The sequence below is a fragment of the Patagioenas fasciata genome, chromosome 3 (assembly GCF_037038585.1).
Source record: "Patagioenas fasciata isolate bPatFas1 chromosome 3, bPatFas1.hap1, whole genome shotgun sequence".
NCBI lineage: Eukaryota > Metazoa > Chordata > Aves > Columbiformes > Columbidae > Patagioenas > Patagioenas fasciata.
The window spans coordinates 113,968,297-114,040,385 of NC_092522.1; positions in this window are offsets into that span (position 1 = coordinate 113,968,297).

The following is a 72,089-nucleotide window of genomic DNA, read 5'->3' on the forward strand; positions in this document are numbered from 1 at the left end:
CTCAGCGTTTCCTCCAAATGCTCAGTGTGCCAGGGTAAGTTAGGCAGGCACTGAACTTGGCTCAAAAATGCTGCATAGAGGTACTAAACTAGCACAGACCTATTTCCTGTGCCAGGTCAATGTTCTCTAGCCCTGAGGCCAGCTGGCACCATCCTGCCACAGTCATACTCCTAGAAGTGCTATCCAAAGAGAGTGGCTGCATCCAAACTGCCTATATAGAATTGTTGCTAGGCCAGGTTTAACTCTCACACTGTGTCCAGGAATTCTTCTGGAAAACTTTTAGTTGACCTGCAACAAAATAGTTCTGAAAGTTTAACCATATGGATGAATGATGACCAAGGCATGTGCTAGTGTCCTCAATTTGCTGTCGTTGACATAAACTAGTGCTGAGAACACAGTGATGTGTTAACACTCACTTATTCTCCCAGAACTCCTATGTAGCAGAGAAATAATATTCAACCATTTTCTTAATTAGGGCTTGAGGTCAAGATGTTAGGACTGGTGTACACAAACACATTTGTTGAACGAACAGTCCTTGCTTTGCTTCTTACTGTGCTATTTGCTCTCTCAAGGCCCCTGTCTCCTCTTTGTTTTGAGCAGAAACTATTTAAAAGTTTTTCTCACACCTATCCTTTCTAAAGTACTACTGAAACGTCAGTCTTTATTCCCACCAACATATTCATGACTTCTCCCAACTCATAATTTGTGCAATATCCCAGTAAGCAGCTTAAGGTCACTTCATAATACTCCAGATTTCTCCTGGAACCTGTCCTCCACAGACAAGCAATGTAAAAAAAAAGTGCTAAATAGGAGAGCAGTATCCTGAGATATTTCTTGTCACAGATGCATATTTTTGTTGATCTCCTGAGCATTACTTTTGCTTGTTGTCCTACCATGATAATGGACATTTTTTCAAGGAGCAGGTCACTCCTTTTCTTCTACACAGTGCTTACAGTAAGACAGGGTACATGTCTGTGAAAAGAATATTTCAAAATAGTAATGGAAATAATATTAATTTGATCTCCTTAATATGTCAGTCAATTTACACACAAAAAAAGAAGAGCTTACAGATTATACATACTAACTCTACTTTAAAATCCCATAGGAAAGGCATGAAAGAAAAAGAAGAAATGAAAGCATACAAAACCTTCAAAATTATTAGAAAATACTGAAAGAAAATTTTCATTTCACATTACCATTGTTCATTGCCCTTGCTGATTTTTCTTTTTCTAAGATATTCAATTTTACAACAAGAAAGACCATATATATTCCTTTTTCTGTGGCTCAATTTTATTTTTCATATGGATCCAAGACAGTAATTTCTGAATGTAGAATTGAAAATATATATTTTTCTTTCTTAGAGGTTGCAGGGAGTTTAACATGGTGTAAAATGGAAAACTCAGCTCTAACTCATGTTCTGTTCACTCCACCCTTCCAAAAGAAAAAAAAATCAGGATAAAGTGAGTTTAGTTTGACATCTCAGCTGGTTTGTTACTGCCTATGTTAAATCTGGGGAAATAAATGCTGAATTCAAAAGCTTTGATAAAACAGTCATTTATTTTCCTGTCAGATATAATAAAAGTCGAATGAAATGGTCACAAACATACACAAAAGTATACTCTAAAGCTCAACGTGAACACTCACATCAGAGAGGGTCTGAATAGCGGTAAAGTCACGTAAAGTTATTGAAAAAAGTGCTTTAATTTACAACAGATTTTTGTTTTCACCAGCAGCTGAGGACATATCGATGATTAACTTACGGCCTGGGTGCTCTCAGGTCTGAAGAAGTTCAAACTTGTTGAAAACGCTGGAAAACACGTCAGATACTACTCGTCCTCTCAGTCCCTGAAGGATCCAGGCAACTACACATTGTGGTTGCACTAAAAACACTGAAACTTCCTGAATGAGCTCAAGATCTCACTCTTGACAAGGCAGTCAATGAAAAAGTGTGCATTTCTGTATGTGTACTGAAGTACCAAAGAGCACATGCCCTGCTTGAACTTTAGTTTGTTGAAGAGAAAAAGGCTGTGTGCAGAAAAACTGCCAATTTACTGTTCCATAATTTTTGTTCAGAATTATTCCGTATTCAAAATACTAGCAAACTTCCTGTAGTGGTGAGAGCTAACTGGGCTACTTAATAAAAATGGTACTACTGGAATTGTTGTAGGTGACTGTGTGATATCCATGCAGCTCACATAGAATCATAAAATAATTTCAGTTGGAAGAGACCCTTAGGATCATCAAGTCCAACCACAACTTAACTGTAGCACTAAACCATGTTCCTAAGAACCTTGGCTAAATGCCCTTTAAACCCCCTCAGGGATGGTGACTCCACGACTTCCCTGGGCAGCCTGGTCCAATGCCTGATAATGCTTTCTGTGAAGAATTTTTTCCTAATATCCGATCTAAACCTCCCCTGGCACAACTTGAGGCCATTTCCTCTTGTCCTATCACTTGTAACTTGGGAGAAGAGACCAACCCCCTCCTTTCAGGTAGTTGCAGACAGTGATAAGGTCTCCCCTCAGCCTCCTTTTCTCCAGGCTAAACAGCCCCAGTTCCCTCAACCACTTCTCATAAGACTGACCCTCATAATGTGATGATTGTCATTTTAGGCTTAATAATGCGTTTATCTCTGTGGTAATCCATATGTATACGTAGATTTATGTGTGGTTTTAAATCTAACATACATGTATATATATGTATGTATGTATGTATGTATGTGTGGCAGAATCTTCCACCATCTCTTTAAAGCCATTTTGCACAGTCTAAGCAGCAACTCTAAGCATTCCTTCTCCCAAATCACATGAACTACCTGATGCCAGAAAGCAGCAAGAGGGACCTTCACTCTTGCATCAAGGTGACAGCAGGAGTGAAATAGAGAAGGGAGTGGACAGTGCAGCAGGTGGTTGCTGCTCCTCAATCTCCACATTGGCAAGTGAGATGCTAAATCAGGATTTCTAATCTGGAACTGTTCTTGAGCTACTCCCTGTTTGCATTTAGGTAGATGATTACAGATTAAGGCCCCAGTTCAACCTTTCGTTGGACACTGGTATCTTTCTATTTGGTTTAATGAAGGCTCTGTCAGAATAATGGAGCAAGAGATTAATTATTCATACATAGGAGTATGCAGGAATTGGAATGCAAGCATTTAAATACAATTTAATGAACAAAATCTAGAATTCAACAGCTAATATCTTAATGTTTAAAATAATTTAAAGCATTCTTCAAAGTGCTCTTTTTTTTTTTTTTCAACCACTAATCCTTTTAAGGAAAACCACCCAACTTTTCCATTTCGATGCAACTTCACTATGCAGACTTAATCTCTTCTGTTTGGCCAACATAATCCAAAATGACTTGTAAGAAAGGATCACAATATTCCTTAGGCAGAGCAACGAAAGCCTCAAGATTTAAGTTGCATAAGATTTCACTGATAATAACATCTTTGGTATTTGCTAATGAAAAAAAACCCTGAGGCATAAATCGTTGACTTTGTCAACATCTAGTACAGCCTGATGATTGCAAGAAAAGATAAAAGATCTGATAAATGTTTTGTTATTTATAAATGTAGTAGGCATGGTTAGGAGTTCTTTAATTAAAGATTTAGTGCTTTCAGTCCCAGGCCTCTTGCCCTTCTCTCCAGAGATGCAGATGCATCTAAAACCCATATAAAGTCAAACATCCCTGCCTGGTTTTAAACTTAACATAGCTGCCTAGTCAGGCTATTGGTCTTTGTCAGATAGTGGGTTACATCCACATTTGCTGAGCTTCCAGATAAAACAACAGTATAGTGCTGAAGCCTCCTTAACTATGAAGAATTAGTACATATTAACATCGTTATTTTTAGAACTGGGCAAATACTGGAAACAATTACTGCCCTAAATTGCTTATTATAAATAGTAGAGTCTAGTTTCTTTCCAACATAGATAGGAAACCACAAGCAACTGTAAATATCATCATAATACAACCTCAGAAAAGCGGAAAAGTCTTGTAGTTTAGCCCTGAGGATCTGGGAACAGGATTACGTTTCAAGTTCTGCCATATTTTTTATGTGACAACATGTAAGTGATTTCACCTAGTCCCTGGGACAAACACAATTTCTAATTAGTAATTAGACAGTCTGGTGTACCAGGGGATCAGGGCTGCAGAGTATCTTGAGACCTCTGGGTCTCACAGCAGAGGTGGCATCTCTGGAGATGGTGCACTAGGAGGCCTCTGAGCAGCACTGAGGAGCCTTCCCCCACTGCAGGCCAAAGCTATTGAGAGCTCTCTCATAAAATCTGCAGGTTTCTTGTTGAGTCTCAAAAATCATTGTTCTAGACCTCCTGTCACCCAGGCACAGACATTACCAAGAAGAGCTGTAAACATTCAAGATCCCTTCTGGTATTCCTGACAATAAAGAATTTGTTTCAAGAATTTCACCCACAGCACAGTACATGTCCAAATCCTGAGCACCAGTAACAGCTTTGCTGTGATTCCAGTTTTCCATTAGTGCAACATATCAAACACCTTGAACGCAGCTACTCCAAGTGTAGATAGAACAGTTCCTAATTGACAAAGCACTGCAGATACCCCAACACCAAACATGTGGCTTGAGGCATCCCATAGGAAATTCACTTGTAGCTCACAACAGAGACTTGCCATGGAGCTGGCGTCCAGTCTTGCCTTTCTGATAGATGGACCCAGGCATGAGGACCTGGATGAGAAATGTAAATGCATATCTCCACGTCAGTAGCACTTATTTACTGATATCAGCTCACAAACATAAAGCACCCATGTCTATCATCACATCCACACCGCCAGAAGAAAGCTCACTCCTTTCCCAAGAGATGCTGAATTTCATCTTATTGTGCCTTTAAACAAGTTTTTTTACAAATGGAATTACTCCTTTTCAAAGTTTCCTGCCTTGCCTTTCTCCTCAGAAATGACTGCTAGCAAAAGGAGTCACAACATTTCCCCTCAAGAACTTTCTGAAGCTCCCTTTTGTCTTCCTTCAAGGGATGATAGGACTCCACAGTTTATAGCAGAAGTCAGAATTGATTTTAGAACTTGTTCAATAGTTGATTCCTCTTTTCGAAAGATGTGTTGTCAGGCTCTTCATATGCAGATGTTGTCAGCCTATGACTGAGCACAGATACTGTTGGGATGGGTAGTATAGTATGTTCTTCCTTCCTGCCCACCGTGGTCAAGAGAAAATATAAAACGCTCTACTGACAATATGCAGTCTGAAAGAAAGATCTCTCAGTTTAGATAGCATTTAGCATTAATTCGTGGGTACCGATGTTCTCATTATAGCCTGTGGAGATTAAGTCAGTACAGTGAGTGGAATTTCGAGAAAAAAATCTCATCCAAAATTAGACACCTGATGTAGACACACACCTATGGCAAGATTAGAACTCTGAGGAGGAATCTACTGACATTTGAGATACCCTAACTTATCCAAGCTATCTGCATAGTACCAGCAGATACAACATGGTGCCTACAGGAGACCTGCATTCTTCTAGTGAAGCAACTAGAGCATAGGTGCAATACTCTATAGTACCCAAATTATAGAAATATATACCTATAGTAAGATTAAAAGTGATGTTTGTATAATTTGTATAATGTACATAAGGAATTATATACTAATATATTAAGTGAACTTAATCCTATCTCTAAATCTAAGTGTCTTAATTTCAAACAAAATCCTGTCCAAAGTGCCAGGTCTGTTCTTCAAGCAGAAAGCCTCTTTGATTTCAGTCCAACACAATTCTCTAGTATTGATCTATTGCACTGTGCAGGAGAAATTTAAGAACTAGGAAATTTGCTTGATATAAATGAAGTGTGCTGCAGATATGTCAAAATGCAGAAACTGTCCCAGAAAGATTTTGTGAAGAAGTACATTGGTTAGAAGAGGATGGAGGTGGAGGGATGGAGGAGAAATGATATTTTTGTTCAGTTATACTACTTGGATAGTTTGCAAAAATTGTTTATGGTTAGCAAAGAAGCAAAAGGGTAACCATGCCAACATATCAAATGTTGCTGTAAATGTGACAAATATGATCTGTCACTGTAGTCAGTAAAAATTACATTTTAATTTCTTAATGTACTTAAAATGGTAGAAAATTAATATGATAATTTGAAAAGTAAAGTGCAAAAGACAAGATAAAGACTGATTCTTCTACACTGTTCTCAGCTGTTCCTAAAAGTCCTGTCACCATGCTTGTCACTGGCGATGCTGGAATAAACCAGTAAAGCTGTGTTCTGATGTTAGCAATAAAGAGTGTTCTGGTGTCTAAGAAAACCTTTGACTTTCTGAAATAACTTCAGTGTTTCTGGTCAGAAATCAACCAAGTAAGGGTAACAGTTCCCAGCCAGGCCTTGACTAAATTCAGTTCAATTTGATGGTGAACACCACATTCACTCTGATCCCAGAGGTTTTACTCAGGTAAGTCAGGACTGAGACAGCGTATATTGTCTTGACAGTTGTGAAATCTGGATCCTTCCTGCCTGCCCTGAGAAGCTGGAGAGCTCTGTCTCCTTCTTCATTCACTTTCAATTCTCAGGGCTACAGCTGTAACTTATTTGTTAACTGTTTGTCAGAAGTTTTCTATCAGTTTCTCCTACATTAGGAAGATGTCCCTTCAGATTCCTGTCTAATACAATATCTTGAAGGACCCAGGTTTCCCTTTCATTAGAAAATTAACTAAATCCTTCCTTAAAAGTCATATTCCAATATCAGGTTGTTCAATTTTTCAGTGCCCAGGGAATTAGTTCTTGTATCAGGACACTTTGGGGCTGATCTCTGTGCTTGCTCATGACAATAGCTGAACTCAGATTCAACAGCAAGAGTCTAAAAGAACAAAGAAATCTGCAGCTGGACATGATTAACGAATCAGCTGGCCCACTACAATTAGACCAATTTTGCTTGCTGTAGGACTGCTGTTTATGAAGCTTCATTCTGCCATCTGAACATTCCCAAGGCAAATCCAAGTGTCTAGAACTGCTTCTACCCCTGGCACCTTGGTTAAGCCCTGGTATGCTTTTGCACAAGGGCCCATGCACATCTGGTTGCTGACTGTCTGTAAGAATCCAAAACCAAACTCCAGGTAAACTGCATTACTACCAGAAACACCCACGGGGTGATGTTTGATATGGGTTATCATGTCAGCACAGAAAGTAAGATTACCAACAAATACATTTTTTTTAGGAGTATGATCTGTAGGTTGAACTCCCCACTCCCACTGGTATCTCAGAATCTGTGGCTGAAAGATCAGTGATCACCAAGACATCCTATATACTCATGTGCAGCATTACAGAGGGTGGGGAGAATTTCCTCCAATTACTGGTGAGAAGATCTAGCAAATGAATGGACATATGGACAACTCTTTCCAGAAAAGTGCATTTATTGAGAAGTAAGGTCTCCTGCATTAATTTTTGCTTTGAGAGCAAGTGAAATGGCTACCTGTAACATTAACAGGGTTTGACTTTTTTTTTTTTTTAAGGCACTAACTCATTAAAAACTAGATTTCTAACCTCTTAGAAGTGAAAAATAGTTTTCAGTTATTGGTGCTCTAACCTCTTTCAAAAAGATATTCCAAAAGGAGGAGGAGGATGAAGTGAAAGATCAGCTCCAGGAACAGCAATAGCTATCCCTAAAATATTCAGATGTAATTTTATTCACCTTGGGCCACATCTGAGCTTCTGTGGGAGTATAATCTCCCTTTGACTTGACATCAGTATGAAACCAAAACTATGCAGCCACTTTAGGTTCAGTGGTTCAAAATCAGTTTTCCACTAATAAACTCCCTGAAATTTTAGGAAACTCTGGAGACTTCTGTTCTCTCTCATTCTTAGTCTGAACAGAGAGGTGGGTTCAACTTCAATTCAATCAATTTATTCAGAGAGTTACATTAGAATCTGACAGTTAAAATTATCCAGATTCATTAACAGAGACAATACCGGTCAGTAATTCAAAAGGGGAGAACCCAAAATATCTGGCTTTCCAACTGAGCTACATTAAGATCTAATAAACACTGCCAAGAAGGTATCCAGATTGCTAATCAAAATAAATCTGAGGATTACTCTGTTCCACAATGTTTTAAAGGAAATAAGTCTCTTCAATTCCAAGTCTATGTTAAAGTGCTACAACTCACTGCCCTTTAGTTTGATGGGACACATCCTCAGTGGCCCTCTAAGCTGTAGCCTGCTGGTAACGGACATTGACAGCTCCTGGCATTGGCAGAGACAGTTTTGGGCTTCCTTGAAACAGGTCCAGCTGGGGGCCATGTATGATCCCCTGTCTCTTCTCCAGAAAATCATGTCCTGAGCCTCCATACAACAGGATGTTACTGTGTGTTTATGTTTAATGACCTCCTCCCTTCCAGCCCCCAAGAAGGGAAGCCTTGGGACCAGCACGTTACCCTATAGCTCAGGAGGGTTGGATTTAATTTGCTTGATTCACTACAGGCTTGTTGTTTGACCTGGGGCTAATCACTTTGGACCAAGGCCACAAGGGGATTTAGGTAGAACCCAGATCCTCGCCACTCTTGCTTATCCAATACCTAATTTTCTGCTGGTTGGCATGTGCAAAATTGCCTCAGCCCTGATTAGACCCAGACAATTTTTATGGAAGAATTCTTTGTTTGCTCAAAAATGCACTTTTGTGTTGATGGAAACTATCTGCAAATTTGTACCAGATTTGGCCAATTGTTTCAGCCAAAAAAAAATATTGGAAATGTCAAGATGATTTGTTTGAACATTTTTAAGGAAAATATTTTTGAAGCTGTTCCATTTTGAATAAATAATCAAATATTCAGTGAAGTAAAACTAGAGCCTGACTCACCCTCATCTTAGGTAGGAACCCCAAAAGGACTTCAATTCTTGCTTACTCTCAGTGACATCTTACTAAGAAAAAAAAAACAAAAACAAAAAACTCACAACAACAACAACATCAACAGTTTCTAGAAAAGACACCAAACATATATAACAGTGTGGTGGCTTAGAGTTCTCTATGTATAAGAACAAAATTTAAACTCTTTTTTTGTTCAAACAGACAGAAGATGTTAAAATTGACAACACCTCCCAGACAAAAGCCTAAAGTGTTGGTCAACAGCAAAGCTGATGTTCTTTCATGACTGTAAGATGTTCCAGGGACATTATTTCTAATTAATAATCCAAAATAGAGTTTAGCATCTATGTTTTTTTCAGAGATAAGACTTGTGGGCAAAGGCCAAGTTTTTCTCACAGTGTTTCTTATTGACTACTTATTGTTCTCTCTTGAATCAGTTAATTAGATTATGATAGTTCAGATGGTTTCTAGTCATGCACTTTATCACTTTTATACACAGCATGGGTGCCTAATTCAGAGCTGGAAAGTCCACTGGATGGAATAAAATGTGAAAAGTAACTATTGTATTTTGTGACGTCCTTCTGGATATTTATAAGGTTTCCTTTTTGCCAGTTTTCTGCAGATAATTCTTCCCCACCTCCCAAAGATGCTGTATGCTGTCATGAAGCTGAAGGAGAATACCAACTGAGTTCCTGAATGCAAGTATATTTAAGGCACAATGTAGATGCCCAATGGTATTGAGATGACCACACACATCTTCCTGTCTTACAGCTTCTGCTGAGAAGGGTTAGGACTGTCTGTGGGAACTATTAATGTATGTCTCCCATTGCTATACAGAGGGACTGCACTGCCAAGCATGTCTCAAATACAGCTGAACTGAACTCTCAAATCCTTCAGGGTTTTCCTTCACTGGGATCCTGGCATTCAAAGAAAAAGCTCTTGCTAGCACTGTGTAACTTCTAAAGTAAAAAATAATACCCCTAAATGCTCTAGAGGTCTGCAAACAATCTATGTGTTAGACAATCTAAGCTCTGTTCATCAAATAGTTTTAACTCATTGTAAAAGCCAGAAGTTCATTGCTTTATTCTGAAGAGACAAGAAGGCGGTAAAGGGGCAGGGGGAAGGGAGATGAGAAGGAAAGCCAAATTTTTGCCTTCACTTTATGAACTATCAGAAAGGTTTGAGGCTGACTCTCGAGCAAAAGCATAGCAGGGTTTTTTTCCTTCCTGATAGCTTGTTCTCTCACTGCTATCAGTTTAGAAATTTGACTCTACAGGATCACATTCAGAATTTGGGTATCTCTTGATCAGAGTAACAAACATATTTCTTAAACTGACCAATAAAATAAAGACTTAGCCTGAAATGCAAACTTTCTACAGTTCTGGGGAAATTGAGAAATTAATTATGTTGCATAAAACTAAATTCTGTAAGTTCTTAATTCCTTGGTTATTTCATTCTCTTGCATTTTCTTATTTTCCACAATTTTGATGGCTGAATGTCTTGATTCCTTCCTATTTAAGCATGTCCACAGGCTTACATTGCATGGATTTATGTATGCATGTGAGTGTCTGTGCATGCACACACATGTGATGTCCCTGCTCTGTTCCATTGCTCCCAGCACCCATTCATAGGTAGAAGGAGGCCTAGAAGTTGCAGTCCCTGGCGCTGGGTGATTTATATTCTAATCATGTCTGTTGTCTCCAACACATGGATTCAATGAAGTGTGAGATGCTCTGTCTATAAAAATGGGGGGGGGGGTAAAGACATACAGAACATTTTTGCATTTGTTAATAAAGTTCAACAGGCATCTGCACAGAGAACATTTAATAGTCAGGCTACTTATGTGTAAATGTGGTTTCATTGACTTCTATAAGCGCATAAACTTCATTTATCTACACCCAGTAATTTATTTTCAATGAGACCGTAATTCTAAATGAACCTGTTATAGACTGGTTTTATGTAGCTGACAAATTTGTAATTTCTTTTCTATTTTTAAAAGCATTCAAAACTCTGTAAGTTAATCACAGCTTTCTGACTTAAGATTAGGCTTGATGCATACCTTTTTTCCACCAAGTAGTAACAATCTTTTAAAATTCAGTTAACTTACTTTAAGTTCACTGAATCATTTCGTTTGTCATAACACAGTCTTTTATAACCTTTTGTGTATAAATAGGGAAAATTAATTGCTTCTTGCAACATCAAAGTGTTGTTTCACTATACATTTAATCATTAGCTTTAAATGCTCCCAAACTAATGTTCCAAGACATTGCGAAGAGGTAATAAGTTCAAAGCAATATGAAACATAAAGCAGGACTCCAGAGTGAGTTGAAAGGATTTTCTTTAAATACATAAGAGCTTTCAAACTCATTGTACAAAACTTTGTAGGAATTTTGGCCAGAACTAAAAGAAGAGCCTTACTCCCATATTTGAATGGATTACCAGATCTGCTAGATACTGTATGCCCTTCTGAACTCAAACAATCTGTCTCAAAGAAATAAAAAATATAACATTAAGCTTAATTTGTTCTGATATATTTCAGAAGTTGTGCTTGAGACATATTAATGAATCTGATGAATGGTACACATGCTTAATATAAGGTCTCAGAAAAGTCATGGGTTTCACAATGTTGTTAATAGCAGGAACTTTAAACGGTGAGCTTTCTTGTACATGGTCAACTTTCTTTTGTTTTCTATTTAACAAATATTTAGGCTCAATCGTTTATGAAGATACATGTTTCAGTAAAAATTTCTATCTCGAATAAGTTATTTCTCTAAACCATGTCATCAGCCCTGGAAATATCTGTGTGCTCAGATCCTAGGCACTCTGAATGTCCTGCCTTTGTCCTGGGGAGAGTTGCAGTGAGACAGACTGCAGCTATAAGTCATTTTACAAACTTAAAGAGAGAACAGTACAGGAAAGGTGAGGCATATGGAAGTCTTACGGATTTACTCTGAGGAGATTTAATGCCAACTACAAAGGCTACGGTTATGGTTGGACTCGAGGATCCTGAGGGTCTCTTCCAACTGAAATGATTCTATTATTCTACTGTTGTAACTATGACTTTCCTATATAGGATTTGAATCATGACCATGATTTTGTTTCACATAGCTTTCAATCTTTATCCTTAATTGGAAAACTGAGAGCAGCAAGATCCAGGCTGTCACTTGTTTTCATTTCCCATGCAAAACTGCACATCCATGAGTCTCAGGCTGAAAACACTAGGTACTGTTGCATAAAATGGAAATTTCTGAGTGCTAACACTGAGCTAAACATTTCACGCATACAGAGTACGTTTTTGTTAGCACTTTGCCTCAGCGCATTGTAGCACTGGACAAAGCACGAGACTGGGACCCCAGGGAACAGAGCTCAGAGCTTTGCACTGACATGATTTTACAGTGAGATAGTGAGGACTGTCTGAGCCTCAGTTTCTCTAAGTAGAAGGTGCCACTGCAGATATTTATCCTTCTCAGAAGGTCTTATGTGTAGCAATAACCAAAGGATTTTTTGAGAGCAACCCTTTGTAAAGTCTGCAAGACACAACTGTCCTTCAGTAAATATGGGCATCTGTAGCATCCAGTTCCACCATCAATTCAGTTTGACATCCTGAAAAATCAATTTCCATAGTTTTTTTTGTGTGTGTGATCTCCACCAGGTCATCACAGTTTTATCTTGATTGAAAATGGAAGCATGTTCACCATCCCAAATACCTCTACTTACTGTCCGGCTGTACAGGAAAAGGGGACGACAGCCAGGTACTGGTTTACAGACTGGCTCCAGCTGTCAACAGCTTTACTCAACTCCATCCAAGTACAGTAGCTCAGAAAACATGGGACAGTCTTTCCCTGTGTAGTTTTCCCAAGTGTTGTTCACCTTTTGGAAGCTGAATAGCACCTGTTCTTTCATTAGGCATACTGTATAGGTGCAGAGGAGAAGAAATAATTTCCTCATTGACTTTAAGCTCTTCTATCTTTGATGCATAGTAAATACATGCTGTAATATCTTTAAAGAAACATTCTATTACTAATTAAACAGTAATCAAGGGCTAAAGGAAATTCTCTTTCCCTTGGCTTAAACAGCTCAGTTCATATTGTTTTAAATCAAGAAATAAATCTAAAACTAAAATGTTCTCTATATAAATCTGCAGAAGATCATCCGAGATAGACAGCACCACATATGTTTATAGTTGAGAATCTGGCAGCCAGAAGATGTAACAACTGATGGTCAAGATGTTCTGGTTCAGAGTTGGAAAGTAAATAATTCCTGAGAGGAAGGATTCTACAGTTCTGGGCAGCTGATCAGGTAATAAAATAAATAAGCAATAAAATCCACTTCCTGTTTTGAGAGTTCACATTTCATACTGGCAAAATTCTCCTATTAAATTCAATTTCATGCTTCCATAAATAAACCTGGCACCTTTTTAAACACTTTTCCATCTGTTTTACAACTAGAAGTGTATTATTTAATGCACTCTTGGGATTCACACCAATGGGAAAAGGACTACTTGTGAAGAACACAACATTTTAGTTGGAAAGAGTACAGAAAAATAATCACTAGCTTCCCTAAATTCTCAAACAATTGTAACAGGACTCTGATGTAATCATTTTTATCAGGAAGGAGAGAGAGATTTTTTTTTTCCACTGTGTGTAAATGTTATTTTTATTCAACATGAAATGGATTTTGAACCAGAACAGGATATATACTTTTTGTTTATGAACAGATATTTCTTCTTCTTCTTCAAGATATGGAAATGGCTCCTATATGAGCTAACAGTGTAAGGAATGAATTAAGTCAGTTAATCTAAAAAACTCTTTGAGTCAGAAGCTATATTTATTGACAAAAGAACTATTATAGAAATGTAAGTAGTCATCTTTAATTTCTAGTGCCATTCGTATTTATAGATTCCCAAATTGCTGTACAAAAGCTCCATTGTTTTTATTTCATATGTGATAATATGTACATATCCTATAATAAAATATAATAAAAATATGTAATCATTTGCCCCAATCATCAGCAAGCCAGAGGCAGTTAGGCATCCTGAGACACAAACAACAGGACTAGGCACTTGACTCTCCTGTATCTCCATCTAGGAGCAGTGCTAAGAAGAACAACCTACAATTCTCAGGGATTTTCTGTTCCATGATATGAGCATGTTCCATGGTCATCTTTGATACTGGACTGAGCTGCGTTGGTGGAACAGATTGAAAGCACTAAAAATGCACGCCTCTGCTTCTTACTCACTGGCTCTTCTGCCATTATTTCCAGTAAATAATTCAAAAAATATGTGGCTTAGCCACTTATTTTTAAATGTGAGATGCAACAATGTCAGTACTTAAGGCAGAGAACCTCTTGACCTCCCCAGCACTTATTTCATTGAACACCAAAACATCTACTGAGTCTACAAAGCTCCAGCACATAGAGCTTCCACTGGGTAGAGAAATCAAGCTTGGGGAGAAAATGTGTGTCTTTTCAAGGACATGGTAGTGTGTCTCATATAGGGAACACAGAAGCATTTGCAGAGATGAAGGAGTCTTGAAGCTATACTAGAAAATAACATTGCATGATTGTCCCAGGAAAAAGGAGAAAATGTGGGGCCTGACAAAGGAAAAACTGTCTCATCATAGATGGATCTCTTGCCTCTTCTTCCATGGAAAATGAAAAAGGCTTGTCAATCCCATGTCATTACTTTTCTGTTTGAGTGCTCACAAGTACACATGCAAACCAAATACTCACGTAGTTAGACCCATCCAAAATCCTAACATGAACCACAGAAAGCATGCAAAGGATCTTCAGCTCTAACATGTGCTGTGGATATTCTCATCAGTCAAAGGCCCTAATCCATGCACTATAGGCTTTGAATAAGTTTGACCCCTTTTGGTCAGACATCTGTAGAGAGGCCTCTTGAAGTTTCAAATACGATGCACTTCCTTGGCATGCTGGTTCCAGATGACTTTCTTATTGCTGCACTGTAGAGAATTTTTACCTTTTTAAGTAATAGTTGGGAAAATTATTTAATACTGCCTTTCTGATTTGGCCTTCACATTGTCTTTGTTACTGGGGCAGATTTACTAGGGGATCAAGGGAACAAGGGGCAAAACTACCCCTTGATTATATCTGCACTCATAAATTAAACAGCTCCAGAGAGCATTCCTGGGGTATTGGAAGTCAGTCAGTCATATACATTGTTAAATTGTTAGCAGTCCTTGGCATGGTTTTGACCCAGTTCAATGAGTACCCTTCCAAACAATTCCCGGGGAGGTGTGGGAGTTAGACTGGGCCAGGGAGGCCTCTGAAGAGTCACTTTGAATGCCACCACACTGTTTTAGAGGGTAAGAGAGCTCAGTGGTACGGTATGAGCTGTTCCATGCTAGTTGATTTCACTGGCAAGGAATAACATCGGGAGTGAATTTAACAGTCACACAACCCTTATGATTTCTGCTTTATGCATGGCAGTACTAGGATCAAACAGCAAGAGCACTGTTGACTTGATTTTCCCTATATCAACACTGCAGCTGCATCCAGTTGAATAGAGAAAGACTTTCATCTTAAGAACAGGACCAATACACTCTGTGGGTTTTTTTTGTATTTCCCCTTTCTTTCCTACTATTATTTTTTCGTGTTCCCTTAGCATCAATAGCTGGTTTTAATAGATGATAAGTAAAACTCAAAAACTATTTTTTTTTTCCAAAGCAGCAGCTTGATGCTTTCTAATTGCCTAGAGGCAACATACAATTTTGACTCAAGTCAGCATCTCCCATCAACATTTCCTTTTTTGTCATTTAGGGACTAAAAAGAGCCCCAAAGTATTTCCTGCATTCACAGCTTGTTACTGCTCCCTAGGGATTTCAAGCACATAAATCTTCCTAGCTTTTCGCAAACAGAAATTGCCTTGTGGTAGTCTCAACAATGATCTTACTGATTTATATAATTTTCCTGGGTTTTGATGCAACATAGTAAATGCAGGAATTCCCTTGAAGTTTTGTGAATGTGTGTAAGTGAAGGTGCGTATATGTATACAAACACACAGGCACACATATGTATATATATACATATATATGACCTGCTGAGCAGGCTGTTCCAGGATCTAACTGCTGAAACAGATAAGAATCTTCTGATTGCCAGATTGAATTTATTCAGACAGGTTTATACCTTTCTGTTCTAGTGCCAGCATCATCCTTTGGTTTAAATCACTGTTCTTTTTCTCTGGTATTTATATCTGTGATGTGCTTATGGAATGTAATCATATTACTTCCCAGTTTTCGTTTGCCAGGCTAAACTAGCTCTCATGACAAATTAAATAAACCTGTTATTCTCTGATCATACCAGTAGTCCTTTTCTGCATCCACCTTTCCTCAGTATGGGTTACCAGAATTGCATGCAAGATTACACTTAACATGTCATCAGTGCTCTGTGAAACACCACTAATCCTTACATACCTCTGCCTAATTTTGGCAATAAACCTGAAAAGAATTAACTTCAGAAATTTCTAGCTGATAAGGTCTTCATATCACCACCCACTTCACCCCTCTCCAAATGTAATTTTTATCTTGTTGAATCCAAGCCCAATCCTACCATTCTCGATATCACTCAGTTTCTCAATGTTCACTGTCTCATAATTCTGTGCCTCTGACAGACTTCAGGGCAGATCTCTTGTATCAAAGCCATTAATGGGAACATTAATAACCTCTTCAAAATTATCATTAAGCAACAAAGCCATTTTCTCCTGACCTGGAGTTCCTTTACTGGCAGCTGCTCCAGTGCCCTTTCTGGCGAAATCCTGAGGAGCTTTGTTGCTCCTTTACCAATTCACATCTCTTTTGGCTTTGCTGCTAATCTCTCAATAGCCATGTTAAAAGTTTTCACTGATGTCCAGAAAGTATTTGTCTCGTTTCCTCTTTCTGGCAATTTATTTATTTTAAAAAAGAAAAATGATGGTTAGTTTATCATGACCTGCCTTAGATAAACTCTTTCAGTAATTGACTTCCATGCCTTTAGTTATTCTTTTATTTAAAAAAAATATTTTTAAGACATCAGATTATTGAACTAAAGTGTAGGTGGCCTGTAGTTGCTCAGACCACTTTCTCACTCCAGCTTCTTTACTGTGTGTGTGGTGTGTCTCCAAACATTAGGCACCAATGAGGCTGTATGCATTTATTAGAAATATTTGCTGCTCCACTTGAAATTTTGTTTGCCAATTCCCTCTTGGGATTATTACTAATTTTCCAATTTTTTCCCTCATACAGTACAGTAGACATCTCAAATTATGCTTCTATCTTGACTATGTTCATTTCCATTTCTATTTCTTTTTCCCCCACATTCAAAATCTTTGCCTATTTCCTTGAAATCTGAGCTAAAACATAATTCAGTTTTCAGCCTATACTTTATTTATTCTCAGTGTCTACCCTATCTTCGCTGCATTCTGGCCCTACTTATTTTTTCCACCTTTGCTCTTTTTATTCACATGGCTGAAGAATCTTCTGCTATGTGTTTTAATATCCTTTGCAAAGTCTAACTCAGCTTGACTTTTTGTTATTCTCATTTTATCTCCACATTTTTTGGCCTCTAAGGCAGTTTTCTTTGATGATCAGTCATTTTCCCACTAATCAATGTAGGCACTCTGCTTATTTCTAATATCCTTTTTTTTTTTTTCCTTTGTGACTCTTCATCTGGTCAGATCTGGAATCACTTCCTGCTAGGTTTTGTTGTGTTTTTTTTCTCTCTGAGACAGATTCATGATAAGTTTTGCATCCTTCACTTTAAGGCTTCTTCTACGTTCAAGTATCAAATCCAGGTCCAGCCATGTTAACTATATAGTTTCCACTGGTTTTCAGAGTTTGGAAATTAAGACTGTTGATGTTTATAATTTAAATTTCAATTTAATTTAAAATCATTATCTTGTGGTAGCTCAAGTCCGGTGTCATTTTCATCGCTGAGGTCTTTGATACTTATCAACATCAAATTTAAGTTTGCTGCATCTTGAATTGAATCAGTGGGTAGCTAATTAGAAGCAAGCCACAGACTTCTTCTGTGCTTTTGATCTAGGAACTATTGATTACTAATCTGAGCATTAATGCTTATACGTATGGTTAAGCTCATAGAGACTGCTGTGATCTGGTCTTTGTCTCTTAGACCCAGCAGGCACAGCCTGACCATGTCCATAATTGCCAGTCTCTCTTTGCTTTCAGAATATGACGACCACAACCAAACTCTCTGTCAGGTACTTCTGCGCCCATGCATATTTCTAAACCCAGAACCTGTCCTACTCTGCTAACCACCTCAGGCCAGAACCATGTTGGGCACCATTTTAACCATTTTAGGAGCACAGTGAGCCCATGTCTGTACCTGAGCAGTGCTTAATTTACAATGTAGCCTGAGACGTCTGGTCTGCTCCACACTCAGAGGTGGGGAAGTTGGAAGTGGGAGGAAGATTTCAGCTCCCTTCTTTGCCTATCAGAAAGACAGAACAAACTTGAGTCACCACACTCTTCAAGCATGCTGGTCTTTTCACTAGGCAAGGCATAGCAAACTTGAAGAGATCCAAATGCTGTTGCTCTAAGAAGAGCTGGCTCTCCAATGTGAAATGGCAAGGCCTACCTCATCAACAGGGTCTAGGCTGCTTGCCTTTGGTGTTAGGCATAATATGGGGAAGGATACCACTACTTTACCAGTGGGTTTGGCAGAATTTTGTTAGGAAATAGAACGGCTGAAGTGTCTGAGTCCCACTCCAGCACCTGAGATACGCTTCAACAGCTAAAGCACATTTTGATACCCCCAAAACTGAACTGTTGTTCCTTCAGACTTGCTGAAGTTGTTTTGTAACAAAACCACAGTGTTTTACACTATTGAAAAAAATCACATAATTTCGAGTTCTTACCCAGGAAATTTATCTCCAATTAATCTGACCTTATACTGCAATGCAAAATGGAAACTTTTCAAGTCAGTTTAGACAAAATGATTGTCTACTGTAGAATCAGGTGAACCTCTGACAAAAGGATTTTTTCCTTCCTTTTCTTAAAAAATCTAAAGCTCCAGAGTAAAACTCAGCAGAAAACCCTGCAGTAATGCTTTGTCTTTTGGGCGGTATAGATGTACTTTTCAGAATCTTGATCTGTTTAAATTTCAGCTGTTTGGTTATTTGAGATTTGTTTTGCTTTGAATGCAATAATGTAGGTTTTGACATAGTGCATCACACTACGAGTCAAAACATGCCCAATAGTCTCTGAGAAACCATGAACAATAAATAGCAAATTCTGAAAGATGGACAGGTTATGAACAATGGATTAGTTCAAAGGTTTTTCCTAAAAGCTAGTCACATTTCTATAAACTATTTCATTTGTGAATAACATATTAACTTCACAGACATAAGGAACACTTCCTGAAACAGAATCTTAATAAAGTAAAACGACAAAGCTTGCTGGGTATTTCCTTCATAATTTATAGTTCAGAGAGTTTTCTTTATACACCTTTTTGTTGAAATATTTGACATTTAGAATATCATATATTATTTTAAATTGGAAAAAAATAAGGTTTTGAGATTCAAAATGTTTAAAATCTGTAACAAAACTTAAGTTTGATATAGGAATTAAGAAAGTCTGTTTTGCTTGTATTGTTCCCTTGGGCTGCTGTGATATTAGGAGTAAGCATCTTTAATATACTGGGTAAAGAATATGCATCATCTAGATAAGGTACCCTCTTTCTAAAATGTTATCACCTCTGTGAGAAATACAGGACTGGTGTGCCCTGAAATTCTTTTACAGAAATAATAACAGAACTCATTTTACAGTCATTGATTAGACCTAATCTTGAGAAGAATTATTTTTATGTAATTTGCATTGCTGCATGTTTTCCTCCAGTAGCAATATTATCTCTACCAACACAGTTCAGATCTAAATGAGGATTAATTTATATCAACTGAGACTTCTGAATTAACAGAGATGCCTTCTTCAGAAAGAGGAATTTGACACTAAATTTGGTCTAGTAACATGTTCCAGATTCTGTAGAATTAAGCACTCTCAAGTCTGTGGAGTTCCACATTCATGTTTCACATGTCATCCCTCGCGTACAGAATCAGAACCTTGCAGTAATTTATAAAATTTTGTTAAATACTAGGTGCCATGATAATGTGATGTTTCCAATAGGTTGCACAGTGATACATGAAATGTTTTACAATTATCTGGAGAAAGAAATAGTTTCTGCATTCAATAAAATCTGGAAAATTAAAAAGTAAGAGAACAGCCACAGCAGTTTTCAGTCAACATGACTGGTCTGGGGGATGATACTGTAGATTAGTCTTTTCTGTGGTTGCCTTTGCATCTGCTCTTAAACTGCTACACAACATCGCTGTGACTGTGTTATGCAGTTAGAAAAGATTTAAGCTCCAGGACTAGGTGTGGGTACTAGAAGTGACAACTTGTATGATCTTCTGCAGGACATAAACAGTAGTATTTCCCCAAATTAATGCCTGTTTCTATCTTAGTAAATGCAGTTGACCTAGAGTGCTGAAACTAATGTCAGTTTAAAGGCTTCTTAAGATGAAGAATCTATACAGCTTCTAAATGTTCAGCCAATTACCTGAAAGTACCTTTAAAAAATGTACCAATTAGTCACTTCATCCTGTAGAAGTAACACTCAACCTACACATTTGCCCTTCTGCTTTTCTATGAGGACCATGAAACTTGAAAGGCACCGAGAAAATCAACATATTCAGGCTATTCAGGACCTGAGCTTCTCAGGAGTACACTGTAAGCACTAACTCTTTTTTATTATTTTTTTTTCTTTTTCTTTTTCAGCCTTTAAAAAGTCTTTTTCCTGGTTAGAATGTGTTCAGAAGGGTGAAAAGCCAAAATTAACTTAAGATAGCTGTAAGCTACTTAAAAGTTCACAACTAGTGCAGGTCTCAAATCACAGATAACATGGAATGCCTAGGGGCATCACACTTACATCAGACATCCAACTTCAGAAATTTTTTTGAAACAGAATAGAAAAGGGAGCTATAAGAAAGACCAATGATTTAAAATGCTTCCATAAGTTTATCTTCTGAGACATCAAACATGTAAATAACTTTTTAATTGCACTGAATAATTGGTGCGGATCGTAAGCATAGCTGTTTTTCTAAAACAAAGGAATCTGAAATTGTTTTTCAGGTATTATCTGCATGTAAATATCTCCTGGCAGTATCTCAGGTACATCTTCAGACATTTTATTAACAGGAAAAACTGCTGTCTAAGACTCAGATTCTTTCTCAAACAGCTCATGTAAACAGCCACCAGAAAATGAGCACGATCAGAAAGGATGAGGAAGTGTATATAATGTCCCCTCTGAGGTAACGTGGCACGGAAGTATTAAATTCTCATCAGACAGTTGATGAATTTTAAAAGCTTTCTGTTTTTCTAGGACGTCTCTTTCCTGGCTGGTATTCTCAGCAGGAATTGTATATGTTTATTCTGAGAATGGCACCACAGCTGGCCTTCCTACTTCTGTTGAAATGAGTTTGCCTTTTTGTTCATATTTAATAAAACTTGTTTTTCCCTTCTCCTTCTTGAGTTCTGTTTCTTCTGTGTTATTTTTTCTAATCTGTCTCTAAATCTTGCTTGACTGTTCTCATATCTTTCAACCTTTATTTCTCTCATTTAATAATTCGCGTTACTCTGCAGGTTAGCTTTTCTCTCTATGTCATTCATTATATCAAATCCTTCTCTTCATTTCTGATAACCTTGATGTATCAATCATCTGTTTCCTCCAGTTTCTCCAGCTGTTGTAACAATGCCACCTATAATGTTTCTTAATACTTCTCATTGTCATACTTAGGACCTCATTTTTTGCAACAGCCTGGAAATCTTATGTTTTCTATTTGTCTCTGATCTGAGTGTTATTTAACTTGTCACTGCAACAAGAGTAAGACTTGTGTCTGCAAAAGTTGCTTGGATTTAAATAGTCTTGTTTGATGTTTCTCAATTACAAGCTTTTTAATGGTTACTGCTGCGTTATCACTGATTTGATGACTGGCACAACATAGAGCTTTTTAAATTAAAAGGAGCTGTACAAACAAACTTATCCTTTTCATTTCTACCTCAAGAGTACATATATCTTTTGTATTATGCTATCTAGTTCCTATTTTTTAACTGTGTTGAATTGAATGAGCACCCTGACTTTTAATATATTATGATTTAATATTATGATTAAAAGAATATGACTTAATTCCATCTTCCAAGTGCTGCGAGTGTATGATGCAATGGTTTTATTCTTGTCCTTTTTTTGGTCTTTATATTCACCTGAAGCATTCTCAGTAGAGTTTTCCCCTTCCTTGTGATCTATATGTAAAACATTTTATTTTTACAACCTCCATTTTCATCAGCTGTGCTCAATTTTGTTAACTAAAACGTATTCTTTTAAACTGTGAAAGTGAAGAGGGAGAGAAAATTCAGTAGTTTTCTCATTGCCATTGCTATGATTCATATGTTTCTTGTGTTGGAATTTCTATAAACAGGAGATTCAGACTATGAATCCGAAAAAGCCAGCTATCATGTTTTTATCTTTTCCAAGAATCATGTGGCAACGCAACAATGGGAAGCAGAATAGCATCATGCCTTGGAATTGTGACCCATGGCTGTCATTGATAATTGCACCATGATGAGATGTTGTAATCTTTTGTAACAGGGCACAGAGAAAAGCACTACATTATTATGATAAAGAGGTATCTTTCTCAACAAATGACAATCATGGCAGTAAGGTGAAGTTCCTGGTGACTGGAAAAAGGGAAACACTGCACCCATTTTTAAAAAGGGTAGAAAGGAGGACCCACCAACCTGTCAGCCTCACCTCTGTGCCTGGGGAGATCACAGAACAGACCCTCTGTTATGATAAGCTATGATAAGGCACTTTGAGGACAGGGAGGTGATTCAAGACGGCCAGCATGGCTTCACCAAGGGCAAGTCCTGCCTGACCAACCTAGTGGCCTTCTACAATGGTGTAACTACATCAGTGGACAAAGGGAGGGCTACGGATGATGTCTATCTGGACTTCTGTAAAGCCTTTGACATGGTCGTCCACAACATCCCTCTCTCTCATTTGGAGAGATATGGATATGATGGTAGACTGTTCAGTGGATGAGGAACTCTCTGGATGGTCTCACCCAGAGAGTAGTAGTGATCAACGGCACAATGTCTGGATGAACAGTGGTGACAAGCGGTGTCCATCAGGGGCCCATACTGGGACCAATGTTGTTTAATATCTTCATCAATGACATAGTCAGATCAAGGGCACCCTCAGCAAGTTTGCAGATGACACCAAGCTGAATGGTGCAGTTGACATGCCTGAGGGATGGGATACCATCCAGAGGGACCTGGATGCCAGCCAGAGGGAGCTGGACAAGCTTGAGAACTGGGCCAATGCAAACCTCATGAGGTTCAACAGGGTCAAGTGCAAGGTCCTGCACCTGCATCAGGGCAATCCCTGGTATCAATACAGGCTGGGGAATGAAGGGATTGAGAGCAACCCTGCAGAGAAGGACATGGGAGTACTGCTGGAGGAAAGACTGAACATGAACTGGCAATGTGCACTTAGTGCAGAAGGCAAATTGTATCTTGGGCTGAATCAAAAGGAGCGTGGGCAGCACATCGAGGGAGGTGATTCCGCGCCTCTGCTCCAATCTGGTGAGACCCCACCTGGAATCCTGAGTCCAGCTCTGGACCCCTCAGTACAGGAAAGACATGGACCTGTTGGAGAGGGACCAGAGGAGGCCACCAAGATGATCAGAGGGATGGAACAGCTCTGCTGTGAGGACAGACTGAGAGAGTTGGGGTTGCAGCCTGGAGAATAGAATTCTATGATTCTATGGTGGAGAGAATGTTCCTGGGAGTCCTTATCGCAGCCTTTCAGTATAGAAAAGGAGCCTCTAAGAAAGATGGGGACAGACATTTTAGCAGGGCCTGTGACAACAGGACAAGGGGTGATGGTTTTAAACTAAAGGAGGGAAGATTCAGGCCAGACATGAGGAAGAAATTTTTTACAGTGAGGGTGGTGAAACACTGGCCCAGGTTGCCCAGAGAGGTGGTGGATGCCCCATCCCTGGAGGCATCCCAGGCCAGGTTGGATGGGGCTCTGAGCAACCTGATCTGGGTGAAGATGTCCCTGCTCATTGCAGAGAGGTGGACTAGGTGACCTTTGAAGGTCCCTTCCAACCCAAACTATTCTATGATTTTATGAAATCAGTTGAACATTGTGTGTGTGTATATATATAGATAGATATATGTATATGCATGTATTTAGTTTTTCATTTCATCTTGTCAGGTTATAATTTGTCATGTGTCAAGAGACATTTCTATTAAGCACGCTTTTCCTGGAAATGTTAGCTTCTTTTTTTAAATCTTATTGAGCTGTGATGATGTGCAGTTAATTATTTTTTTTTTTTATGTCAATAGGTTTTTGAGTGAAATCCCTTTCTGTACACATTGTATCCTGAATATTCTTAGAGTAGCACTCTATTTGTATATTTTGCCATAAAACTGTAGAAGAAAAGGAAGCTTAAGAACTCTCAGATGACTCTATGGATATTTGCATTAGTGGCTTTAAAAATTTCAGCAAAGTAAGTCTTTTGGATGTTCACCTATTAATGCAAAAGTATTTTCTGGAGATATTTTTGTGAGCTTTGGGTTGTCATGTCTGAAAGGAATTCAGAATGGATCTGGGTTTCATCAGATTTTTCAGACTTTTCCTAATCCCTCCTTCCCTGTAAGGGCACGATCCTAATACAAGGTCTTTTTCCTTGCATTACATCGATATAAGCTACTCCTTTCCATCAACAGGTCAGATCTTGTTTTACTTCAGGCATATTTGGCAGAGACATCCCTTTCAGTACTGGACTTTATTTGTTCAGAAAATGTGAAGTCATTCCATCTAAGTTATGATATCCTCAAAGTTTCACGGATTATCACAATTTTACATTAAACTTTGTGATCTCTGAGGGTTTTCTGAAAGCCATACTCATTGCAAGTATAGAGTCTCATCTTTTCCTTAGTTAGGAGTAATGATTTGTTTTCCCTCACTCGCATACTATACTTACTGGAGGAAAAACCTCTTTTCATCTCAGCCTTTCACCTTGAACTTGCCCTGTTTGGGATGAAATTAGCTCTGAATGAAGTCAGAAATTTGATGATTCTGTTGCCTAGAGTTTGGGACACACATATGGAACAAGAGAAGTGTGTGAGGAAAATTTTAAAAAGTGTTCTTAATCAAACGGGGAGTATATTTGAAACTTGGTTGTCATAGCTGAGGTGCTATGATCCTCTCATAATCAGTGTGTGGGTGTACTCTTGACAATCCTTTTTGTAGAAAGAATTTTAATTACTTTAGGAAACCAGTGAATTAACAATTTAAAGATTTTTCTTAAAGTTTTTTGTTCTATCCAGACTGGTCACTAACTTTGACACAGCTAATAACTGGTTTCTGAAGTTTCAGATCAACCAGAACAACTTTGTGCCTAAAATCCTCACATAGGCACATAAAACTGCTCAGCATTTCATTCTCCATGCATAGATCAAAGAAACTAGGAGCAGGAGGAGAAGGAAGAGTATTTGACTGCATTATTTGCAGCAGCCTCTAAACAAATTCTGCTTAGACCTTGTCCAGAACAAACAATGTTTGCTTTGCTTTAACCTTGTGAGGTTGTGCCATGGGAAGCTGTAGAACAGACTTGCAGAAAGATGAGGGAAGGACTTTGAGGGAGCAATCATGGGAACCACAAGGCAAAGTGTAAAAAACCATCCAAAGCATTTTGCTTAACAATATCCCAATAGGCACAGGCATAAGCAAATGACTCAGTGACCTGCCTGAAAAGCTTGGGAGTAAATGGAAAGATAGGCCAGCAAGGGTCTTCAAAGTAAAAACTGGCGTAACTGAGAAAAGCAGTGAACAGCAGGATATAAAGACAATACAAGCATCAAGCAACTGGTGTTTGCAGAAACCTTCTGAACAGCAAGATCGTCAGAGCCCAAAAAGGCTATTAGTTTTCTAATGGGGTGCAAGATGCTTGGAACAGGGCAAGACTTTTAGCTGTGTGGGTGCAGGGAAAAATCTCTTGGAGAACTTCTACAGAAAGAACACACACAACTTACATCTACACTAAGTGGGGAAAAAAAGTGGCTCAGGCTTCAAGCCCTGATAACAGTCTGTAGGGGGATGCTGTAGCAATCTTGAAGAGATGGAAGGCTGAATGGTAAATCACCAAAGCAGTGCAGCTTCTAAGAGAGAAATTATTTGAGGAATATATTGTCATCTGACAAACCTCTTTTATCTAACTCTAGTCTTATTAAAAAAACAAAAACAAAAACAAAAACAGACAAAGCAAAACAAACAAACAAAAAGCCCCAGATACAAATACACAAAAAAATCAAAGACAATGACAAACCCCACAATTTTTTGCTAACTTACTAAAAATTAAGATCTATCTAGTTACAGACAAACTTGAGATATTTTATGTCCATATTGTTAAAGTTCAGAAAAGATGTAGGCAACTGGAAATAGTATTACACTGTAGAAGATTCTTGGCAATCTTAGCTCTAGGTATTGCTAACTGTGTAACCTGTAATATGCCTTTTTGGCAGAGGCACAGATTGAGCGTACATAAAAAGGTTAAAATAGTATTAAAAATAGTGCAGAGAATTAGAGAAAAATATGGTAGATAGATGGTATCTAACATGTACAAAAGCTTTCCACAGAGACATGTGTCATGAACTATTCATATTGAAACAGCAAATATACTAGCCTTCTAATTATTTTAGCATTAGAATTGGTTTTATGCTAGCCAAGCAAAAGGAACCTGTAATGGTACAGGGTAGGATAATAAAAGAAAAATGTTTAACCTTCCCTCCAAACTCATTCTGCCAGATCCTCTCCTTGCAAAACTCAATTGGCTACAGAAGGGCTACACCAGAGAAAAAGTCATTCCGGTTTGATTTTCGCAATGTGATAGTAAGCTCACTCATTTTTCTGTACTTTCATTAACCTGAAAAATATTGGCACGTAGCACACTACCCTTCTGAGGAAGGACGGTTCCCCAGCAATCACAGTTGAGTCCTTGGCTGTCAGGGACTGTCGTATATGGAAGATTCATCCACCTGCTGCTGCCTCATTCCTGGCAGCAGAATCTGGTTTTGTTCTCTGTCAGCATCCTGCCCCGCTGTGTGTGAGGCTCCCTGGTAACATCTGTCATTACCAGCATTGTGAAACACAGCGATCTCACTGCTGAAATCTTCTGCGTTCCCGTGCCGATTGTATTGTTTTCTTTTGCTATTAAATAACAGTCAAAATCCAATTTTTTAAATATTTCACAACTTCTGTAATTCCAGCACAAGTCCAACTACCTCATGAGTCTGGCAGACAACCAGTTCATATTAAATACTGCTGTAAACAGCCAAGGTAGTGATGCTAGCTTCCTTGGTGTGGGATATACAGTTAAGTTATAACTCCTTACAAAACAGATCAAATTGGGGAGGGGAAAAATTACATGCCCCATTTCTGAGGCAGGATACATAACACAAAGATTTTAGCAGCAAATAGTTATGCACAAATAAAATCTTTCACCTTTTCTAAAATTCAAGACTACATAGAATTTTAATATTTCAATAATTGTCTTATCACAGATAAATGAAAATTGTCCATCTGTAATCTGAAAATACAAAATAATTATTTTCACCAATGATTTTCCATCGAGGATAGAAGGATTCTAGGGAAAAACAAGCAAACAAATAACATGAACAAACAAACAAACAAACTAAAAGGATACTTTTTCTAGTTTTGGGAGCAGAAAACTTTTCAATTCTTGGAATTTTAGTTTGTCAGCAAGAAATACGGAAGTTTGAGAAAATGTGTCTATTATTTTTGAAGTTTTGGGTTAGGGAAAGAGCATAATTTATTATTAGTTGTTATCTCCATGATGATGGGATAGAATCACTAAAAAAATATGAAATAAGAAAAGTGTCACACTTCTTCAAAGTAAATTAGCATTAACACAGGATATAAACTGGCATTTTTTTGTTTCGTTTTTATGACTATTTTCAGGATACACCATTTATTCCTACTTCTTGATTTAAAGGAAGATTTTTTTTTTAACATAGTTGCCTATATTCATATTGCAGATGATTGTAAAGCTATCCATAAACATTTCAGATGTAACCATAGAAATATCCAAGTTGTTTGAAACTTCATGCATACTTTGTTTCAGAAGTCATACCTATGACTTCTGAAAGAGTTTACTGAAAAAAATGAAAATACATGCACAGAATCCTAGATCAACAAACAGCAGAAAAGTCATATTTTCTAGATTTCATAAATTATATATTCCCATTTTCCACTTTTCTACAATTCTAGTCTGCTAAGCACCCTCATATAAAGGGAATTAATGTGTGGCAATATAAACATTTGTAAAAGTTTTAGTTTTAAAAATATATTTCCACCAGATGTCAGCAATGCACTCTGCAAACTCAAGCTGTCAGAGGTTTCAAACTTTCCCTTGTGTTGCAGAAATCATATAACATACTAGACCATATTCAAGCAACCAGAGAAAAACAAAATGACCAACAGTGCTTCTGAAGAGACTCATGACATTACTAAGCTTGTCCAGCTATTAAAGTGATTCTTTACTTAGTTTCCTCTGGGAAGGAGATTTTATTACATATTGGACCAATAACATGCTCATTTTGTTTTTTCTCAAAATTCTGTACAATGCTGACTTTCTTATTTTTGTGCATGTTTTCCTGTATTAGATTGTCTGAGGCCAAATGCTGGGTCCTGCACTTGGGTCACAACAACCCCAGGCACTACAGGCTTGGGGAAGAGTGGCTGCAAAGCTGCCTGGTGAAAAAGGACCTGGGAACGTTGGACAACAGTGGCTGAACCAGCATATGAGCCAGAAGTGTGCCCAGGTGGCCTGAAAGGCCAACAGCATCCTGTCTTGTATCAGGAATAGTATGGCCAGCAGGACTAGGAAACTGATCATCCTCCTGTACCCGGCACTGGTGAGGCTGCACCCTGAATCCTGTGTTCAGTTTTGGGCCCCTCACTATAGGAAAGACATTGAGGTGCTGGAGAGAGTTCAGAGAAGGGCAATGAAGCTGGTGCGGGGCCTGGAGCACAAGTCTTGTGAGGAGCGGCTGAGAGAGCTGGGGCTCTTTAGCCTGGAGAAAAGGAGGCTGAGGGGAGACCTTACCGCTGTCTACAACTACCTGAAAGGAGGTTGTAGCATGGAGGATGTTGGGCTCTTCTCCTAAGCAACAAGCAACAGGAGAAGAGGAAATGGCCTCAAGTTGCACCGGGGGAGGTTTAGATTGTATATTAGGAAAAATTTCTTCACGGAAAGTGTTGCCAGGCATTGGAACAGGCTGCCCAGGGAAGTGGTGGAGTCTCCATCCCTGGAGGTGTTTAAAAGACATATAGATGAGGTTCTTAGTGACATGGTTTAGTGGACTTGGCAGTGTTAGGTTAATCGTTGAACTCAATGATCTTAAAGGTCTTTTCCAATCTAAGTGATTCTATGATCATTAATATTGTATTTTAGTTTACTGTGTTTTATTGTGAGACTATGGAGGGAAAAGAAATAATGAATATATGTTGGACACTGGCTCTGTAGTGTTTATTTACCTGAAAATTTTAGAGCAAAAGAGAAGTACACTACACCATGGGGAGTGGTAGAAGCACTGGGGTCAGTGGTAGAGGTTGCAATCTTCATGACTTCTTCTTCACCAGGAATTCAGGCATCCAGCTGTAACATCCAAACCAAACACAGAACACTGGCAGGCTCTGGTTTGGTTTCACAGGGATAACTTTGCTGTTACTTATTAGCTTAAACCTCTTAAAAGTCACTCAGATACAACAACAAAAAGCTGAAGAATGACCTCTACTGAGGCAATAATGTGTGTGTGGGGCCAAAGCAGACACGACGGTTTTTACACTACAGTGTCCCTGGCACTACACTCCAAGATTTCAGAACACTGGAGAGTTTTTGTTTTTCAATGGTTTATAGAAATTGTTTCACAAATTCTCTTGGAACAGTGTTGATCTGCCAGAAGCTGAATTTTCAGATTTGGCCAAAACTGCGTAGAAAAGATCCTCATCTCAGGGATAAAATTTCTCATTAAAACCACAAAAAAGCAAGACCCACTTCTGAGTGAGTAGGGAAGCCTGGGAATTCATTTAGTTCCTGATCAGCCTGACTCTCACTGGACTTTTAATAGTCCAGAGAAGTCTTCTGGCTGCCAGAGTAGGGATTAAGGTCTTGAACCATAAAAGCATTTAAGCATCAGCCTTCATGAGAATGAGAAACCAGATTATCTTTGTGTATTGAGCTTTAGAGGCTTTCTCTGGATCAATGGATAATAAATATATAAAGCGAAGCAGCTATACCAGGAAAAAAAGAATGTGTAAATTTCTGCAAAGATCTGTAGTTAGGGCTCATCCCCAGGAAAAGGAAGGTGTAGGTGAATTCTCTGATTACTGAGTAAGTAGGATTTGGTTTGTTCTCTCTTTTTTTGATGAAAACCTCAAAAGCTGTTGGGTCTGTGCCAATGCAGAACTGAAAAAAAAATGTTGGAAGTTATGGGAAAACTGATTCCTGCCCAGTTCCAATTATGGGTCTGGCTAGTACCACTCTGTATTAGTCACATAGTCTGATATGTGCCATTATACCATACAAATTTCAGCTGCTTATAACTTTGTCATAACATTAACCATTTGGACTGAAATTTTCCATGACTTTGCCTGCCTCAGTCTGATTTTTTGGTAGCTGCCAATAGAATTATTCAGGCCTTTCAAACAGAGATTTGGTGGCGGGGGGGGGTGGTGGGTTAGGGAGGGAAAGTGTGGCGTTTTTAATGTTAATAACTTCTATTAATTGTTTTATTTGAGTAGCATTTGTCTCCTTGTGCTCTGTACATGAGAAGTCAGAATCAGTAGAATCATGGCCTATGCATCTGTGCAATACGTGCTGAGCTCTGGAGAAGCAACTCACGTTTTCCCAAACGTTGAGCTCTTGTAAAAAAAGAAAATAACAACAACAACAACAAAAATCAGTTCACAATTCTTAGCAGCAGTATCTTTTGTTATAGCTTTTAGGAACTCCAGAGAATCTATACCTATCAATCAGGAGGAAACCCTACAGACAGCCAATTAGTAAGACATCGAAATATGTCAGTGAAAGGGGCTTCCCTACTTTGTTTCCTTTCCCAGCAAGAGAAAAAAAAAAAACCAAACTGGATTCCACCTCCCATCCTCATGGCTGTTTCCAGATGGGGTGCCAATCTCCAGAAAGTGGGAAAGCCATGTTGAGCTCGTCAAAGTCAACCAGGCAGAGTGGAAGAGAAAGCCTTCAGTTGTGTGATTTTGAACCAGGAGAAGATAAAAAACAGAATAAGGTGGTGCCAGGGGGATATGGGAAAATGAGACTGGGGAAAATAGCATGAGTTGGTGGGAACTGTGACTAGAATTGACACAGAAAACAGACTGAAACTAGATGGGGGTGTTGGAAATGGAACTGAAAGCCAACCAGGTGATATCGATTAAAGGAAGGCGTGAGAAGGCAAAGTGGAGCTTGTAGATCAGGAAAACAGTGGGCTGAGCTAGAGACTGCAAAGAACTTATTGCAGAAGAAACTTGGGTTTTGCTGGGCAAGAAAACGGAAGAAGTGATCTGGTGACATAGGTGCATTTTGCAACGTGTTGTTAGTCCTGGGCCTGGTCTCACTTAAGTTGGGTTTTGAGGGTGAGATGACGTACACCATGCACACCCAGAGCTTGTCCTTTCATGGAGTCAAGGCAGAACCAGGGCAGGCTCATGCTGTCAGTATTGGTGTGGGTGTCACAGCGTGTTGAAAACAGAGCTGCTAGGAATTTCAGTTTGCAATTCAGTTCTCAGAATTTCCCAATGTTTCAACCTAGAATAAAGAAGAACACAGTTACTGATCAGCTGTGAGAAGGTGGCAAAAATTATTTTCCCTGACATCACTGGAAATGAGAGCAGAGATAGGGGAAAATGTAACTCTGGAAGAAAATACTCAGTTGCCTTAACAAGTCCACTCTATGTGAAAATGCATCCCATTCACTAAACAACTTTCGATGCCTAAAAAAAAATGCAGATAGCCAGCAGAAAATGCCTTCATTAATTACACAGTACTTGTCTGTGCCCAAAGCAGTCCTGACATAGAATGAAGAAGATTTGTGAGACAAAAATAGCATTAGCTATGTCATTAAAGACCTTTTTGTGATGTGTACAAACATGAGTGAGAGTAGGTTGAGAAAACAGTGTGAATTCAGTCTTTCATCAGTTTTTGAACACACTTTTATTGAACTTGTTTGTGTTTAATACACATTAGCGGAGATAGATTTATTCAAGCTCTTAAAAATAAACTGTATAAATTTAAGCTACTGTACCAAAGTCCAAACCCTGACTCATTTTTTTTTCTGCCTACTCAGTCAAATCTCCCTCTAACTTTGGTAGGATTAGGCTAGGTAAAGATTTAGGAAAACTCATCAACGACTTCATGATTTGGCTCAGAGCTCAGTGAAAAATGAACTCTTTAAAAAGACTGTCATGGAACTTACATAAATTTACCAAGTCGAAGTACAGAATATTCAGTGATTCATGGCAGTGTGGTTTTTATTAGAGCTTCTCTGAAACACAGCGGGCTTGCTTAGCAAGGGTTCACGCAAACATTTTCTTTGGTTTCAAGCTGCAAAGGTTCACACGCTCCAAGTTTCACTTTAAGCTTTGAGTCTTGAAAATGCCCTACTTTCACTCAATTTTTGTATCCAAACCATAGTAAAATAAATCTGGCATGAACATGAACCAAATTCAGGCTGGCTGAAGTCCACCTAAAGCTGCGAATGCAGTTTAGAGGCTTGATGTGCTAAAAGGCTTTTTGTTGTTCTTAACCGTAGCACTGACATCATGTTAATATTTACCTTCCTTCTCCTCATGATTGCATAGCACCTTTGCAAAACTACAGATTATGATAAAATCAATGTCCTAGTCATGAAGAAAGTAAAAGGATACCACTACATTTAGAAGTTTGGACTAGCCGGTTTCAAAAGAGATATTGGAAGAGTTTCTTCAGTGGTATAACTCCATTTTGTCCAATGTCATAGTATGGTGCTATTATAACACATCTTACAAACCATCCTTTTGCCTGCAACACCCTTGTTATGTTAGGAATTCTCCAGAAACGTCTATGAAGCGATCTTACTGACCACCCTTGAATTCCCAGAGAAAACACCTTTTTGCCATGTGCCTCTTAAGCACCTTGTATATTAAGGGCATTAAGTTGCCCAGTGCCATTTAATCACTTCTTTTTTCTCCTTTCCACGCATTTGTTAGCGTATTTGTTCCTCAGTTTCTAGAAGTTCACACAGTTTTTTTTTGTTGTTGTTGTTGTTCTGTTACTATATAAGTAACTACTAAAGCTCTTATTTTCCCATTTTCTTTCCTATGAATTAAGGTTTTCACCTCACTGCTCCTACTGTTTTCCTAGTTTCTCAGATATGCTTTTCAACCTGATCTTTCTGAATGCCAACATCCTGCTGTGCTTTCACCTCTCCACCTCTCCAGCAAAGTCAGGGAAAATTAAACTGGCTTGGGTATGGTTCTGATTTGATTGGAAAAATTTTTAAGCAGTTATAGACATAGTGAAGACATTCACTGATATTTGCTTGAAGGACAGTACCAATGTGACTTGAAGAATGAGAGAAATGTAGCAAGTGTTTGCCAACAAAGATGAACTGGACAGCAATATAAGCTGACTGAACTTTATAGCAGGAAGCACTCACATTAGCTCTGTATTTTAGACATCAGACTGCTATTAACACTGAATTTAAAAGCAACCGAATATGCTTTCACAGTGACCTTTAATTTAGAGCACAGGAATGCCTACTTTAGAAAAATCCTGATGTTTTAGAAGAATTTAATGCTAAACTTACTTTAATCTTAAGGTAGAAATTAGTACCTTGTAAATTTGAAGCTTATTTCTTATATCAACAGAAGTAGAAGCTATAGAAAGTGGCTAGGTGATTAAATGCCTTAGAGAAATACTAGCTGATGAGGATGAAATTCAGGCTACCAACTTAGATGTTAATTTGTCCTTTCTCGCAGTCAGGACAGAGCAGACGGAAATTATACCGAGCCTGATCAAACCACCGCTGACCAGACCTTAACCAATGCAATAGTCTGCAAGTTCCCCATGAACTCTGAGCTGGTCTAGTGCATTCTAGTGCTGATAGGTGCATTCCTTTTTCTGAAATAGAGAGTGGACTTTTCCTTTTTTTCCCCAAAAGGAGTCATAAAAACACAGAGTCCTATGCCACCTCTCATTTCAAATTATGACCAAGAGCTTGGTTTATTTGTCCTATGTATGGTCTGATACCACCTGAGTTGGTTTGACCATCCAGCTGCCATTATAGAAGGGTTTCCCTCAGGTCTCAGGTCATAACAGCCAGCTCCATAGGGACACCTTCAGTATCCCTGAAGATACAAAATTGCAGTAGACACTTGAACTTAAGCCACTTCCACCCTGAAGATAGGGGTAAGATGTTTTTTCTTGCCTGTTCAAAGTAGCTGCTATAGCTTGGTAGTTTGGATGTTTGTGGCATAAGGATGTAAGGATTTCAGCCTCAATAACTCACTCTCTCTAGTTTTCCTGCTTCCTCTGTGCATGAGCTATCCCTGAGGTAGGAGACCAAATTTGGATCCAGCAGCTTAACTTTTGGATGGCTGTGCTGTGCCTTGCATTCAGTGTTGTAATTTTGTTGTAGGTTTTTGCTTTTAGGGTTCTTGACCTAGTCTTTGAATTCCAAATGTTTTTTAAGTAGGAGCTAAATGCTGAGTTACTCATCTCAGTCAAGACAGCTATAACTCTGAGTATATGAGTTGTAGAAGTTCATGTGCCTGAGTAACTGCTGGCCAAAAGAAAGATCTCTACAGGCCTATACTATTACATGGAAATTCTTTTTTCAATCATAGTCTTTGATTTAGGCTTCTAAATCCTATCTAAAGTGCCCTCTAATTTCCTATATTCCTTTGTTCACCAAGCCCAAGTTACAAGTCCCACTGTATCGGAGAATTTCATAATCTCAAATGCCACATAACATTGCTGTGAAACTGAAAACAATTATATTCTCAGTTTAACAGATGATGGCTTAAGACACAGATAGCTTAACTGGCTTGAGCAAAATCATGCAGAGAATCTGTGGTAGGCAGTTGAGCCTTGGTTTCTCATATCCATCCTCCAAATAATCCTTGATTTCTCCTTAAGTGTGTGATTAAGTGTTCTGGGGCAAAAAGAAATACTGTCTGATACAATAAAAAGGCATGAGGGAGGAGAATGGGTGTAAGAGAATGATTTGATTAAATGAATGGCCAGGATAGGTGATAACATGGGTGCCTGTAGAGGGACTGATAGTGCCAGCTTCTGTAATGTATTCCATCTGCTTCATAAACAACCAAATAACTTCCTGGACCATCGCAGGTACACAATCATGTAATATATAGTAAGAAATCATTCATAAAGAAAGCAATAAAATGCTGAGAGCTAAAAATTTACAGAAAGCCACCATATTGTTACACTACAGACCAGAGGGCTGCTGTCATAGTTTAGTGATTCTGCTTAAAAAACATCGATGCCTGGATTTGTCGCAGCGACCTGAGGAGTGTGTGTGTGTGTTCATTCTGGCTCCACAGATTGCTAATAAAATAAACTCTAATCCCCAGGTTCAAATAGGCAGCATGAACAAACTGCTGCCAGGAGCAGCTCCCATCAAGCTCCATTCACTAGATATGGCACCTAAGATGACAATGATTTAAACTTAGATGCACTGGGTAGATGGTACCTAAATCTGGAGTGAAACTGTCACCTCCAATGACAGTGTTGCAGGGCTGCATGCCAGAAGTTACCCTGGTCATTCCCTTGCAACTCTTTGTACCTCTGACACTCTCCCATTTACTGATAGACCAAGTGGAACAAAGTAACAAACAAGTGACAAGAAGAAGAAAATCTTCCAGTTCCCAATGTGCGCATTCGGAAGTAAGTCGAGCATGTAATTCCGGAATGAATACGGACTGTGTGTTCTTCTTCGTACACACTATAATGCTGTAACTGGCTTCATTTTGGACCAGCCATCTCTTTGTCAAAAACATTGGTTAGAAACTTTAACAAACCATTAAGCCTTTTTTTTTTTTTTTTTTTTTTCCTGCTGGGGTTGAACAGGCTAAACTTAAGAGAACAAGGCAAAAAAATGAACCCAAGTTTTTAAGCTTTTTTTTTCCAGGTATCTCTTCCCAGTTCCATCTGCAGATCAGTTATGATAACAGCTAGTACCTTTCACTTCTGAGCCAATTGTTATCCAACCAGTCTTCATCTAGTATTTGAGTCTTCATTTTAGACAGTCTCTGATGGAGAACAGGGTGGCTGGTGTCCTTCTTCCCATGCCCTTGCGTGCGTTTGGGATTTTTTTCCTTTAACACTGAGAAGTAATCTCAAAGTAGGTGGATATCAATACCCTTCACATCTCTTATAAATCTGTCCCATGAGTTTATAGCATAGGACATTGTTAGTCTTCTAATATGTTGTTTACATAGAGATGAACTACACCATAGTCCTAGATTTGCCACACTCAAGATAACAACACAGTAGCAGCTTGGTGGGACAGGTATTTTTCCACCCTGTGAAATTTTTTGAGATTTCACCATTTTTGTGTTCCCAGGTATAAAACAGAGTCCTTTCAAACCTTTGCCTAAAATCTAACTACCCTCTGAAAGACACCCTGCACTCACTCATTTAGCTACATAGACTTGTAGTTCAGGTCTTCGTGCTGCTCTTTTCCCATGTCTAACCAGTAGTCACTGTGCTATGTTTTCTAATGAGGGAAAGTATTTCTGTCTTTCTTATATCTACCAGATATTCTTTCCTTGAGCAGACAGAACATTTTTAATTGCTGAATTTTTGTAAAATGATTAAGTTCCAGCAAGTGAGTGCTTTCTAATAATAGCAAAAAACATATTCTGCCAGTAAATTCCTAAAGTAACATCTCAAATATTTTTTACAGGGCAGAAGCTAAATTTAATTTATAATTCTTAATAATGTACTGTCTCTGGTCCAGGTAGCCTGAATATTTTTGGAAACAAGGTCAGTAAGCAGAAAGTGAATGACACTGGAAGAAATATCATTTCTCACCATAAAACCTGTCAGGTGAAACATCATTGTCTTACGTGAAAACATTACTGGAGTTAATAACTGCCATTCAGGGTCTTTCTCATGTAAACTTTGGGAAATTTAATCTGCATTTGCACTATGTACTGCAGTGAAATAATATCCAGTTTTAAAGATGTCTGTTTAGGTGCTAGTTTGTGTTTTAAAGGTACCTGATTGCCCAGCTGTTCCTAAGGTGGTAGGATCGTTCTGAGACTATAGAGGAGGTCTGAGACAGGGAAACTGCACATTTTTTTGTCTAAATCCGTCCTTGTAAGTGGGTATAAAATGATACCATTATGATCTGTTTAAATTTAATCCTGTTATTTGCTAGTCACCACATTTTGTATCTGCTTCTATGCCTGATCTATAGGGTATAAACATTAAAACCCTATTAATGCCATAGGCACAGCTTTTGCAGAGGAGCATGTTATTTAATCTGGTGAGGCATATTTGATCCCTGCTCTTAGCTCTGGTAGTGGTAGTCCCAAATTGGGATAGTTTGAGAGGTTTTGAAGAATTACATTTTTGTGGGGAAAAGTTTTCGAATAACATATGCCTAGGTCTTGTGTTTAAGTGTATACTAGGTATTTTTAAGCCCTGTGGCTGGATGAAATCAACAGGCACAAATCTTCTAAACCACTGCAATGTTTATGAAAAATTCTAGTGTGCCACTGCATTTCAATACAGGATCGAGAATGGGAGATGTATCTCTAGTTAACCACCCTGCATGTATCTTCCACACTTATAGGCTCATAAGTGTCCTCTTGATGTAAGGCTCTTTCTCCAGGTTAGCAACCTTCATATCAATGGGTTGCTTTTTTATCATCCCTTTCCAGAGAATGTTCTGTCCATCTCTCTCTGACATTAATCACAGAATCTTGTATTTTGGAAAAGACTTGGAAGATTATTGAGTTTAACTATTAACATAACACTGCCAAGTCCATGACTGAACAATGTCCCTCAGTGCCATGCCTACAGGTCTTTTGAGGCACCTCCAGGGATGGTGACTTCACCACTTCCCTGGGCAGCCTGTTCCAATGCCTGACAACACTTTCCATGAATAAAATTTTCCTAACATTCAATCTAAAACTCCCCTGGTGCAACTTGAGGCCATTTCCTCTCATCCTGTCACTTGCTACTTGGGAGGAGAGACAAACACCCTCCATGCTACAACCTCCTTTCAGGTAGTTGCAGACAGTGATAAGGTCTCCCCTCAGCCTCCTTTTCTCCAGGCTAAACAGCCCAAGTTCCCTCAACTGCTCCTCATCAGACTTGTGCTCCAGACCCCTCACCAGCTTCGTCACCCTCCTCTGAACTCTCTCTAGAACCTCAGTGTCTCTCTTGGTACGGAGAGGCCCAAAACTGAACACATGATTCGAGGTGGGGCCTCACCAACGCTTAGTACAGTGTAACTATCACTTACATAGTCCTGCTGGCCACACTAGTTCTGATGCAAGCCAGGATGCTGTTGGCCTTTTTGGCCACCTGGGCACACTGCTGACTCATATTCTGCCTGCTGTTGACCAACATCCCCTAGTCGTTTTCCTCCAGATAGCTTTCCAGCCACTCTTGTGTAGTGCTGTAGTTTTGACCCAAGTGCAGGACCCGGCACTTGGCCTTGCTGAGCCTCATACAACTGGCCTCAGCCCAACAATCCAGCTGGTCCAGATCCCTCTGTATGGCCTTCCTACCCTCCAGCAGATCAATACTCCAACCCAATTTGGTGTCATTCACAGACATAATGAGGGTGGACTCAATCTTCTCATCCAGATCATTGATAAAGTGATTAAACAGAACTGGCCCCAATATGGAGCCCTGGGCAGCACTGCTTGTCACCAGCTACATTTAACTCCATTCACCACAACTCTTGGGATCAAGCCATCCAGCCAGTTCTTTTCTCAGCAAAGAGTACACCCATCCAGGTCATGAGATGACGTTTTTTCCAGGAGAATGCTGTGGGAAACAGTGTCAAAACCTTTACTGAAGTCTTAAGTATACAACATCCACTGTCTTTCCCTTATCCACTAAGTAGGTCACCTTGTCATAGAAAGAAAGAGATTAAGTTAGTCAATAAGGATGTGCCTTTCATAAACCCATGCTGAGTGGTCCTGGTGACCTGTTTGCCCTGTATGTGCCATATGATGGCATTCAAGATGGTCTGCTCCATGATGTTCCCTGGCACTGAGGTCAGACTGACAGACCTGTAATTCCCCAGATTCTCCTTCCAACCCTTCTTGTAGATGTGTGGCACGTTAGCCAACTTCCAGTCCACTGGGACCTCCCTGGTTAGCCAGGACTGCTGATAAATAATTGAAAGTGGCTTGGTGATCACCTCAGCCAGCTCCCTCAGTAGCGTTGGATGGATCCCATCTGGTCCTGTAGACTTGTGTAAGTCTAAGTGGTGTAGCAGGTCACTAACCGTTTCCCCTTGGATTACAGGGGGCTTCATTCTGTTCTCTGTCCCTGTTTTTAGGCTCAGGGGCCTGGGTAACTGGAGTACAACTGGTCTTACTATTAAAGACTGAGGCAAAGGAGGAATGAAGTACCTCAGCCTTTCCCTCATCCTCTGTCACTATGTTTTCCGTCACAACCAATAAAAGATGAAAATTCTCCTTACCCCTCCTTTTGTTGTTAATGTATTTATAGGAATATTTTTGTCCGTATTAAAAACAAACAAACAAAACCACCACAAACACAAATTTCAACATCAAAGAATAATCTAATGGCTTTTCAGAATGCTAAAACCCTCTTGCTTTGGTGAGCGTTACTCACTGAAGCAACCTGAGGCCACTAAGCTTACCTCTGTGATTAACTGTGGATAAATGTTCCCACTGGTGAGCAATCTTAACCTACATGTAGCACTCTGTTTACCTTCTCTGCTTTAATGGCTTCTCTGTGGTCACTCTAGGGAAATAGCTTATCACAAGAATGGCAGAAATTTTGCAAATTTCACATCACTGTCAGGGAAAAAAAAAAAAAAAGGAAAGAAAAGCAATTAAAACATAGAACAATTTCATTCTATTCATGTACTGTGGAATAAACCTTCAGTTCATATGAAGTAGTAAAATCGGTGGAGTTTTGCTGACTTGCCCCAGCTGAGAGTTTTTTCCTGTGTATTTATATGTAAAATCACACAAATGTGCTATGTGGATGGGGTTATATGTGAAAATCAATATTAAATTCATCATATTTAGCTGCTACAGACCACAGTGAACACTTGCTCTCTAATGGTTAAATGCCCTTTGGATCTGAAGCCCTTTGATTTATTGGAAGAAACCTGCTGGGCAGAACATACTGTGGAGCTGATTAATGTCAGCTTCTGTCATCAGTTTCCACTTAGATTCTTGGCCAGCTCTGACATCTCCTCCCTTAAGGATCCAGAAGAATTTGAGTACTGATCCAAGAGCTTTATTGGCATGGGATTTGCAGAATGTGGTGCTTGCAAAATAAGGAAGATGAATGGAAGTAAAATTCCATGTTCTCTACTGGACTTGTTTCTTTAACTCATTTCTCCAGAGAAAGAGACCAATGCCAGGACCACACCAGCTAGGGAAACAAATCAATAGCATGTTCACTGGTTTTGTTACAGATGTCTTGCATTTCCTTTGCTGCTTTATATGCTCCCTCATAGCCTGTCAAACTGGAAAATGACTGCAGTGAGAATGCAGAGCTACCATAGCTGTCTAGATTTACACTCACCATTGTACAAGAAAACTTATGAACTACAAACCAGTTGGTGGTGCATACCATTTTAGAGAGGATAAGCCCTTATCTGAACAGGGATAATAAAAAGTTGCATCCGCTGTGATTTGCAGGTTGGTCATTCTTGAGTAGCATGCACTTTTTTAACCGTGGAACGTGATCACCCCTGTACTTTACCCACACCCTCCCTAGGGAATGACAACAGTTTATGGCAGATAATTTTCTTGTGTTCATTTTGACACATTTCCTTGCAGTTTCTCATTTGGAGAAAATGACTCTTTTGAGCGTAGAATTCTCTTGTTGCTCATCACACATGTGGGTACTTCTGCTTCAGGAATCACACATTGCTATAAAAATCTTAACAGTGCTGTGCCCGTTGCTGAACATATTCTCACTGGCAAGAAGGAAGTATATATATATATACTTTGTATATATATATATACAAACATCAGAGTATAATTATACGAAGTATTATGAGGTTGTGGAAAACTTAAAACAGGAAGAAGAGCTGCCCTAGAAGTCACATTTCAACTTCTAAGAAACCAGACTACGACCCTTCTAATAACATAAAGACAGGGTTTCCTGTCCTGCATCTCACCAATGACAACCTGATTTTTCAGAAATACTGTCATCTGGATTCAGAATAATACAATGCTCACCTTTAGAGGACATAATATTCTACTGTTAGCAATCAACAATAAAATAAAATTAGTCTAACCTGCTCAGTCCCTTTTCCTTCTCCCCCACTCATGGTGAATTTGATGCTTTCCAAGATGAGCTGTCTGCATGGAGCTGGAAGCCCTTACTTAGTTCTTTGCTTTCATTTATACTCCATTCCAAATCCCTTTTTTCACATGACTTTACCACTTCTTGTGTGTTTGGGTGAGAAGGGAAGGTTACAAAATGGAAGGAAGAAAAGAGAGTCTTTATTTCTTAAAAATAAGCCAAAGAAGTTGATTGACTTCTATAATACTGCCCAATTGGGCAGATGATTTTCAAATGTAGCTGCAGGATTTTGTTGATGATCTTCTTTTGTTTGTAAGGCATTTTTCAGCTAGGAAGAAACTAGATGTCTATAAAGAAAACAAATTAAAACTGAGCATTACACAAAAAAACCCACTTTTACAATGGCAAATTAAGACAATACACAGATTCCTATTGACTTTAATGGGCTTTCAACCAGTCCCAAAGTGATCTCAAATCTCCAAAATAATCACATTTTTTGAAAACAGTGTTTACTACTCATTTATCTAGTATGGTGATTTTAGCTGTCTATGAAATCCAGTCATTTTCAGGCTCTTCAATTCGAGGGAAAACCTGTTGGGAAAAGTTCACTGAACCCAGAATGTTTAGACATAAATAGTTTAGACACGTGAACCAGCATTTTTTGACAAAACATTGCTGAAATGGAATATTTCTGACCAGTTCTACTACTGATAAAATTACAAGGCAACACACAGACTGGCACAATAATAATTAATGGCAGAATTATTTGGACCAATTAGGAAGTTGGGCCAATTTAAACAGAATATTTAAGCAAAATATTCAATGCAGCTGAACATGAAGCTATGCAAGGAATAACAGGGAAGGAAGAACTTGTCTTCATTACTCTGGAAAGCAAGGAGTCCAATAATACCATTTGTTCTGGTGAAAAACCAAGAGAGTATAAGCTTCCACATGGCTATTGTGATCATTATGTGTGTCTGCTTTTGTAGGCAGTTCTGGTGATGCAGTGCAGAGATTAGAGTTGGGTTTTGGTGGCTATCAGTACGATAAGTATATAGCTAGATTACAATGCGAGATTGGGGAATAAATATCAAAAAATAACTACCAGGGAAAGCTGGTTTATTAGCCGTAAGAACAGGTTTGTAGATAGAGTCAGGCCTGTCCAGTTTAGAAATATGCTTACATGAAGTAATAAATGAATGGAAGAAACACTGATTAAGTTAGTAGATTTTCCATCTGTTGGTAGCTTAATTTCATCGCACAAAACTGGAAGACATACTTTAGCTGAAGATTCATCCTTTAGCTTGGTTTCAGAATAACTAGAGAAAGTCAAATAGCCTGTTTCATACAGGAAGCTAAGTTGGATAAATCCATCTTGCCTTATTTATGAAATCTTTGAAATAAGAAGTGACAGTCATAACTGAAAAACAGCTAGATAAATCTTTGTCAGTGTGGTTAAAATAGTTCAAAAGCCATTACGGAAAAGTTTCTGTTGAACTATGAAAACAGATAATCTATTCTGCTTTGTGTAGTACAATAATGAAAAGGACCAAGTACTCATTCTTGCTCCAGTTGGCTCTAACACAGCATCTACCCTTGATTTTGTTGTATGTAGTAACAACCCCTTAATCATTACCAGCATAGAACTCCAAATCTGATTTTCTCCATACAACTTTCCTTCAGTCAATTATTAGCAGCTGGATCCTGGCTCTTTAATTAGGCTGAAGCTAATGACTACCTGACTGAAAGCACCAAAATCTAGCCCTGCCCAGCTGATGAGACAGAGACAAAGTGGCCGTTCTCTTTATGATGTGTTATTTGCTTGACATGTTTGCATGACTGGGTCTGATGTTCACAGTTGATCTTCCATGTTGTTCTATAATTGACGTGTTAAACGATTTTAAATTATTAGAATACCCCTGAGAGACCCCAAGTCATCCAGCGAGGCAAATGCAGAAGGCTGTAATTCTCCAGAAGACTCCTGTCAAAATGGCATCCTCATCATGCATGGAAAATATACTACACCCATTCGTTTTAAACTCTTAATTGTAATAACGACTCTGGCACCAAACCTTTCTGGAGGATTGATGGCTAGCCGAGGCTAATGGCTCTCAGCTGAATTTCAGGCCACAGCTCCTCCCAAACAGTCATTAATCTTCAGGAAATGTCCTGTGCTTCCATCAGGAGTGTTTAAATGTCTCTGCATTTTTAACTGGACTACCCATAGCATGTTTCTGAAATCAGCTGGATAGAAAAGTGATGTTTTCTGACCAACCTTAAATGTTGTCATTAATTAATTTTCACAGCGCTATTTTCTTAGGCCCTTCCCCATGGTCCTTCACCTCACCAGTTATTAGTGACCAGACTGAATACTGGTCTTTACCTAAAGTTTAAATATCAAAGCTGATAAAAACATAAAGCAGGATTTTCAGACTTACTCGGCATTTCCCCAGACTGACTCCCATGGAGGTCACTGGGTATGTCTAAATTATCATTTAGTTTAGTTCCCCAGTTCACTCCTTGGTCCTTATCTCCTGCAGACTCACATTATATCGTTAATTTGATCACAGGTTCTCCTCTGAAGTGAATCAATAGTCCTGATGAAAAAAAAAAACAACCCAGCACAGAGTTTTGGGACAGTTAGCTTTGGGAACCATTCCTTAAAGGTCGAGAGGAGGAAGTCATATTAGGTTTGGCTCTGTCTGTCCTGCACAGTCCTCTAACATGTTCTACCAGGCTTTGCACCCTCAAACATGCCCTCACCCCATAGCTATGTTCACAGAGTTCAAACTTTTCATTTCATGCTAAGAAAACAGAGTTCTGTCAGGCTGTAACACAGTCCTCACTATTCCTGACACTGTGAACTGAACTGAGAACCATAGACAAAAACACTCTTATGATTTGAGGTCACAGGGGAATCACATGGGGCCCAGCAGAGGTCCAGGACCATGTCCTACATAGCATTGCTGCAGACAATCTGAGCTGACTCTAAGCAACACAGACACAAACCACCCTTCACCATTTGGACTGAGGACCAGGAATCAGTCCCAGTATCGAACACACTTAGCAGTGCAGCCAATAATAACATTTCGTGGGAATAAAGTGAGACCATTGCTGAATCATTTGGAAAAATTGTCCTACCATCATTTTCACCATAAATCATTGACTGTCACACCAAACCTTCAACAATCAGATAGTTGTGCAGGGCTCTTCCTAGAGTGATTCTTTGTTCTTTTAAAGACAGTTCAGAAAAGCCACCAGGATTTTTCTGCATACCGGCTGTTCTACACAAATACTCTCAAAAGCAAAGGCTGCACTTTATTTGTCATGGATTTCAGTAGCACTTAGGTAAGGGATTTGAGGGGTCTGAAAGGCCACAAAGCAGTAAATTTCCAAAATGAAATGTTCCTGACATTTGTTTGAACATTTAAAAGAATCAGACACAACAATAAGCTAGGAGAAGCTGTCAAATAAAAATTAATGTGAACAAATGCAAATGTTAGACATTTGCTGAGAGTTTCCAAAATAGCATTTGTTTACACAATTTTTCAAGAAGAGAGATTTGATAACAGTGGAACATTGACTAACCTTTCCAAACACAGTGTCTTGGTTGTTGGCCCTTGTTTCAAGGCACTATACTTTGAAAATGTATAAGGGATTTATAAATATAAATAAAGACAAATATGAGCTTTATGTATATGGAAATGTGTCAGAAATAGGCATCATGTTTGAGTTTATAAATGAACTTGTATCCCACATACCATCCTACTGTCTACCATTTCGCACCACAAATAGGAAATCTGCAAAGAGCAATATTCTACAGATTCCCATCAGTCATACTAGCATAGAACTTCGCTTAATAGTAATATCTTGAAAGCATATAACAGACCTGCACAACTCTCTGAAACCAGATCCCAGAAAACCTGATAGTCTGCTTTCTTACCTGTGTATTAATTCAACTCTCAAAAAGTTTAGGGCCAAGGGAACTCTCAAAGGCCAATTCTTAATCAATGAGAGCTGTTAGAGTAGATAGGGTAACCCTGCCACATGGGAATTTTGTGATGAAAAATAAGCAAATACCCTCTTTTCACTGTTTGATAAATCTAAAGCTTTCTGATGTGATGTTTTTCACAAAACTGTTATGTAGAAGGGAGAAGGCACACAGACACTGTTTTTGGGGCAGCCCAGCAGTGACAATTCTTTATTGATCCATATGACAATCATTTTTGATGTCCTACTCTCAATATTCCTGCGAGTGGAGACACATTGTGCTCAGGCTTCACAGGTGAGTGCTGCAATCACAGGGCAGGTGATTCTCAGAGTTGAGGGGTGTTTCAGCAGAATTTCTAACCTCAGTTCCTCTCACTGTCCCCATGGAGATTCTGTTTTGGAAAACCAGCATTTTCCAACACAAAACATTCTATTGAACAATTCCCACTTAGCTCTACTAAACAACTAATTTGCCTCTGTGAAACATTGGGACATGGAAAAACTAATATTCCCACTGGTGATAAGGCTTTAAAATATAAATGGGGAGGTTTTTCCTGTGGTTGTTAATGTGTGATTCCTTACACAGTTAATGTGAAGGACAGAATATGCTGGGATACGCCTTTAATTCTCAAACATCCAAACTATACTGTTTCAGCTAAGGAAAACTACTTGCAGATATCTTCATTTTTTCAACATTTCTTAATACTTTGTCCAAAATTATAGCTGGGTTATAGACATTTAACCATTTGGTTCTTATCTCAAAACACATTGAAGGAAAGATGAACTTGTTAAACTACAGAATGGCCAATTTTAAGGGGATTACCCCTATCAGAAAGAGTAATCCATAGTTTACAACAGCAATATTATTTTTTAAAGCTGGTGGATGGAGCAGCTGCTTTGTAAAGTTATTAATTTCCTGTAAAGGATACTGAATGCTTAGCAATCAGAATGCAAGGCAGGATGTAGTCACATGATCATGTATATGCATCTTTTATATATGAATTCTGCATGGAACTCACCTTTTAGAATGATCAGTATTGGTTCTGCTATCTGGACCCAAAACAGCATCCACAAGCACAAAAAAGAACTCTGTTAGAAGGGAATAGGCCACAATAACAGGTGATTTTAAGGACAGGCATTTGCAGAACCTCAGCAGACTGATTCTGAGAACGGTCATGACTACAGCTGGCAGCCACTCCACCTGAGGATGCAATTCTTCTCTCATGTGGCAAGATGTAGGTTTTTGAATGGGAGACCTCTGAATGTTTCAGGAAGCCTGTCATTCTCACATCTGGCCCAAATGTAGACTCAGGCCTTGGTCTTCCCTCAGACCACGGGCTGGCTAAACTCATCCCTGCAAGCTCCCATGTGCTGCCTTTACGTGCCACCAATACTGGCATGTTTTTACTCTTGGAGTTCATGAGTGCAGGGGTTACTGTATACCTAGATTTCCCCCCTTGAGGCACCTCATTTTTTTTCTGCTCAGAAAATTAATTTGAGAGATATTTCAAGCTTCTGAGACTTGCCAGAATCCACATGCCAGACAAACCTCCTGTGCTGGTGGAATTCAGCCCCAGATCACACGCACAATAGTCAGATGTCTGCACTTCTTGGTGCATGTGTAGTAAACCAAATACATTCCCAGTACATCAGGTTTTCTGCATATCCACACGCTGTCTGGGCAGCACATGGGCATTATTTCTATGCAGGATTTCTTCGAGAGAAATTTGGTAACCCTACTTACCTACAATATGAAACAGAGCTAATTTTTTCCCCATGGCCTTCAGCGAACATAACTATATCCTTCACCCAAAATATGTTCCACGTTTAATTCACAATAACGTTTTAAACAGCCTTTACCATCAACAGCATCCTCTGTCTCCCTCATGTTATACTTCTCCTTTATAGAGCCATGAATGAACATTCTTAGACATATATGTGTGTCTAAACTGTACGCCTCCCTCATTCTCTCCCATCCTTTTGCCAGAGGACTGTTACCAGCTGCCCGCATCCACAATGAGTGTAACAGACACAAGGAAGGAAACAAAAGTCTCCAATTTATTTGGAATGGAGGAAATTTCTCCCATATTTTCTGCTGAGAGATCTGCCCTTCAACTTGGTGATAAATAAACAGTTACAGCAAAGTTACCCTACCTTGCTTTACCTTCCCACATGTTAGTGATCACTGCTCTCCTACTTTTTCAAGCAGTGCATTTGGAGGAAACTGGAGACAGACAGCAGGAGAAAATAATGGAAACTATCATAGCAATTCCAGGACCAAAGAAAAAAAGTCCTAAAACCTCCTTATTTCCATTGCTGCTCAAGGGAGGTGTGTTCTTTCCTGCAGAGCCAGAGCAGTGAGAGTGAACGAGAGCCCATCAGGGCAAAATGGCAGATGGAGAAGAAGGGACTTAGAGGTGGAAGTGAGAAGTGTCATGTTCATGTACAAGATCCTCAAGGTCTTTGTTCAGAACAGAACTTAACATTCTGAGGAAGCTAGAATACTGTTTAAGGTATGTGGAGATTTATAGGTTGTTCCATGTGTTTTTTTTCTATTGCAGTGTCCTCTTAGGCTAAGGAGCATATGTAAACTAGCTTGCCAACAAGTCTTTATGTCTTTTATGGGATGGACTTCTGTTTAAATAGAGAAAAAAAAATAAAGTGTTAATTGAAGCTGTATTTCTGTTGAAAATATTTTTGAATAAGGCAATCAGTTAGAGCAAGGACTCGCTCCCTAGCCCAATTTAGCCCATTAAACCACAAACCCTGAGCAGCTTGGGCCAGATTCCCCAGTGTGTTCCAACTCCTGTGAGTTACTGGAACCATTCAAAGGAGCTGGACTTCAGCCAGATGTGTCCAGCTGAGAGCTCCTCACAGTGCGGGAGCCCTCAGTGTGCACAAAGGCAACACAGATGGTCCCTTGGTTCCTGTGCTGCCACCCCCTGCTCCTACCTCGCTTGGCCCTGGCACAGGGACAATGTCACAGGGAGGGAAAGAACGCTGCTGGCTGTGCTCATCTGACATGCAGGCCTGCAAGAATCAAAAATAGCAGGAAGAAACCAGAGCAACACACGAGCCCCAGTGCGAAACTAAACAGTAGGGAGCTCTGCTTGACAGCCCCTTGGCAGCCTTCATTCACCAAAGTCATGCTGAGCAGAAGCACAGGAAAACAGATCCCTAATATTTTAGGCCACATTACTCCAGTCACCAAGGAAACTCAAATTTTGTGTTCTTTTATGGGTTTTTATCTTATTTCCTAAAACCGCTTTACAGTAAATTGGCTTCAGAGACAAATTCATGGCTGGCTAAAGAAGAAACGAGGTGAGCAGAATTCAGCTCATAGACTGACACCTCAGTGTAAGCTTCTCTGTGGGCATCTAGTCAACACCATCAATGGAGCCTAGAGAGCTATTACTTTCACCCTGAGGGGACAGGGAGGATATGATCCAGTTGTTTAAACACGCACATGTAGGGTCATTTTAGATGCCTTAGCACATCTCTCTGGTCTCCAAACACTGTGCCAGAAAGTCACCTGTAAGCAGTATGTATGTGTGTACTAATTCATGCTAGTGTCTTAGATGCTCTGAGACATTTTAATGGCACTAGATGCCTAACTAATTATTCGAGTCCTCAGTAGCTGCTTAGACAAGTTGTTCTCTTAGGTCTTATGACTAGACTGCCTCTCTTGACTCTCTGTTGACCACTGACTGAAGTCCTAGCTTATATACCAAGTACATCCACAGATGCCTACAAGTAGAAACTGCAGTTTAAGGGAAAGGTTCATTCCCCCCCACATAGGTGTTCAGTATCGATTCAGATGCCTTGTCATCTTCCACAAGGTTCCAGCTGCAACTCATGGAGATTGTAGGTCCCCAGTATACCATGTGCCGTATCAGCCAGCCCTACAAGAATATCTTGGATTTTCTAAAACATCTCAAACAGCACTTGTCACTTATATTTATGGAATTGAACTGATCCATGGGGCTCCTTAACTGGAACTGTACCCCAATGATGAATTTAAGTGTCTCAAACCAAATCTTGCCTGCAATGATCAAACTGATTTTTCCTGTATTTTAATGGGATGACTCTAGAAGAGACATTGGGCATTGCTTATTTCCAAGTATAATATTTTTGAATGTCCTTGGGTTTCCTGGAGAACATCTGACACTGCCCATTCACATTTCTCAGTAGCTTCTGGTGGCACAAAGACAGTTGGAGCTGTGACATAGTCTCTCCTAAACATGTTTAGGGCAACGACCACCGTGACTACATCTGCAGTAACACTGCTCATTTTTCAGAATAAATTATTTCACACTACAAGAAGCGTTGAAACACTGCAGAAGCTCACAGAAAAGGCTTTGTGTGAAAGAACTGAATGTGTCCACAGTGATTCAGCATGAAAATAGTGAATTGCAAGAGAAGAAACCCCTTTCTTATGAGGAAACAGGCTGGGATGGAAGATTCTTATTGTATTCATGTTAACTGAATGAAAGAAGTGGGAGCATCTTTTCTTGACACCTCTGTTTCCAGTTTCTCTTTGAAAAAGAGAATGCCCTCCCACTCCAACTTCATGAGGCAAATAAGCATCTATAACACCATACCCATAGCTATCATTGCAAAAATGCCTGAATCAGAGAGACAATTCTAAAATGAGAATGAAATTTCTTGTAGTTATGGCAGTAAAAAAATCTCTGTTAATCTAACTTGTCAGGTGCCTAGGGCTGCAACACTCAAATCCACTTAGATGAAAAGATAGATGAAAAGTCTTTGCATGTAGAATGAGATGGGAAATATGCATGAATATTCAGCATAATAAGTAGAATAAGTGAAGGAGAGATTTGAAGGGGAAAAGTTTTTGATGGGAAACAGCACTGCTAAAATGAGAAGGAAGGTCTTGGAAGTATTGCTTTTCCTCTCATTAATGCTTTAGGAAATGTTGCTGCTGACTGTTTAGAGGATTTGTCTCTAATTTTGCATTATTATTTTTTTTCTAAAAATTAAGCTATTCAATAATTCTTTTCAAGTCTAAGAATCAAATTTGACTTGAAATTTAAGCAAAATCAGATATTCCTGTGCTTGTTTGTACATGTCTTCTTGTGCCTCTGAAAGGAAGATTCTGGGACTGCAGTAGGAACCTTCAATCCTTTCAGAAACATGAATGTCTTCAAAGAGCAGATTCATGCACATCTTTTTACAAAGGGCTCCATAGTGCCTATATTCCCAACACTGTTAAACACCAGTGTTTAAACTGTATGGTTTCATACATTTTCTGAAGACAGGACTGTCATGACAAATGAAAAAAAAAAAAAAAAAGATCCTTGTCTTCCTTGTTCCAGAAGGATAATATGTTTTCTTAACTTACACCAGCAGTGATCACCTGTGACCTGGCCCCCCTCACCAGGGCCTCTCCCTACCCTGTCCACAGCCCAGGACCTCATTTGATCCCCTCTGGGCACAGAAGCCCCTGCCCCAGGGATGTAGCAGCACTGTCAGTCTCCAGTTCCCACCAGCCCCAGCTGCCCTGCTCCTTGTTGGAGGTGGCATGGGACAAGCTGCAAAGTCCTGCCCTGCTGAACTGAGGAGTCCCCACCACTCCTGGTCCCCACCTCAGGGGGCCCCTGTCCCTGCTGTGCCCTCACACACAGGTGTATTACTGCAGCCACAAGACAGACCAAATCACACAATCAGTTTTCAAAAAAAAACCAAAACCCTGGCATCTGTGATACCTGGTGTTGTCCTGCAAGTTAGTAATTTCCTGTGTTCAGTATTAATGGGAATGGCTCCTTAATCCTTCAAAGCATTAAATGTACCAAATATTTTGACTGCGGCAAGTATTACTATTAATAAATGGCAGGGAACAGTGGGTTTCCTGTGTACATATGCCCCTCTGATGAGGTACACATAACATGTGGCTCCTAATACCAAAGATGGTGTAATCCTTCACTTGTCAGCACCACACTAAAGGTCAGTCTGGTTTTTCTCACTTTACAAACTTCCATCTGTCAAGGGATGCTTAATTCAGAGCTTATTCTCACATCTACCCCAAGGCTGTCTAAATTTAAAAACAGCCGTTTGTTTATCATGTTCTGTTTAAAAAAGGAGAATTTTTTTCAAGTCATTGGTTTGTTGTGAGAGAAGACTTAGAGGAGTCTTTTAACATAAAATCTAAAAGAGTGACTATAGTCTTTCTTGTGATTCTAAAAGCTGGTGCTTCCATAAACAGAACTAAATATCTCTGTATTTAGATGACAGAGGACATTGCTTATGTTCTCCAAGAAATGACACCTTGCTCATAAGCTAGTTCTTTATTATCTAGTAGGGTACACCTTCAGTAAGACAGTTCAGCCAAATCAACAGACAACAGAATTGAGTCATATGAAACATTATATAAATGGATAGATACAGACAAATACATATTTTAACAAAAATGTCATTGGCTATGAAATAAAAAATGGCATGTGTTTAATAAAGTGCTCAAGCATGGGAATGAATTTTGAACACACAAGAAGCCAACAATTGCTTATGGTTGACCTCTTGCTCCAGTGCCTTGCTGAACTTTGTAGTCTCCATTACAAGACACGTTTGCTTACTTTAGCAATTTGTGTTTGAATATGAATGATCAGATATTTGTGAAATAAATCTTGTTGTAATAACAATGATAAGTGGATTACCTATATTCAAAATGTCTAATGCAAAGGGAAATGCTACCACCCCTTTTTAATGTGAAGGAACTGTGTGTTCATGGTGGTACTTGCCATAAGAAACTTCCTAATTAGTTTAATTTCAGAACAAATATGTCAGTGACTTTATGGTTAACTGATGTCACATAACTGTCATAACTGGCACATCTCAACAGTGGTTGTAAATTAAACAGTATGAGGTAGTGGGCAGGGTATTGCAGCTTTATCACTAATGTTGTGAAATCCTCAGAATAGTCAAAGGAACAGTTTAAGCACAGCTTAGACATGGGCCAACCAGGCCCATTCCAAATATGTCCTGGGCACAGCTTGAGGGTTTGGACAAGCCAGGGGCCATTCCTCATAGCCATTGTGGGTGTGACCTTGCTTTGAAGGCTACGAGAGTTTAACAGTGCAGCAGGTCCCAGACATGCCTGTTGCCATCCAGGTCACAGCACACTTTTCAGGCTACAAGGATAAGTGTATCCTAGGTGTCCTTGAAGGAATGGAGTGATAGTAAGGTGTCATATATCCAAGAAGCCTTCATGATTCAGCTGAATTGCCATGCCATAAAATATTGTTAGATACACTGACTCCCAGCCTTCTGTCTCCACAAAACATGAGCACATGCAAGAGCTTTGTGATCCAGGAAGAGAATAGATTTGAGTGATTTAGGTCTTCCTGAAATTTCCCAGATATGTGGGCTGTACTGAAAGGAAACACTGGTGGCTCTTATTTATCAAGCTAAAAACCCTTTGTATTATTGCAACAACCTGAGCCGCACATAAGCCATGATCACTTTTTCTTAAGTAAATTCTGACAAGTGAGGAGAAATCTGTAAAATTTGTTGTTTTCTTCATGTCTTGATTCTCTTTTCCTGAAGCTATATGGGGCCTGAATACATGACTTAGTCCATTGTATGCACAACGTCTCTTTACGTCAACGTAAAGCTCAAGCACCAAAGAGCACTAAAGTACAGGGTATTAAAAAAGTTTTCTGCAAAATTCTCTTAAGAAAATTAGCTGGTGTAAGTTAGCAAAGTTTCATGAAGTTAGCAAAGTCTACATCAAATATTGCTTGCCAAAATTTTGTATATAGTTTTTTCATATACAGACTTTCTTTGTATCTTCTGAGGTAAAATATTTATTACATCTCAAGTAAACTGACCAGAGGGTCTCACCTGGGCATTGGAAGATGCAGAGGTTGAAGCCAGGCTCCATCAGCTCAGGACAGTAGAAAGTCTGCAAAACTTGTTGCAGTTGCAACATGACAACAGTTATGTTGTCTAAACTGTACTCAGCCTGGTTGACTTCATGTGTACAGTAAGCACCATGAATACTGCAGCCTAAACAGAAACTGGGTGATTGTAAACTTGGAAAGCAAAATAGAGACCTCTTTTCTAGAGTACTGATACAAAGAGCCATTCATAGAAAGGGTTGCCTGCATGGAAATGGGGCAGAGTTGCTTCTGCAACAGTCTATATGAATTCTTTCTCTCTTTGCTATTTATCATGTTCTAATCTCTATCATGTCCTCACAAACACCCACAGTTATGTACAAAACAACACCCTGTACAGCAGCAGGCCCTCTTTTATGTTACTGAACTGTCAAGAAAAAGCTTGTGCTTCAACTTTTTATAGTCACTATGACTTGACCCAGCTGAGAAGAAAGGAAAACACAATGACAGTGCCAAGAAATATACAGAGTTGCAGTCATCATTAGAAGCTTCCATTAATCATGGGCAGAACTACAGCAAAATAAGGAACATCTTTTTTAGGTTCTCTTTGTTTAAGTCTCCTAGGAGATTTACACAGCTCTGATGTATATCATGAACCTAGAGGATATATTTTTAAGGGCTCACCCCATCTGAAATTGAGCAAAGATGTAAAAATAAATAAAATAAATCTGGCCTCTGTTAAGTGCAAATGCTACAATAGTGTAAACTGCATGCTAAAGAGTTTTCTTTTTAAAATAAAAGCCAACACCCTTCTCTGTTTCCATTGTTTGCAGTATCTTCTAAAGTTAGAAACAAAATACTCTCTCTGCTGACTTCATCCTTCCCACTTGGCAAATGCTGGTATTTCTGTCTTCTAATTGGAGCAATACCAAATAAGCCTATTTGACATTTCTTTGCTTTTGCACTGGGATCATTGGCAGTAAAAGCTGTGTTCCTGCACTCATGTAGCAATGCCACTCTCAAACAAAAGGACTTGAGTCCTTTCTGCTGGGCTGCATTGCTATGGAAGAATGAATCTCTATCTGCCAACCTGCTGAGCACCTGGCGTCTACTCAGCTCTTTGGGAGGCATCTTAGGGGCGGCCATTACTCTGCAGTGGTCCCCAATTTTCTTCATGCATTTTGGGTCCTTTGTGCTCCACATCTGTCTCAGCGTGTATTTGCTAATTTTCTGCAACTAAAAGTTTGGTGTGTAAAATTGTCCTGTTTCTGTGTAAACATATCCACAAGCATGGTATTGCCAGCCCTGAAAATTAAGATGGAGCTAAAGGAATTTATTTCAGCTGAATGTGAGAGGTGATATTTTAGTTTTTTAAAGGTTAAATTCAGTTCTATGGAGATGATAAGCACAAGGGTTATATCATGTCTATCTACTTAATACACTCAAAAGTGCTGGTGAAATTTGCTGTGGTAAACATTTTGTTCTGGTGTGTTGAAAATGATCACAATATGAAAAGAAGCTGAATCTTCATCTTGAGTCTCTAAATTCAACCTCAGTGTAATTTGTTTCAAAAATAGTGTTATTATGCATTCTTTTGTATGTATAATTTTGCAAAGCAAGGAATGGAGCTGATTTTTTTTCTTCTTCTTCTTATGAACAGTGATTTGTCAAACCTGAAACTTCCATGCCCTTCCATGTCAAGGGTGAATTGTGTGTTCAAATCCAGTATGAGTTCTATGAGATCTATACTGTATAACCCAGTGGCTCAGTTCAGGACATGGATTAAAATGAAGCCTTGCTTTAATCTTAAAAAATACTTAAATTGTGCTGCTATCAATTGTTCTGCTGGCCTACTCTCATTGAAAATAAATAAATAAAGAAATAAATCAGGCTTTGGTTTTCTTCTGCATTAGAATAAAAATGAATGTGAAAACCTTGAAATTTTTTTACCAGAAATAACATTCTTGTTTTCTAGCCAGCTCTGTTTTTAAAAGCCAACTTTACAAAATAAACAGAAAAAGTCTTCATTGCTGTCTAAATGTGCACAGCAAGCAAGACTGAGCTTTTGGAAACACAGGACAGAAAGGTGTTGTATTATTCAACTTAGGAATGCTGTTGAAAGAATTTAAGTTCTCCTTTTGGGTGAGATTGCCCAATGCTTGAAAACATTATAGTGTATGCTGACACTAGCCTCAAAATAAGCTTTTTTTTTTTTAAAAAAAATATTATTGACAAGTGTCTAAAACCCCAGAACTCCTAGAAAAGTCCCTACATCCAAACATTTTGATACTGGCTACATACTCTAATATTGCAGAGACACAACTCAATACAATGTTATACAGATGCTAATCTCCCACACTTCTGTATTAGCAGTGATAAAATTCGGGCACTGGTAATGTTTGTCACTCTGATTATGTGAAAGGCATCTTCTAAGGCCCTGAACAGACACAAGGGAATGAAGCTGGTTCTGTACACAGATTGAGGAAAAGCGAGTTTGGACCACTGTGGAGTCACTACTTATGTTTTTGAAGGCATGAAGAATTATTGGACTGTTAAATAACATGTTTCTACATGAAAAAACAAACAAACAAACAAAGAATCTCCCTGTTTCAAGTTAGTTACCTTTCCCCTGTTCTTCAAAAACATTGATATTCTGTGACAGCTTTTTCAGAGGAAAATTTGGAAATATGTCAAAGTCTGTCCTCCTGAGGCAGTAGGGAGAGTATTGGACTTTTGTTTGTTCATTTGTTTGTTTGGTTTTGCCCCAGTCTTTTGTCTCTGTTTAAGAAACAAATTCAAATAACAGAAATGTATTTTTTACATGTAATTTTATATTTTAAGTGAAATACAAAATAGAATTAAAATCCTATTTCAAGTCACATCAAGTAGCAAAATATTTATTTGCTTGACAGCATTTAAATGCAATGTCCTGGTTCAGATGTTAGGCAGCCCAACACCACTAGTCAGAGGATCTTATAAGCAGTACTATTCTCATTTTACATTTGGGACAATAAACTTATATGCAGTCACTTGCCCAGGGCAACATAAATGCTCAGAAACCACCTGCAAAGAATAAGTACAATAAACCAGAATTACAGAGAGGAGTCCCTGGCTCCCAACCAAGAAGGCTGTGAAAGCAGCAATGTATTTTTTATTTAATTTAAATTTCTGTTCAAAAGAAAACTTAGATTCCCCAATGGAGGAAGAAAACTCAGGTTTAAGGCTCATGAAACCTGAGTCCATCCCTCATTTTGCACCAAATGAATGTAGACAAGCTCCTTTTGGGGGAGCAAGATCTGAATGGTGTGAATGAAATGCAATTTGCAGCTTGGGATCTGCTCTTTATTAATCATTTGTTTGAATCTTAGGAGTACTCAAGGGCCCTACTGAGGATCATGCCCTACTATGAAGGCTCAGTGCAAAATGCATCACCCAGGACAGCCCAGGTCCTGAATAGAGCTTGAAAGGGAAACTGCCAAGAGGAACATGAGCAGGACATGTGGTCAGGGTCTTGAGAGGCTAAGTATTTGCCAGTTACAATTTTGTCTAGTTGCTCAGTAAAAACTGGGGGCTGTGTTTTTTCATGGATTTCCTACAATATATCTGCATAAGTGGATTCTGTGGGGGAGAGCTTCTCGGCAATTAAAGCTCAAAGACTGCCTTTTTTTGTTGCTTTTGAGAAAGACAGAAAACTCCACGCGACCTCCAATTAGGTTTGAGCAAAACTGAAACAGGTTTCAGAACTGAAATGCAGTCCCAAAGTGATTTACATCTGCTCAGTGGGAACCAAAGGAGGAAGGAAATACTAGCAGTACCATCTTCCAAGACATGTCTGGTCCTGTTAATATTTGTTGAGTTGTGGTATAGTTAAAAAGTTCCAATACTGTGAAAAACGATGTGGCAGAATATGTTAGCAATTAACAGCATATACCACAGCAATGGAAAGCTCTTAGTACTTCGTATTATCCACATTGAGATGTGGTCAAAGCAGAAAAACTAGGTTTCATTTTGGCTGTAAGGCAGAACATGAATAATCTAAAATGAAAGGAAAGAAAATGGTTCACAATACCTAATCCCCATGGAGGACCTGATTTCTGCATGGACATTTGTTTAGAAATTAAATGTTAACACAAAGTCACGGTGATTAATTTTTGATCTTAATAGAAGAGAGACAACAGCCTGTTGGAACTATCTGCGATTGCATACATTTTTAGGTGCAAGTGTTCAGTCATATTAGTCAACTTCTCAAGCATCATGCAATTAGCTTTAAAAGTGCAAGACAGCAAGAAAATAATGAATGCTGGTTGCTTCATGACTCACATTTTTTATTTCCTCTCATATGATGAGGAGGACAGCCATTGCTTCTTAATGGAAGCTAAAACAGAACAAGGTCTTTCCAGAAACTGAAAATTAAGACCATCCATCTATACCACACAAAATGTGCAATAGTTACAGAGCACTGCAAATGAAGTCAGTAATCATAAGAATATTTTGTGGGTACTTAGAAGATTCAGGCTGCAAGAAACTTAATTTTAAGGTGAAATGGTGATGATGCAAAGGGCTGAATACACTGATTCAGAAAGGTCTCATAGTCCATGCTTATATAAAGATAAACATCACTTATTGCACAAACTCATGTATATTCAGTGCCACACTTCAGGTTTTAGTATTGCTCCTAGATAAGAACATCATGTTATCTTAGCTAAGTATATATCTACATCCTTCTAACTTGTTGCTTCTTCTTCAGAGCACTCCCCTCTACCTTTCAGCACTGTAGTTCTCTTTTTTCCAGGATTTATCTTCGAAAAAGGAAATCTTCCTATGCAAAAAAAGACCGAAAACCTCAAAAAATGCATCCTCTGATCTTTACTGGGAATGCAATTGTTCTAGTTTGGAAACATGACATGATGTGGGAAATCCCATCTAACTTCAAGAAGTTCTAAGTGTAGACATGTGAATGCACGACCATTTTATAAGCTGCTCTTACAGAACACAGACAGAAGTAGATCTGGGATTTTCCAACATCTACCTGATTCCAGAAGACTAGTGTCCTCAGTTGGCAAACTCAGACATCTACACATAGAAAGGTGAACACATATGTTTCAACGCTATATGCACAGCTTCCATGGTATGGATGAGTAAACTAATAACCCCTATAAAAAATTAGCAGTGTGTTCCTTAGGAGCTAAGTTTTTTCAACCACTAGAACCTCAACAGAGAAACACATATGTTTCTATGTCTTGAATGTTGTGTATGTGCACAATACACAGACGTTTAGACACACTGCCTTTGTTCATCCATATCTTGTTCCCTCTCTGTTCCTGTGTGTGGGTTTTTTCATGATACATTTGTTGAAAAAGAAGGACATGAAAAAACCTGACATGGAATCTGAGCGAGAAATTTTAGTGAACCCCTAATGTTGAAGGAGGAGAAATATGTATAAACTATTCTTTTATCTGCATAACTGTACCCACACTAGGGGTTTCACTAATATAAATTCTGTTAGTTTCTATGTCAATATTATCAGATTGGTACTAGAGCTGGCTAGAAAACAAGAATTTTAGTTTGCAAAAAAGTCATGGTTTCAGAAATCATTTTCAGTCTGCACTGGGACAATGCTGAGACCGTTTCAGAAAAATTGCAGTAAAAATGCATGTGAAAAAGTATTTTCCCCTAGTATCTTATAACTCCCCCATGTGCTCACAGGGACTACTGTATTGCAGCTGTACTAGTAAATCAAATTGCCCAGGGATTGCTGTCTGCTCTGAGGCCAGCTTGCATGGCTTGTGTTGTCACAGTTAATTGCTTTTACCCCCCAAAACATGCTGACTGCATCTATACTGGCTCAAACTATCCCCTCAGCTGTGCTGGGACACTTTTGGGAGAGAGGTAGTTAGCCCAGGCCAAACTATTGCCAAGGACCATGTTAACAATTTAACCGTGCTGACAATCATCTGCCCGTGCTCAGGTTTGCCCTGGCCCTGTTTCACATACTGAAATAAGATTGCTCAGGAGACCATAACGAAGTCCTTGCTCTTCTCCTTTCGTGCCAAAGGAGTTTCCTATGCTATTAGCTATTTTGAGAAGGGATTCTCTTTTCCTGGTTAACACAAAAAATTCCAGCCTCAGTTTGCAAAACTATCCTGACAAAAATTTAATGGAAACACATGCATTGATGTAAAAAGATCAGATGAATCTGCATTTTTCTTCAAAAACTCATGCTGTTGACAAATTCCACCTGTGTAATGATTGATTTAAGACTTGACTTCATTGAAGTATTCATCTGTATTTCTGACCTCAAATGTATCTGGCTGATTTTCCAAGGCTATAGTTGCTGATCCTGTTCACTCTATAGCAATTACACTGTAGTTCTATCTATGTAAGAGCTGGATTAAACAATCTTGCAGCTATCGAAGGATATAACTATTCTCTTTTTTTCTTCTTTTTTTTCCTCATGGTCTTCCTGACTGTAGTGGCTTCACTCACTCCTAACAGAGTTCATAGATACAGTGTGTTCGGAGATTATTAATTCATATAGGCTTTGTCCTACACTAATTCCTAAGAAATGTACTTCCTTGAGCATTCCTCAATGCGAGAACCAAGTACTTGAATAATGACTGAAAAATAAGCAAGGGGATTTGATTGGACTGAAAGTTCATTTGCATTTTATTAAGTTTTCCTCAGATATTCTTATTTTGTCCTTCTGCATGTATCTTCACATTTTTCCTTTTCCCTTCTTGTTTATTAAACAAATCATTATATCGGTAAAGAGAAGCATGTCCTCTTAATTCCAGCTCACTGCAGAACCTGCTTTCACACCATGGAAAAACGAATAGGGAAATCTTGAGCATGTTTGAAGTGGTTTTAAAATTCTTCCCCTCTTTATAAGACGTTATGTTTATCAGTAGCTTTAACTTTAGGGGATCTACAAAGGGACTGGTGTGTCAGCAGAAGACTTATAAGTCTCCCTAACAGTATCAAAGACATTAGGGCTCTCTCAATGGTAGGATGCTAGAGTTGCATGCTAAAGATAGCAGACACATGCTTCATGGAAGTAGCACTACTGAAATATAAACAAGCCCCCTTCATCCAGACATTTTTGGTTATGTTTACAGATTAAATCTCAGGATGTGTATATTAGATGTTCTTGTTTCAGGATATTAATGGCAAAATGAACCTGTTTTTGATGTTTAAGTCACATTAATGTCTGATGGACTGTTAAAATGTTAAAGGGTACACCAGACATGCTGTAGCATGTGACATATGTTAGTCATACCATACTAGCTAGGAATTTGGATTTGTTTATAATGAACATAAATTGACTGAATTTAACCCCCCTGTACTTCCCCCAACAGTTAAATCACATTAGGTTCCATTTCCTCTGAAAGACAGTCTTGAAAAATTAGATGAAACTTGAAAAGCAGTTGTATTCAGATTTCAACAGTAGTACATAAAATTAACCTGCTTAGCAATATGAATTTGTATGACCTGTGGACAAATAACTGGATATCAGAAGAACACTAACAGGTAGCTGCTTGCTCTTCAACTGGTTTGACATCACACTCATCCTAACTCTCAAGTCACCTTCAAAATAGTTCAAATCATTACAAGAAATCATTTTAATCCTGGACACATTTGTGCTCAAGGTCATTTAATTTACTGTCTATTATAAAATTGCTGAGCATGAATATTGTCAAAACTGAACTCCAGCAAAGACACACATACAGGTAGGAAAGCCAAATGAAGCAGGTTTAATTTAGTTCAGATTTTAGGGATGACAGTGCATTTCATAAAAATTAAGGCTTTATTCTTATTTCTTTATTCTTCCCACCTGTGTCACTCACATATTTCTTTCTTTATACTAGCACTATAAACCCTGTTGGAAAGAGAGAGTAGTTTTACTCTTTGCTTCTATGACAGAGTTTCAGTATATGACCAGATTATTATGACATTGAATAAAAGCTGAAATTTACTTTTGTAAAAAAAAAACAAAACAAAACAAAACAAAAAACCAAACCACACCAAATCAATCAAACAAACAAAAAGTAACATTGTTAATTTGCATGTGAGTATGAGTGTTGCAAGTGGAGGGAAGAATTGTTTGGTTGTTATAGTTCTTGGGCTTTGCTGATCTGGTAGATTATGGAATGATTTGAGTAAAGGAAAACTTAAATAGCTGTCAAAGGCAAGGAGCTGTGTACACATTGGGAGCTTCTACAGCAATAGGAGCCTGCCACACTAAGCTCAGCCTGCCAGACTAAGCTCAGCCTGCCAGAGGACCTCACAGCAAGGTGCCTGTGTCCTTGCAGCATACAGCTGTAGTCAGGGTGACATCTTGGTATAGAAGCCAATCACCTGTGTCAACCCACACCTGGGAGGAGACCCTAAGTGGTGACCTGGAGAGCAGCCAAAAGCAAAGATGTCAAAGTGCTGGGGAGCAATTCTGGACTGAGCTCTAGCCTGCTAGTGAGGAAAGCAGGGGAGACAGTAGCTGAAAGTGTGGTCAGCTCTACAGCACTGCCAGCATTTGAGCAAAACGCTATTGAGAAATGCTTTAAAATATTGCCAGTGAATTGAACTCATAGGCTCTGGGAAAATTTAGGCAGCAAACAGGCTTTTTTCTCTACATTCTCTTCTCTGTAAATACACCCCTTTCCCTCATGCCAGACAGCACAGCAGAGGTGTCACAGATAGCGAAGACATCTCTGCTGGCTTTAAACAACCAGAGAGTCCGTCTTCTCAGAGGAAATATTCAGGAGGACCCTCCAGATGGTACACATCATTTTCCACTGCTATGAAGTGAGCTATGAAGCAGCACAAAATGAACTCAATAGTCTGAGGGATCTGGCTCCTTACAGTAAATTTGTATTTGAAGACACTGTTACAGAGACTGATGCTACATATCAAACCTGATGCCTCCGAATCTGTAGCTATGTTGAAATAGTTCCTTTCAGGTTTCTTGAACATGCCCTTCACAGAAGCAAATGAGAGCAACCATGAACTTCAACCAGTCAGGCATTTTAATGTTTTAAACTAACACAGCTGTATTTTCAGAGATGATAATATTTCATTTTATGTCCTCTAATAACTTTAAATTTTGCAAGGTTACATAAAAAATACCACCAATTTCTCCTCGGCTTCACTTGAAGAAAAGTGTTTTGGTACAGGGTATTCTTGCAGTTGTGGAAACAGATTTTAAGTCCTGGCCCAGTAAGCGTGAAGTCCTCTCTGAGGAACAGTGAATCTCTTTTCCTTTCAGCTTTTTAAGAAGTTTATGACTGACACACTCTTGGTGGAATATCAACAATAAATCATATCTATGTAGAAAATAAAATTGCTGAAGATTTTCAGATTTGGCCTTAGGCCAGTTAGGCACAACTTCTGAAAATTTCAAAATTATATGGAAGAGAAAGTTTTAAGAAAAATGTCTCATATCAACTGAAATATCTCAGAGAGAAATATTTGATTATGGTTGACTGTTTAATTGTATTGAGAATACAAAATGAAACACATCATAAGAACATTAAACATGAAAAACTATTTTGAAAGGAAATATTAGATACCAGCTTCCAAAATTATAAAACAGGACATTTTGGCAATGTCAGAATATTTCTATCTGCCAAAATTTAATTTCAGCAAATCTGACAGGGCTTTGCAAAGTATTTTGGTTTCAAAACAACTGCATTTACCAGTTCTTCATCTTTTTTTCTGGCCAGCAATAACACAGGAGTGATTCTAAGAACATATGAATAATTCAGCTCTGCCTGTGCACCTTACCAGTGAATATGAAGCTACTATTGTTAAAATTGGTTTCTATTTTGAGAGGCATAAAAAAAGTTTCAACTAACTGCTAAAGAGTTCAATTTAGATGCAACTAAAATAGTGAAGCAATTACAAAATGCTGACTCAATGAGTTCTGGTTTTGGCCTCGGCATCAAAAATGGGATTATTTTAGTTATTTAAATATTATTCCAGGGCTATCTTTGTGTGTAGTTGAAGTGGGGAGAAAGACATTTCCACTGGAAGATTCACCCCATCCTAAAACAGGTGCCTAAGGTAGGTGAGAGAAATTTCCCTCTGTAAGTTTATGGAATTCGGGTGTGGTGTTTGAGAAATGATGTCACATTTTGCTTCAAGATTCCAGTTTTTGCAAACTGCTGATAGCATTAGGAAATGAGACAAAAATGGCTTGTGGGAAAATAAAAACAAGTCATGGTCAGAGGTACCATAGTTCTTGATATTTCCTAGGACACCAGTTATAAAATCTCTGCTGATGTCCAACCCTTCTCACCTTCTGATAAAAGAAAGAAAATGAAAAGAGATTTAAAGCAGACCCTTCGTGGAAGAGGTCTTGATTCCTCCACACAGCAGCAGTGGGAGCGCTGCTGATGCCTCAGCCACCAGGCTGGGCTGAGGTATGAGGAGCCAGAGTTAAAGCTCAAGCTGATGTGTGACACCTGCCTCATTGTTTTCTCCATACATATAATGAGCTGGAGAGGTTTTGTTCACTTTATTCAAGATGAGAAAAGACCTGAAAACAAAGAACTTTTGTTTCCTTTGCTTTAGCCTTTCAGAGGAATTACAATGAAAAGAACAGCCATCTTAAGAGCAAATCTTATAACACAATGTGTTTTGCCCCAAAGGAGTGTCCTAGCCCTTCATTATCTGTTAAGCACACACAGTCCTTTGACATGCCTAGGACAGGATTTAAGCATAAATGGTTGTCTAACCACTCTTACAGTCTTGTGGTATGCTGTGGGTCTTATGGGAGTAGAGTGGAAAATTTGTCTTTAAATGAATCTGAGTAGAACTTCGAGAGGCTATGTGGATCTCAAATTTGTCTTCAGGGTATACAACGGTTCGTAAGACTGCTACTTTTTTGTGACACAGCTTTAATGGGGGTAGAACCAGAATATTAAGTTCATTACTTCCAGATGGAAAGGTTGGACAAGACAGAAATCCTTGGCATTGGGACCATGGACAGAGTGGTGTGATATGGACATGACATATTGAAGTAATCTAGATAGAAGATACGATGTTAGCCAAGGTTGTCAGTTGGATACTTTTTAAAACATTATATGGTTTGTAACAAGGTATTGTGTATCCTTCGAAACCCTCCAGATTGAAATCCTGGAAAGACTGTGGGGAAAATTGTGATTATTTTGCTTAAGTTACTAGAGTTCATTTTATATATATTAAGAGCTTGGCATCATTTGCCTGCAAAAAAATTTTAGGCCAGCAATTTATACCGTACGAGCAATGTACATCATGCTAGCAGCACTTAAATGAGTCCAGGTGCTCGTTTGTAACTTGGGATCTTGTGTGTTCTTATTCATGGGCTACACACCGATAATAATGCAATGCCTCAAATGAGAATGAGACTCAGATATGTTTCATGAAAGACACATCTGTTTACAAGAGGTAGTTCTTTATTAAATCCTTACAGCTACACTGAGGGTTTTCCACCAGGGGGCATGTAAAGCCCACAAGATTAATCACTTCTCCACCGTATTTTTCTTTGTATGTTTTGTCAATGAAGATTTCTTGAAGCCCACTGTAGAAATCCAAAATGCATATTTCCTAAACAAAAACCAGGAACAAATGGGGACAAGTTACAAAGAGGTGAGGAGGAGTGGGCACTGGATACAGTCTTTCCCATAGTCTTTATTGTCCAGATGAGCTATATATCTGCTATCGAATGTAGTTCCTATTTGTAAAATGATTGTTCATACGCATGAGACACTTATGCTTTCTCTGTTTTTAGGTAACTTTTGTACAAAAACTTTTCACTAGATCTGTTGTGTACAGCAGAGGACAGGATTTAACTCTTTTTGGCGAACATACAAAACATAAGCTTAAAGTGTTCCAGTACCTTGAGAATGAACAGATCAGGTAATCCATTGATATTTTTTAGGACATCACTTGTAAAAACTATTCTTGATGTGATGTCCCACACTCACTTGGATGCATGAACCAGGCAGAGAAAAGCGTTTAGAACAATCCCATATTGTGATCTTTTCCTTTCACACACAGGCACAGTAATGAGCACAGAGGTCTTTGTGATGGACCTAAATATACCAGAGACAGCTGAGTTCCTAAGAGATTTTTCAAGACCACTTTAGGGAGGCATAACACTAATTCCTGTGGACTTTCCTTTATTTGATACATCATCTCCAAAGTTGTAAAGCTTGGGTCATCTCCAGTCAGTGATAGGATGCCTCAGTACAAATTGGTGCATTTTTAGCCTTCTGATCAGCTGCAGACAGTTGGGTTTTTGCCGTTTACTTCTGTTGCCCAAAAGCAGTTAAGAGAACATTTTATCTTACTCTTATGAATACAGGCTCTCACTCCCTTGGCTTTAAAGAAAATCTGTCTCCATGGAAGGAATTGGTAGCTTAATGATATCATTTAGGAGGAATGGTTTGGTAAATTGCTAATATTATAGAATCATAGTATCGTTTTGGTTGGAAAAGACCTTTAAGAACATCAAGTCCACTACTTGGGCTCTATTGCCTGTCACATACACAAAATAAGGTAAATACAAATAGGAAGCTGTTTATTCTAAAAGGAAGCTTTGAACCAGATATCTGTTAGGCATCTCAAGAGAACTGTGAAAATTTGTGAAAACACAAGGTATATTCTATAAGGTAAATATACCTATCTGTTAATGTCTTTCTCTTCAGTGTTTGCAGGGTTTCACACTTATCCATGTATTTCAATCTTATCCCTATATTAATGTTCTCTGGTTCTACACTCATTGTTGAACAAGACTTATTAGGTGAAACTGGAATGAAAAGCTGTTAATACCTTTCCTACATACACTAACCTTCACAGAATAGGTCTGAGAAAGCACAGAGATGCAATGTCTGCAGTCAGCCTGTTGTGCAACAGCTCAAATCTTGCACAAGGAATTCCAGGGTTCTGGATTCAAATATTAGTCACAGATAACCCAATTTGTGTTGCAGTCTTTACTACTTTATTCTTTAAATACTGAGCACATCAAAACCAAGGGACAGAAGTGCTCAGTTTTTAAAGAAAACAGACTCATACAGGGTCTCAGGAAGATTAGAGGACCCTGTGGCAGTAAGTAATAGCCATTCCACTTTCAGGAACAATTGACTCTGAAAGCTTTTCAGATGACCTATTTTCTAGAAAGACAGTAATGCACATCTTAAAATGTTATATCCTCTTTTACCTAATTGGCTTCTACTCATATTAACAGAAATCTGTACCACCACTTTCACAGTTACAGAACTGGACAAACAAACAAACAAAAACCAAACAAGTGAAAATCTTATTATTTCATCAATTAAATTTTAACTTGATAAGACATCAGGAAATTTGACCTGATAAACACTGTTATAATATATAATTTGGTTACATCTGAATTAAGGCTGATAGCTTGTCCTAAAACAAAACATATCTTTACAACAGTGTCTGAACCTTCATTTGAAAATAGAATAAGGTGAATGTTTCTGTCAATCATTTAGACACGCAGGTCAATCACAGTTCAGCCATTTAAAAATTATTCTACCTTATTTTTGAAGAAGAACCAACAATATATACCCTTATTAGGGTACTTCACAGACTACAGAACAAACAAATCTAGGTATTCAAATTTGAGAGAAAGGAAAACTCCTCAGTTCTCTTGATTAAAAAAAAAAATAGAAATGGAGGCTAAAATAGATGTGATTTATACCTCTCACAAACGGAAAATAAGACTGCAGTAAGAACTTCTTACTAAGGAGTACTGAAAAATCCTTAGGCATTGTTGTCCATCAGGTCAAATTCAATACGTGTTTTCCATGTTTATCACCTCAGACTTTGGATTTAGAATGATTAGGTATAAATGAAACAAAACCAGCAACAATGGTCTTTCTTTGGTGTATTTAACAGGAAAAAAAAAAAAGGGATAATGGAAGACATTGAAGGAAAAGGCTCTGCATCTCATAACAGTGAGCTTCTGACACACTGGTGGGACCACTCAACAGCTTGTGAATTGGTTCATGGGGCAAATTACCCTGAACCCTGTTTGGAACAAACAAGTTCTGGTATGCAACTTTTGGACACAAAACTCTTTAGGCTGGAAAACCTTCTTCAGAGTTCCATAGACATGGGAGTCTGCACTGAGAAGGGTATAGAGCTATGTGGCTGGAAAAAAACAGCAGCACTGGAGTAAATGCACACCTTATTTTATGCTTCAGTGAAGCATGGAGCAAAACTCTGCAGAGCTCTGTCTTGAAGGACCAGCATTTACATCCAAACTGCAGGAGTGAGGGAATAGCAATGTACTGCCAACAACAGAAGAAAGAGAAGGAGTTTCACTGAGCTGTGTAAAGAGGTGGCCAGTCCACAGGCAGGGAAGCAGTGGTTCTCTGCACTCTTTGTAGTGTCACCACATCTCAGTTCCCTTGAAACACATCAGTGTATCTCACCACAGCACGATGCTTAGGTGACACCAGTTCTTGGTTGCACCGTGAAAAACTGACACAAAACAGTGTTTTTAATATCCTTGCACTTCCTATGGTGCTTCCGGGCAGTTTACGCACAGCAAAATTTTAATAAAGCATAAATGGAAAACGAACAGGGACTAGCAGTGCTTCCAGGAATAAACATGCAGGACCCAAATGGAACACAGCCAGAACATTCAGGAAGAGCCACCACAACCATTCAGTTGTTTCCCTGGCATTTGTAGTTCTAATAGGGGCGGTCTAATCCCCAGAAAATCTGTCTCTCTGAAGGACAAATACGTCAACTAGAAGCAACAAGCTTTTTACAGGAGTCACTGAAATTGTGGTGCGTCTCGTGCTCCAGGTCAGATGGGATGATCATAATGACCCCCTCGAACTAGAAGCTTATGACTCAATGCTAGTTTTCTACGGAAAAATACAGTAGCCAGCAGATTTAGAAAAAGATACTTTTGACCAAAGTGATTTCAGACAAATACCAGTGATAAATTGACACTGAAAGGATTCCCCTTTACAAGCAGATACATCAAATGAAGAGAGACATGTACTTACAGGAAACAGAAAGATTCTTTCAAGACTTGAAACTTGGGAAAAGTATCTTTTACAGACAGATTTCCTGCAGCTTTTTAAAATATGTTTTGCTAAAAGCTGTCTGCAGTCCTGTGGAAATGTTCCAGAAGGGAATCCTGTCCCATGACACATGGACTGCTTTGATCGCATTGATTATAAAAGCAGATATAGAAGGTCACCATGACTGAAACTTTATTTTCTGAACGTGGAACCTAACCTATTAACCAAGACTACTTGTGTATCTGAAATTATTCCTACTCTCACCCGGAGGAGTCAAACAACATTGATGAAATGTAGATTTGCAGCAGTCAATACTCATAATAGTTCTCCTTTAGTGCATCAAGCTCATTTAGCAATGAGATCAGGCTTCCTTGGCTTTGTTGAGAAGCCAGGAGGTATAGGTGGAGACTCACGGGTTAAAAATGTTTTGGTAGAAGTGAAAATATCTGCCTTGATGTTTCTGAATCCCTTTGTACTTTCCCACTCCTGTCAGCAAACACTGATTGCTAAAATATTGCATTTTGAATGATAAGCGTACACCTTTACCCTTTTACTATTTTTTTTTTTTTCATGTATTTTGTCTGGATCTTTTGCTTATGCCAAAACCACTGACAAGAAAATATATGTTTTTAAGGGAGATTCTCTGCTAGGACATTTTTGATTCTCAGAAACCTAATATTCTTCACCTTTATGATGTACCACATACCTGAACCTTGATATACTTCCATGTAAAATGAAACAAACCATGGCAAATGGAGATATCCAAGAGACTGAAGCGGAAAGTATGTTATTTACTTTCAACTGACTTTACACAGACACAGCAGTTTGTGAATCCTGTCCAAAGCAGTTTCTGAGTTATGACCATGCTACATATTAAGGGGGAAAAGAAATGCCTGTAAGATCCTTTTATCATTGCTGTTGCATATGGAAAGCTAGAGTGAATATCCATCCTTGGCTCCCCTACCTATGTTATGGGTTTATTACTTCTTGCATTCCTCTTTTTGTGTGTGAGTTGTGAGACTATGAACAGCATGGACTAACACAGGGTGAGGAAGACAAAGATTATTCTGTACTTCACAAGCTGGGAACAGTCAAAAGGGTCCATTTTTCAAAGCTGTCTGAAATCTGAAGGCAACAACACTTAGGTGCTTCAAGTTTACATGCTTGCTCGGTTGCTATGTAAGAAGCTGATTCCTACTCTGGCAAGCGAATAAACACTTATTTCATTCCTAACCCTGATACTGAAGCCCAAGGATCTAGGCAAGAAAAGGGTAGCTCTTTGTATTTGCTACAGTTCAGCTTTATGGACTCGAGGCAGGGGAGGGCCCTTCTTTCTTCCCACTTCCCTTGGACCTTGGGGAAGTAAGTTTGAGCTCTGTGGTTGAGGGTCTTGGGTGGGCAGTGAACCAGGCAGAAAGTTTCCCATAACAAAGGCACTTGTCCTTGAGTGATACAGTTATTCCTGGTTCTTTCTTTTTTGACCCATGCAGGATGCCAAGAACCAGGAGTTCCTGTGTTTCTCAAGGTGAGCCTAGTGAGCATGTCAATCTTGGCATCTTATGCTTGCACAGCTTAGTGCCTGGAAACCAGGCATCACACCTGAACCATTGAGCCATTAATGGAAGTTGAGCAGAAGCTGGAAACTGTGTGGCAGCAGCTCCCAAGGCTTCCTGCTTCATAAGAAGTCAGCCAGTAGCTGATCCCTTCCATGCTATCTCCTGCTCATTTTCCATGGATGTTCTGAAAACACCCATGTCCCCTGGGACACAGTGGGCTGCTGGTGCTCACAACTGGAAAGTGACAGGGCAGCACACTGTCATTTTGGGGGTAGCGCTGACTACAGTCAGCATTCCCTCATCCTTGTCCCTTTATGAATCTGCTGCTATGCCCCTTTTGGAAAAGGGCCTTGGATTCGTAAGTCATTTAGGCATTTCAACATGCTTCTCCCAAAGTAACTGGCCCAAGGTCACAGAGGAAATCTGTAGCAGAACTGGGAAATAAATCAAAACCTGTGTCCCAGTCCGGAACCTCAGGCACAAAACTACTATTTTTCACAGAAGGCTTAAATATGTGATGAGTTCTTTTATAATCTTATAGTTTCCTTTCCAATGCCTTAAAGTTTTCTTGTTACAATCATTAAACTACTAGCTGTCCACTTTTAACAGTTCTGTAGGAATTCTTTCATGTCAGTAGTGTTTGATAATAGGCCACATCTGAGGTTCCAAACTAACTTTTTCCATTATTAACCTTTCATTTACTGATGATATTTCCCTCAGTATGTTTTGTTCTTATGCCGTCCTGGACCATATGTTTATAATCATCTGAAACTTCTGAGTAATCCCATTATTTTTCTATTCTCTCACACATCATAAATGTGGGCTGTGTTCCAGGATAATTTATTCAGGATTAAAATACGGAATTGGCTTCAATGCCTCATTGATTATGTCTTTAGAGTTTATCTCCCAAATTTGTATCCTTCTCAGCACTAAAAGTCGAGGAGATGGAGATCACAAACACACAGTCACACACACTCACATGCATATTGAATACAAAGTGAGTGAAAGAAGAAAAGGAAAAAATAGGACTTATCAGGGAAAAGTACCTCATTCAAAGCTTATTGAAATCAAGAAGACTTCCTTTCACTTCTCTGTGCCTCACACTAGCTCGCTATGTCTAACAGAGAAGCCTGAAATAATTATTGTACTGATGAAGTGTAGGACTGTAGAAAAGTTTTTCTAAAGGGCAGGCACAAGCAGTGAGTGTATGACAGACGAAACAGTGAGTACGTGACAGGAGAAATAGTAACTGAGAAAAATCTGGAAGCTTAAGGAGAACAAGATTCAGCCTATAAACCCAATGTGTGAGGCAGCAGCTAACACCTCCCTGAGTTTGCTGGTTTTAATTAGCCTGCTTTCCTTTACCCTAAAGGAAAGCATTGAAAAGTCCTCTCTCCAGAGAGTCCAGTGCCTGCTACCTCATGGTCTAGCTATATTCTTCTTCAAACTCAGTGACAAACCAAAGGGATCACAAAGGCCAGGTGGCCAAAGTCATGAAGGACTTAGAGGTGATGAGAGCATTGCAAGTGCAGATGAGACCACAGGGTGCAACCAGGGATTCCGAGCCCAAGCACGAACAAGTGGGTGGCAGTAGAGGGAGGAACGATCTCTGAAGATAATGAGAGAGGACAGGGATCACCAGGAATGGTGCTTGCTGGAGGCACCTTTTAGCAGATGGCTCCATCCTCAGCAGTCAATTTTAACAGTCATTCTACCAAACCTACTGAATTATCTCCAGCAAAGAGCTGTGGCTTCAGGCTGTGGGCCAAACATGCATCACAAAGATAGATGTGTTCCTCTCAGCATGCAGTCTTTGTTCCAGTAGATGAGGTAGTCTTTTGGTAGGACAGGAGACATAAATGTAGTATGGAAACCCTAGGTTCTTTCAGACAAGTGCAAGCTTCTGCTTATAAAGAGAAAAGATATTTGCTAGAAACTAGCACTATTCTGACTTCTTTAAGATTTTTATAAACTGTCACAACAAGAGCTGTGATTTTTGATGGTGGGTGTCAGGCTGAAATTGAATAATATTAGGAGATCTCAGGTCAATATGGCAATTATTTTTTAAAATAATGAAAACTCATTTCTTGTCCCATGCTAAAAAATGGAGGTGACTTGTTCACTGAACACTGGCAGCATTCATAGGTTTTTGGATATGGAAGACGAACTGACAAT